Here is a 70863-nt window from a genome sequence, read left to right on the forward strand (position 1 = left end):
AAATCTGAGTTTAGAGATTTTCTTGCTAGTGTAACTGTAGGGGAATCTAGAGACATAACACAAGCTACCATAGGGAGCATTCATTTTCCTGCTATACATTATTTTGCTCTCTTCATAGGTAGGTGCATAAATGGTATGGATGAAGCATGTCACATGTGTGTCCCTGACCTCAGTGTTCTCAGGAGTGCTTTATTAGGAGATAAACATTATAATTTGGGAGCCATTGTTGCACGTAGGTTGCATAATAATAGATTTAATGGAGATTTCTTTGCTGGAATTTATGCAACCCGTTTAGCTAATTTTCTTGATATACCTATTCGTGATCATGATATGGAATTGCCTCCTTCTTATCTAGATTTTAATGCCATGGTTCACCATCGGTTTGTTGAGAGGAATGAACCGCCTCTCCAGTACCGACTAATCTTTGATAGGCGTCACGCCGTCAATATTGTTCTCCCTGCTCCTACTCCCTTTGATTTTCAGACAAAGGGGAGATATGTCATAACCAGGGAGAAGGCAAATGAGTACGAGAGGAGGACGAGGGCATCTCGCCTCCAAGCTGCAGCCCACGATACAATAGCCGCTGCATCTCAGTACGACCCCAACTACAACTTTGGATATCCGCCAGGCCAGCCGTGGCAGTAGACCAACTTAGGCCAAAATCCTAAGCTTGGGGGAGTATGTATTTCTCACCGACAATACATTCATGTTTACACACTCATTGCTAGATGTCGGTGCTCATACTTTTTCATTGTACTATCCATGCTAGTTTATTTTCCTTTTTATGCTTTCTTCTTGTGTGTTTGAAAAACCTTAAGAAAAACAAGAAAATTAGTTGTAGCTTTTAGCTAGTTTACTTTCCATGCATGTAGTAGTAGAAGTAAAAGAAAACCCAAAAATATTTCCCGTTCTTCTTTTGCTTGTTGGGAGCTTTCCCGTGTAAATAGTTTTATTTCTTTTCTTTTCTTTGGGGGTCGATAGGAGAAGACCATAATGAAAATGTTGAAGTGGCTCTTATATGCTTTATTGTTGATTTAATCGAGAGCCCATATTATTTTGTCTTCTCCTGTGTGTCAGATGCCTGCAGATTCCAGCTTAGTTCAATGCACGTGCACTATTATTATTATTCACATCGTTCGGTCGTGCAAGTGAAAGGCAATTATGACGATACATGATGGACTGATTGAGATGAGAGAAGCTGGTATGAACTCGACCTCTCTTATTTTTGTAAATATGATTAGTTCATCGTTCCTGATTCAGCCTATTATGAATAGACATGTTTGCAATGACAATTAGAGATTATAGTTGCTTATGCCATGCTTAATTAGCTAGGAGTTTATAATGTTTATCTTGCGTGCCAACATGCTATTAAAATGGTTGTGATGTGGTATGATAGGGTGGTATCCTCCTTTGAATGATTCGAGTGACTTGACTTGGCACATGTTCACGCATGTAGTTGAAACAAAATCAACATAGCCTTCATGATATTTATGTTCATGGTGGATTATATCCTACTCATGCTTGCACTCAATGTTTATTAATTTTAATGCATGTTCATGACTGTTGTCGCTCTCTAGTTGGTCGCTTCCCAGTCTTTTGCTAGCCTTCACTTGTACTAAGCGAGAATACTGCTTGTGCATCCAATCCCTTAAACCCCAAAGTTATTCCATATGAGTCCACTATACCTTCCTATATGCGGTATCTACCTGCCGTTCCAAGTAAATTTGTATGTGCCAAACTCTAAACCTTGAAATGAAATTCTGTTTTGTATGCTCGAATAGCTCATGTATCAACTAGGGTTGTTTGTATCTTCCATGCTAGGCGGGTTATGAAGGAAATATGCCCTAGAGGCAATAATAAAGTTATTATTTATTTCCTTATCATGATAAATGTTTATTATTCATGCTAGAATTGTATTAACCGGAAACGTAATACTTGTGTGGATACATAGACAAACAGAGTGTCACTAGTATGCCTCTACTTGACTAGCTCGTTAATCAAAGATGGTTATGTTTCCTAGCCATTGACATGGGTTGTCATTTGATTAACGGGGTCACATCATTAGGAGAATGATGTGATTGACTTGACCCATTCCGTTAGCTTAGCACTCAATCGTTTAGTATGTTGCTATTGCTTTCTTCATGACTTATACATGTTCCTATGACTATGAGATAATGCAACTCCCGTTTACCGGAGGAACACTTTGTGTGCTACCAAACGTCACAACGTAACTGGGTGATTATAAAGGTGCTCTACAGTTGTCTCCAAAGGTACTTGTTGGGTTGGCGTATTTCGAGATTAGGATTTGTCACTCTGATTATCGGAGAGGTATCTGTGGGCCCACTCGGTAATGCACATCACTTAAGCCTTGCAAGCATTGCAACTAATGAGTTAGTTGCGGGATGATGTATTACGGAACGAGTAAAGAGACTTGCCAGTAACGAGATTGAAATAGGTATTGAGATACCAACGATCGAATCTCGGGCAAGTAACATACCGATGACAAAGGGAACAACGTATGTTGTTATGCGGTCTGACCGATAAAGATCTTCGTAGAATATGTGGGAGCCAATATGAGCATCCAGGTTCCGCTATTGGTTATTGACTGGAGACGTGTCTCGGTCATGTCTACATAGTTCTCGAACCCGTAGGGTCCGCACACTTAACGTTTCGACGACAGTTATATTATGAGTTTATATGTTTTGATGTACCGAAGGTTGTTCGGAGTCTCGGATGTGATCACGGACATGATGAAGAGTCTTGAAATGGTCGAGACATGGAGATTGATATATTGGAAGCCTATATTTGGATATCGGAAGTGTTCCGGGTGAAATCGGGATTTTACCGGAGTACCGGAGGGGTTACCAGAACCCCCCGGGGGTTAATGGGCCATAGTGGGCCTTAGTGGAGAAGAGGAGAGGCGGCCAGGGCAGGGCCGCGCGCCCCTCCCCCCTAGTCCAAATAGGACAAGGAGAGGGGGCGGCGCCCCCCTTTCCTTCTCCTCCTCCACCTCTTCCCCCCCCCTTCTCCTATTCCAACAAGCAAGGGAGGGAGTCCTACTCCCGGTGGGAGTAGGACTCCTCCTGGTGCGCCTCCTCCCTGGCCGGCCGCACCTCCCCCCTTGCTCCTTTATATACGGGGGCAGGGGGCACCCTAAAGACAACAATTGATCGTTTGATCTTTTAGCCGTGTGCGGTTCCCCCCTCCACCGTAGTCCACCTCGATAATACTGTAGCGGTGCTTAGGCGAAGCCCTACGTCGGTAGAACATCATCACTGTCACCACGCCGTCGTGCTGACAAAACTCTCCCTCAACACTCGGCTGGATCGAAGTTCGAGGGACGTCATCGGGCTGAACGTGTGCTGAACTCGGAGGTGCCGTGCGTTCGGTACTTGATCGGTCGGATCGTGAAGACGTACGACTACATCAACTGCATTGTGCTAACGCTTCCACTTTCGGTCTACGAGGGTACGTGGACAATACTCTCCCCTCTCGTTGCTATGCATCACCATGATCTTGCGTGTGCATAGGAATTTTTTTGAAATTACTACGTTCCCCAACAGTGGCATCTGAGCCTGGTTTTATGCGTAGATGTCATATGCACGAGTAGAACACAAGTGAGTTGTGGGCGATATAAGTCATACTGCTTACCAGCATGTCATACTTTGGTTCGGCGGTATTGTTGGATGAAGCGGCCTGGACCGACATTACGCGTACGCTTATGCGAGACTGGTTCTACCGACGTGCTTTGCACACAGGTGGCTGGCGGGTGTCAGTTTCTCCAACTTTAGTTGAACCGAGTGTGGCTACGCCCGGTCCTTGCGAAGGTTAAAACAGCACCAACTTGACAAACTATCGTTGTGGTTTTGATGCGTAGGTAAGAACGGTTCTTGCTAAGCCCGTAGCAGCCACGTAAAATTTGCAACAACAAAGTAGAGGACGTCTAACTTGTTTTTGCAGGGCATGTTGTGATGTGATATGGTCAAGACATGATGCTAAATTTTATTGTATGAGATGATCATGTTTTGTAACCGAGTTATCGGCAACTGGCAGGAGCCATATGGTTGTCGCTTTATTGTATGCAATGCAATCGCCCTGTAATGCTTTACTTTATCACTAAGCGGTAGGGATAGTCCTAGAAGCATAAGATTGGCGAGACGACAACGATGCTACGATGAAGATCAAGGTGTCGCGCCGGTGACGATGGTGATCATGACGGTGCTTCGGAGATGGAGATCACAAGCACAAGATGATGATGGCCATATCATATCACTTATATTGATTGCATGTGATGTTTATCTTTTATGCATCTTATCTTGCTTTGATTGACGGTAGCATTATAAGATGATCCCTCACTAAATTATCAAAGTATAAGTGTTCTCCCTAAGTATGCACCGTTGTGAAAGTTCTTCGTGCTGAGACACCACGTGATGATCGGGTGTGATAGGCTCTACGTTCAAATACAACGGGTGCAAAACAGTTGCACACGCGGAATACTCAGGTTAAGCTTGACGAGCCTAGCATATAACAGATATGGCCTCGGAACACGGAGACCGAAAGGTCGAGCGTGAATCATATAGTAGATATGATCAACATAGTGTTGTTCACCGTTGAAACTACTCCATCTCACGTGATGATCGGACATGGTTTAGTTGATATGGATCACGTGGTCACTTAGAGGATTAGAGGGATGTCTATCTAAGTGGGAGTTCTTAAGTAATATGATTAATTGAACTAAAATTTATCATGAACTTAGTACCTGATAGTATCTTGCTTGTCTATGTTGATTGTAGATAGATGGCCCGTGCTGTTGTTCCGTTGAATTTTAATGCGTTCCTTGAGAAAGCAAAGTTGAAAGATGATGGTAGCAATTACACGGACTGGGTCCGTAACTTGAGGATTATCCTCATTGCTGCACAGAAGAATTATGTCCTGGAAGCACCGCTAGGTGTACCACCTGCGCCAGCAACTGCAGACATTGTGAATGTCTGGCAGTCACGTGTTGATGACTACTCGATAGTTCAATGTGCCATGCTTTACGGCTTAGAACCGGGACTTCAACGACATTTTGAACGTCATGGAGCATATGAGATGTTCTAGGAACTGCAGTTAATATTTCAAAAGAATGCCCGGATTGAGAGATATGAAGTCTCCAATAAATTCTACAGCTGCAAGATGGAGGAGAATAGTTCTGTCAGTGAGCATATACTCAAGATGTCTGGGTATTGCAATCACTTGATTCAACTGGGAGTTAATCTTCCGGATGATAGCGTCATTGACAGAATTCTTCAATCACTGCCACCAAGCTACAAGAGCTTCGTGATGAACTATAACATGCAAGGGATGGATAAGACGATTCCCAAGCTCTTCGCAATGCTAAAGGCTGCAAAGGTAGAAATCAAGAAGGAGCATCAAGTGTTGATGGTCAATAAGACCACCAGTTTCAAGAAAAAGGGCAAAGGGAAGAAGAAGGGGAACTTCAAGAAGAACAGCAAGCAAGTTGCTGCTCAAGAGAAGAAACCCATATCTGGACCTAAGCCTGAGACTGATCGAGTGCTTCTACTGCAAGCAGACTGGTCACTGGAAGCGGAACTGCCCCAAGTATTTGGCGGATAAGAAGGATGGCAAGGTGAACAAAGGTATATGTGATATACATGTTATTGATGTGTACCTTACTAGAGCTCGCAGTAGCACCTGGGTATTTGATACTGGTTCTGTTGCTAATATTTGCAACTCGAAACAGGGACTACGGATTAAGCGAACACTGGCCAAGGACGAGGTGACGATGCGCATGGGAAATGGTTCCAAAGTCGATGTGATCGTCGTCGGCACGCTACCTCTACATCTACCTTCGGGATTAGTATTAGACCTAAATAATTGTTATTTGGTGCCAGCGTTGAGCATGAACATTATATCTGGATCTTGTTTCATGCGAGACGGTTATTCATTTAAATCAGAGAATAATGGTTGTTCTATTTATATGAGTAATATCTTTTATGGTCATGCACCCTTGAAGAGTAGTCTATTTTTGATGAATCTCGATAGTAGTGATACACATATTCATAATGTTGAAACCAAAAGATGCAGAGTTGATAATGATAGTGCAACTTATTTGTGGCACTGCCGTTTGGGTCATATAGGTGTAAAGCGCATGAAGAAACTCCATACTGATGGACTTTTGGAATCACTTGATTATGAATCACTTGGTACTTGCGAACCATGCCTCATGAGAAAGATGACTAAAATGTCGTTCTCCGGTACTATGGAGAGAGCAACAGATTTTTTGGAAATCATACATACAAATGTATGTGGTCCGATGAATATTGAGGCTCGTGGCGGATATCATTATTTTCTCACCTTCATAGATGATTTGAGCAGATATGGGTATATCTACTTAATGAAACATAAGTCTGAAACATTTGAAAAGTTCAAAGAATTTTAGAGTGAAGTTGAAAATCATCGTAACAAGAAAATAAAGTTTCTACGATCTGATCGTGGAGGAGAATATTTGAGTTATGAGTTTGGTCTTCATTTGAAACAATGTGGAATAGTTTCGCAACTCACGCCACCCGGAACACCACAGCGTAATGGTGTGTCCGAACATCGTAATCGTACTCTACTAGATATGGTGCGATCTATGATGTCTCTTACTGATTTACCGCTATCGTTTTGCGGTTATGCTTTAGAGACGGCCGCATTCACGTTAAATAGGGCACCATCAAAATCCGTTGAGACGACGCCTTATGAACTGTGGTTTGGCAAGAAACCAAAGTTGTCGTTTCTTAAAGTTTGGGGCTGCGATGCTTATGTGAAAAAGCTTCAACCTGATAAGCTCGAACCCAAATCGGAGAAATGTGTCTTCATAGGATACCCAAAGGAGACTGTTGGGTACACCTTCTATCACAGATCCGAAGGCAAGACTTTTGTTGCTAAATTCGGAATCTTTCTGGAGAAGGAGTTTCTCTCGAAAGAAGTGAGTGGGAGGAAAGTAGAACTTGATGAGGTAACTGTACCTGCTCCCTTATTGGAAAATAGTTCATCGCAGAAACTGGTTTCTGCGACACCTACACCAATTAGTGAGGAAGTTAATGATGATGATCATGAAACTTCAGATCAAGTTATTACTGAACTTCGTAGGTCAACCAGAGTAAGAGCCGCACCAGAGTGGTACGGTAATCCTGTTCTGGAAGTTATGTTACTAGACCATGACGAACCTATGAACTATGAAGAAGCGATGGTGAGCCCAGATTCCACGAAATGGCTTGAGGCCATGAAATTTGAGATGGGATCCATGTATGAGAACAAAGTGTGGACTTTGGTTGACTTGCCCGATGATCGGCAAGCAATTGAGAATAAATGGATCTTCAAGAAGAAGACTGACGCTGACGGTAATGTTACTGTCTATAAACCTCGACTTGTTGCAAAAGGTTTTCGACAAGTTCAAGGGATTGACTACGATGAGACCTTCTCACCCTAGCGATGCTTAAGTCTGTCCGAATCATGTTAGCAATTGCCGCATTTTATGATTATGAAATTTGGCAAATGGATGTCAAAACAGCATTCCTGAATGGATTTCTGGAAGAAGAGTTGTATATGATGCAACCGGAAGGTTTTGTCGATCCAAAGGGAGCTAACAAAGTGTGCAAGCTCCAGCGATCCATTTATGGACTGGTGCAAGCCTCTCGGAGTTGGAATAAACGCTTTGATAGTGTGATCAAAGCATTTGGTTTTGTACAGACTTTTGGAGAAGCCTGTATTTACAAGAAAGTGAGTGGGAGCTCTGTAGCATTTCTAATATTATATGTGGATGACATATTGCTGATTAGAAATGATATAGAATTTCTGAATAGCATAAAGGGATACTTGAATAAGAGTTTTTCAATGAAAGACCTCGGTGAAGCTGTGTATATATTGGGCATCAAGATCTATAGAGATAGATCAAGACGCTTAATTGGACTTTCACAAAGCACATACCTTGACAAAGTTTTGAAGAAGTTCAAAATGGATCAAGCAAAGAAAGGGTTCTTGCCTGTGTTACAAGGTGTGGAGTTGAGTAAGACTCAATGCCCGACCACTACAGAAGATAGAGAGAAAAGGAAAGATGTTCCCTATGCTTCAGCCATAGGCTCTATCATGTATGCAATGCTGTGTACTAGACCTGATGTGTGCCTTGCTATAAGTCTAGCAGGGAGGTACCAAAGTAATCCAAGAGTGGATCACTGGACAGCGATCAAGAACATCCTGAAATACCTGAAAAGGACTAAGGATATGTTTCTTGTTTATGGAGGTGACAAAGAGCTCATCGTAAATGGTTACGTTGATGCAAGCTTTGACACTGATCCGGACGATTCTAAATCGCAAACCGGATACGTGTTTACATTGAACGGTGGAGCTGTCAGTTGGTGCAGTTCTAAACAAAGCGTCGTGACGGGATCTACGTGTGAAGCGGAATACATAGCTGCTTCGGAAGCAGCAAATGAAGGAGTCTGGATGAAGGAGTTCATATCCGACCTAGGTGTCATACCTAGTGCATCGGGTCCAATGAAAATCTTTTGTGACAATACTGGTGCAATTGCCTTGGCGAAGGAATCCAGATTTCACAAGAGAACCAAGCACACCAAGAGACGCTTCAATTCCATCCGGGATTTAGTCCAGGTGGGAGACATAGAAATTTGCAAGATACATACGGATCTGAATGTTGCCGACCCGTTGACTAAGCCTCTTCCACGAGCAAAACATGATCAGCACCAAGGCTCCATGGGTGTTAGAATCATTACTGTGTAATCTAGATTATTGACTCTAGTGCAAGTGGGAGACTGAAGGAAATATGCCCTAGAGGCAACAATAAATTTATTATTTATTTCCTTATATCATGATAAATGTTTATTATTCATGCTAGAATTGTATTAACCGGAAACGTAATACTTGTGTGAATACATAGACAAACAGAGTGTCACTAGTATGCCTCTACTTGACTAGCTCATTAATCAAAGATGGTTATGTTTCCTAGCCATTGACATGGGTTGTCATTTGATTAACGGGGTCACATCATTAGGAGAATGATGTGATTGACTTGACCCATTCCGTTAGCTTAGCACTCGATCGTTTAGTATGTTGCTATTGCTTTCTTCATGACTTATACATGTTCCTATGACTATGAGATTATGCAACTCCCGTTTACCGGAGGAACACTTTGTGTGCTACCAAACGTCACAACGTAACTGGGTGATTATAAAGGTGCTCTACAAGTGTCTCCAAAGGTACTTGTTGGGTTGGCGTATTTCGAGATTAGGATTTGTCACTCCGATTGTCGGAGAGGTATCTCTGGGCCCACTCGGTAATGCACATCACTTAAGCCTTGCAAGCATTGCAACTAATGAGTTAGTTGCGGGATGATGTATTACGGAACGAGTAAAGAGACTTGCCGGTAACGAGATTGAACTAGGTATTGAGATACCGACGATCGAATCTCGGGCAAGTAACATACCGATGACAAAGGGAACAATGTATGCTGTTATGCGGTCTGACCGATAAAGATCTTCGTAGAATATGTGGGAGCCAATATGAGCATCCAGGTTCCGCTATTGGTTATTGACCGGAGACGTGTCTCGATCATGTCTACATAGTTCTCGAACCCGTAGGGTCCGCACGCTTAACGTTTCGATGACAGTTATATTATGAGTTTATATGTTTTGATGTACCGAAGGTTGTTCGGAGTCCCGGATGTGATCACAGACATGACGAGGAGTCTCAAAATGGTCGAGACAGGAAGATTGATATATTGGAAGCCTATATTTGGATATCGGAAGTGTTCCGGGTGAAATCGGGATTTTACCGGAGTACCGGAGGGGTTACCGGAACCCCCGGGGTTAATGGGCCATAGTGGGCCTTAGTGGAGAAGAGGAGAGGGGGGCGGCGCCCCCCCTTTCCTTCTCCTCCTCCACCTCTTTCCCCCCCTTCTCCTATTCCAACAAGGAAGGGAGGGAGTCCTACTCCCGGTGGGAGTAGGACTCCTCCTGGCGCGCCTCCTCCCTGGCCGGCCGCACCTCCCCCCTTGCTCCTTTATATACGGGGGCAGGGGGCACCCCAAAGACAACAATTGATCGTTTGATCTTTTAGCCGTGTGCGGTGCCCCCCTCCACCATAGTCCACCTCGATAATACTGTAGCGGTGCTTAGGCGAAGCCCTGCGTCGGTAGAACATCATCATTGTCACCACGCCGTCGTGCTGACAAAACTCTCCCTCAACACTCAGCTGGATCGGAGTTCGAGGGACGTCATCGGGCTGAACGTGTGCTGAACTCGGAGGTGCCGTGCGTTCGGTACTTGATCGGTCGGATCATGAAGACGTACGACTACATCAACCGCGTTGTGCTAACGCTTCCGCTTTTGGTCTACGAGGGTACGTGGACAACACTCTCCCCTCTCGTTGCTATGCATCACCATGATCTTGCGTGTGCGTAGGAAATTTTTTGAAATTACTACGTTCCCCAACAGGTTATTCTCAAGAGGAGTGGACTCCGCTCCTCACTCACGAGAAAATGGCTGGTCATCGGGATGCCCAGTCCCATGCTTTATGCAAACCAAATCAAAATAATTGCAAACAAAACTCCCCTAGGACTCTTGTTAGTTGGAGGCACTCGTTGTTTCGAGAAAGCCATGGATTGATGCTTGTTGGTGGAGGGGGAGTATAAACTTTACCATTCTGTTTGGGAACCGCCTATAATGTGTGTAGCATGGAAGATATCGCCATCTCTCGGTTGTTATGTTGACAATGAAAGTATGCCGCTCAAAATATTATTTATCTCTGCTTTAAAATCGAGCTCTGGCACCTCTACAAATCCCTGCTTCCTTCTACGAAGGGCCTATCTATTTACTTTTATGTTGAGTCATCACCGTCTTATTAAAAAGCACCAGCTGGAGAGCACCGCTGTCATTTGCATCCATTACTATTAGTTTATATTGGGTATGACTATGACTGGATCTCTTTTACCATGAATTACAATGTTTAGTCGGTCCTTGATCTTTAAAGGTGCTCTGCATTTATGTTTTGCGGTCTCAGAAAGGGCTAGCGAGATACCATCTTGTTATATCATATCATGATTGTTTTGAGAAAGTGTTGTCATCCGAGATTTATTATTATTGCTCGCTAGTTGATTATGCCATTGACATGAGTAAACATGAGACCTAAATGTTATTGTGAATATGGTTAGTTCATAATCTTTGCTGAAAACTTGAATGTTGGCTTTACATATTTACAACAACAAGAGCAAACAGAGTTTGTAAAAGTTTTTCTTTATCACTTTCAGTTTATCAACTGAATTGCTTGAGGACAAGCAAAGGTTTAAGCTTGGGGGAGTTGATACGTCTCCGTCGTATCTACTTTTCCAAACACTTTTGCCCTTGTTTTGGACTCTAACTTGCATGATTTGAATGGAACTAACCCGGACTGGCGTTGTTTTCAGCAGAATTGCCATGGTGTTTTCTTTGTGCAGAAACAAAAGTTCTCGGAATGACCTGAAACTTCACGGAGATTATTTTTGGAAATAATAAAAAATATTGGCAAAAGAATCAAGGCCAGGGGGCCCACACCCTGTCCACGAGGGTGGGAGGCGCGCTGCCCCCCCCTAGGGCCCGCCCCTGCCTCGTGGGCCCCCTGGAGCTCCACCGACCTCAACTCCAACTCTATATGTTCGTGTTCGGGGAGAAAAAACCAGAGAGAAGGATCCATCGCGTTTTACGATACGGAGCCGCCGCCAAGCCCTAAACTCTCTCGGGAGGGCTGATCTGGAGTCCGTTCGGGGCTCCGGAGAGGGGAATCCATCGCCATCGTCATCATCAACCATCCTCCATCACCAATTTCATGATGCTCACCGCCATGCGTGAGTAATTCCATTGTAGGCTTGCTGGACGGTGATGGGTTGGATGAGATTTATCATGTAATCGAGTTAGTTTTGTTAGGGTTTGATCCCTCGTATCCACTATGTTCTGAGATTGATGTTGCTATGAATTTGCTATGCTTAATGCTTGTCACTAGGGCCCGAGTGCCATGATTTCAGATCTCAACCTATTATGTTTTCATGAATATATATGAGTTCTTTATCCTATCTTGCAAGTCTATAGTCACCTACTATGTGTTATGATCCGGCAACCCCGAAGTGACAATAATCGGGACCACTCCCGGTGATGACCGTAGTTTGAGGAGTTCATGTATTCACTATGTGTTAATGCTTTGGTCTGGTACTCTATTAAAAGGAGGCCTTAATATCCCTTGGTTTTCGTTAGGACCCCGCTGCCACGGGAGGGTAGGACAAAAGATGTCATGCAAGTTCTTTTCCATAAGCACGTATGACTATATTCGGAATACATGCCTACATTATATTGATGAATTGGAGCTAGTTCTGTGTCACCCTATGTTATGACTATTACATGATGAACCGCATCCGGCATAATTCTCCATCACTGATCCAATGCCTACGAGCTTTTCACATATTGTTCTTCGCTTATTTACTTTTTTGTTGCTACTGTTACAATCACTACAAAACCCAAAAATATTACTTTTGCTACCGTTACCGTTACTTCCATGCTACTTTGCTACTAAATACTTTGCTGCAGATACTAAGTTATCCAGGTGTGGTTGAATTGACAACTCAGCTGCTAATACTTGAGAATATTCTTTGGCTCCCCTTGTGTCGAATCAATAAATTTGGGTTGAATACTCTACCCTCGAAAACTGTTGCGATCCCCTATACTTGTGGGTTATCAAGCCTCCACTGTCCCAGCACGCGCATATCAGGCGGCGCCAGGTAGTTGGCCTCGTGGAGGAGGTAGGCCTCCCTCTTGTCCAGGTCGCGGCGGCCGAAGCCGTTGGCCGCCGCTTCATCGCCGGGGAGTCGCTCCCACATCGGCGGTTGTAGACGCTGTAGACGGGGAGAGGAAAGAGAGAGAGAGAGAGAGAGAGAGAGAGAGAGAAAGAGAGAGAGAGACGAGATGGGGCGTCGGTGGCGAGAGAGGGACTGCGGGTGAAGGAGAGTGCGTCCACCGGCGAGGAAGGGGGCGGTAGACGTGTGTACGCATGGCGGGAGGGGATGGGCGCGCCGCCGCGCGATCACTGCGTCGCCCATGAGGAATCAATGAAGGCTGACCGGCGGCAGCCTTGGCATTGATTCCCCGTAGAAAAATGAGGCAATGAGGAAGACGAGACGCGGCTGGTCGCTGATTCAGTGGGTCCACCGGGCTTTCGCGCCAAAAACGTTTTCCCCGGCACCCCCGGGCGACCCCCAGCGCACCGGGTTTGGCCTGGGTCCGCCGGCGTCAATTTCGTACCTAAGAGCATCTCCAGCCGCGCCCCCAAGGGCCTTTTTTCGGCGCCCGCACCCAAAAACCGGCCCAGTCATGCCCTAGGAGCCCATTTTTCGTCGGTTTGGCCCGAAACTGGCGCCGGCGGACGCAGGCCGAACCCGGCGCGCTGGGGGCGCCCGGGGGCGCCTGGGCAATTGGTATTGGCGCGAACGAATGGCGGGCCCGTCGAGTCAGCGACCCACGCCTCGTCGTCCTCACAACGCCTCGTTTCTCACGGAGAATCAATGCCAAGGTTGCCGCCGGTCAGCCTTCCATTGATTCCTCACGGGCGGCGTGGTGCGGGGACGCGCCCCCCTCCCGCCACGCGTACACACGACGCAGCCCCCCAGCCGCTATATAAGCAGCACCTCCCTAGCCAGAGACGCACCACCCGCCCGCAGCCCCCCTCTCTCCCCGTGCACAGCCGCCGCCGACGTTCTCTTTCCGCCGCTGCAGATGATGGGCGAGAGGTTCAACGGCGACGGGGCGGTGGCCAATGGCTTCGTCCGCCGCTCGCTGCACGAGTGGGAGGTCCACCTCCTACATGAAGCGAACATCCTGGCGCCTCCCGACATGCGCGTGCCGGGGCGGTGGAGGCTCAGCACCGGGGGCGTCCCCGTGCCCTCGCTGCCCCCCCCCCCCCCCGACTACTTCAACGCCGAGGTCGAGAATGCGCGGGCGTCGCTGACGGAGGAGCAGCGGGCCCGCCCGGAGTACGCCGCCGGCAACCACCAGGCGTGGGCGGCCTACTTCGAGCGCCGACAGGCGGAGCGGCTGGCCTCTACCAACAACGCATTGGTGGAACAGCGACGGCCGCCGCCTGTGGTGGGGCGCCCCCGGCCGCACGCTCCATGCCGTCCTCGAGCACCTCGAGGGCGGCAACGAGCTTCCGTACACGTACCCTGCCGTCCCGGCCCCCTGCCGGAGCGGCGGACAATGGATGCCGATGAGGACCGTCTCCTCTTCCCCCTCCTCCCACTCCTCCGGCTCGCCGGCGCTGTACAGCGTCAAGGCCGAGCCCGTGGAGACGTCGCTCGGCCGGCGCACCCGCAGCGCCGGTATCGTCATCAACGAGGGCGGGCGCGCCTCCTCCTCGGCTCCTCCCCGCCTCGTCAAGCCAAAGAGGGAGTCGGGGCTCGCGGGCGTCAAGATGGAGCCAGGGCTCGCCGCCGTCAAGACGGAGGCGGGGTTCAACGACGCTGCGGCCATGAAGTGGGCACAGGAGGACTGGGCGCGGCTGGAGCTGGAGCGCCAGCGCCGCGCCCTAGAGGAGATCGCCGCTCGGCGCCGTGGCCGCGACGATGGAGGCGCCGTCTTCTCTACGACAGCGACGACGACGCGCCGCCACCGGTCCGCCGGGGTGACTCCGGGCAGGGGTCCAGCAGGGACGGCTGCGTGAAGGAGGAGAAGGACGATGGCGACTTCGCCCAGTTCAGCGAGGTCTTCCTATAGTCGCGGCCTTTGTTTTTTAAGTGAATTTTAAGTTTGCTATGAACAACTGTTTAAGTCACCGAAATTTATGCCCATTTGCCGGATTTATTTTCAAAAAAGAAATTAAAAACGCCTTCTGGGGGCGACCCTGGGGCCGGCGGCTGGGAACCCGATCGGCCCCAAGCCGATCTTAGCGCCGGGTCGCCTCCTGGAGGCGATTTTTCGAGCCTCCTGGGGCCAACGGCTGGAGATGCTCTAACCGGCGAAAATTTGGCTTCCGGAGACATAACTGGGCCTTTTTTTAACGCCTGCGATAAAAATGGTCTTGGGAACCTGTTGGGGGAGCGAGTGTAGATGCTCTTATACGTAAGCACAAGGTGATCTAGCCATCTAGGTGAGGCGTACTGCAATGCAAATCAAGTGACACATGGGTCGGGTCCCACGTGAAAGCCACCGTACTGCATGACTACAGAGGACCCCGATCCGGATACTTATATGTCAAACACTGCAATCTGAGACTTTTCTGAATAATGCACCGCACGCCCCTTTCTAAGAAAAGGAGTGAGCGAGCAGGCGTACTAGATAAATGCCAGCCCCAGCGGCCAGCCGACTGGCGTGAGCAAGCTGAGCACTACTAGTACATCTCCCACAGCCACACTCCTCAATCATTCCGAGAGCTCTCCTGGCGCTCGCCGTCTCCGTCTTCTTCTCCACCATGGCCTCCTTCGCCGCGCTTCCTCTGGCCGCTCTCCTGGTGCTGGCCGTCTCGTGGGCATGGGAGCACCTCGTGTGGAGGCCCTACGCCATAGCCAAGAGGCACAGGGCGCAAGGGATTCATGGCCCCCCTTACAGGTTCCTCAAGGGCTCAAACGAGGAGGTGAGGCGGATGAAGGCGGAGACGGCCGACGTGGTGCTCGACGTTCGCGACCACAACTACCTCCCCAGGGTCGCGCCGCACTTCCTCAAGTGGAGGGCACAGTATGGTACGAGATTCTTCTCTCTTTTTTCGAATATGGTACGTGATTTTGCTCAACGCTCCTCTCTGTGCTGTTTTGGTCAATTTGTTACTATATAATATGCTATATATGGTCACCCAAGGGCAAGGCGACATAGATTTTAGTGACCTGTAAGCTAACTGTTGATCCTGTGCAGTTATGATCTACTGTATTCTAGTAGTAGCAACGTGGATATTATGTGGAGTACTATAGTTGATGATACGGATGATAATATGCATACTTGCACATGTGTACACAGGAGAGCCATTTCTGTTCTGGTTTGGCGCGAATCCCCGGATCTGCGTCTTCGACTACGAGATGGTTCGGCAGATCCTTTCAAGCAAATCCGGACACTTTCCGAAGAACGACGCGCACCCGAACGTGTTGGAATTGCTCGGCAAGGGACTGGTATTGGTGAACGGTGTGGATTGGGTGCGCCATCGCAGGGTCATCGACCCTGCTTTCGCAATGGATAAGATGAAGGTAATTGATATTATGCCTTAATCTCCACATAAAAAATGTACGTAGTCCGCAGCAAGCAAGCGTGATGCAAGCTGAATTCTAGTATGAATATCTGTCCACCTTGTACTAGTGTCAAGTAGGAAGAACACACTAGACATAGACATAGGAATGATCGTACACAGAGTGTCAAACCAGTGACCTTTCCAAAAAGGAATCAAATCCAGTGAATAAAAATACAAAATGGGCATGGTTTAATTTTCTATGCAATTACTACTCATATTGCTTTTCACCTTCAATGTTAGGCGATGACGAAAACAATGGTGTCTTGCGCCCAATGCACGTTCGGTGTGTTCGAAGAGCAGGCAGCCAAGAACACAAATGGAGAAATCCTAGTGGAATTCGACAAAGCAGTCCAAGGGTTGACAGCAGATATCATATCCCACACAGCCTTTGGAAGTAGCTACAAATTAGGAATGGAAGCCTTCCATGCCCAGAAAGAGCTCCAGGCAATCGCCATATCCAGTTTACTTAATGTGCAGATACCAGGATTCAGGTAACACCACCCCACATATATATATATATATATATATATATATATGCTTTCATTTGAATGAGAAGCTCATTCCCATATTTGACTCGCTTAATTAAGCGTAACTGCATATGTTCTTTTGAGACCAGCTACCTGCCCACAAGAAGGAATAGGCTCAAGTGGATGCTTGAAAAGAAGCTTAGAAGCACGCTCATGTGTATCATAAACTCGCGGCTAGCGTCGCGAGGGAGCGGATACGGAAATGATCTACTCGGTTTGATGCTTGAGGCCTGCACCACAACAGAGCAAGGGGGCAAGCAAGAGCAGCTAAGCTTGAGCATGGATGAGATCCTACACGAGTGCAAAACGTTCTTCTTCGCGGGTTACGAAACGACGTCGATTCTGCTCACCTGGACAGTGTTCTTGCTCAGTGTGTACCCGGAGTGGCAGGAGAGGCTACGGGAGGAGGTCCTGAGGGAAGTTGGAACGGGTAACCCCAGCGGCGACAACCTCGGCAAACTGAAAGAGGCAAGATCAAAAAACCAACCCTTATCTTGATTTAATGATCACGTCTTGAGAAATTGCTTTGTGCATTAAAATATATATACAGTAGGATCATTCGACGCTCATGCATGCAATGAAATTTCAAGATATGTACAGCTAACTAGAACATGACATGTGTTGCAGATGACGATGGTCCTCCATGAAGCCCTGAGGCTCTACGGCCCTGCTCTTTTCATGCAGAGGAAGACCATAACTGACATGGTGGTCGGAGCCATAACAATCCCCAAGGACCATGCAGTTGTCATAGGCGCCCCATTCATGCACCGGGACAAGAAGGTCTGGGGTGAGGACGCGGATCAGTTCAACCCGACGAGATTCGCGAACGGGGTCGCGAGGGCGGCCAAGGTTCCACACGCCCTGCTGGCGTTCTCGATCGGGCCGAGGGCGTGCATCGGCCAGAACTTTGCGATGCTCGAAGCCAAGTCGGTAATGGCCACGGTTCTGCAGAAGTTCTCCTTCACTCTCTCCCCGACCTACGTCCACGCGCCTGCGGATTTCCTCACTCTGCAGCCTAAGTTTGGCCTCCCCGTCGTTATGAAGCTGCTGGATGTATGAAACGGAACCGGTTGGTTCTGAATGTTGCAGTACAGAACTTCTGAATTTTCTGCCTGAGCTGGCTGTGGTGCATATACTGCACGCAGTGTAAATATTCTTTTCCAAATTAAGGTTGGAAAAGTAGTACGTACAATTACATACAGGAAAATATATTGCATGTGGCCTGACCACCCGTCTGTCTGCATGGATAGTCTAATTTTCGCTAATATATAGTCCTGCCTTGCCTTTCTCTCTAAGCTGAATCTCCTCAGACGCCTCTTGCACCACTTGCACTGTTGTGGATGGTTTTTTGCCAAAGACTCTTGAATTCCCTCCCAGCCATAGCTTTCTCATAGCTGCTGCAAAACCTGCTCTGGAACTTGAAGATGGACGTCTGGAGAAGGAAGTTGAGGCAGAACCTGACAGTCAGGAGTTAAAACTTTTCGCAGTAGAGAAACATGAAAAACAGGGTGCAGAACTTGAAAGCCAATTTATGGTTGGCCCATTCATAAGCCATTTTCCCCACGCGAGCCAAGATTCCAAAAGGGTCGTAGAACTTGAAAGCCAATTTATGGTTGGCCCTAGGTGCAACAGAAGACTGCAGGTACGGCTGAAGTTTGAGAAACACCTGGTCCCCAACAGCAAAAGCACGTTCAGTGCGATGTTTATCTGCTTAAGCTTTCATGCGTTGTTGAGCACGCAGCAGATGCTGCCTAACAGACTCCAACACCATCTGACAGTTGTCGAGCCACGGTTGCAAATCTTCATGGCGAGTAGCGCCATCAGGTGATTGACACGTTCTGTCTCGCCATCAGACTGCGGATGGCGAGCTGAACTCCTACGAAGCAAAGTGCCAGTTTTTTGGAACAATTCCTTCCAAAAACCACTAGTAAAAATGTGATCCCGATCAGACACAATAGAGAGTGGCATACAATGGAGCTTATAAACAGAATCCAAGAAAGCCTCTGCCACCTTTTTGAGCCGTGAAAGGGTGATGTAAGGGAACAAAATGGTCGTATTGGGACAATTTGTCGATGACCAGAAACAAACAGTTATACCTGCCAGATGTGGGCAACCCTTTTACAAAATCTATCGTGACCATTTCCCAAGGAGTTTTAGTTATTGCTAACGGCTGCAACAAGCCGGGGTAAGGAATCCTCTCTAGTTTGGCCTGTTGGCAGACAAGACAGTGTGTTGCACAAACTGTTAGATAAAACCTTTCATGCCAGCCCAACGAAAGAGCTGATAAACACGGCGATAGGTGACAGGGAAATCAGAGTGCCTTCCCAAGGGGCTGTCATAGAAGGCACTGACTATTTTCTTGTGCAAAGCTGGATCAGCTCCAATCCAGATGCAACTGTCAACTCGGAGTAAACCAACTTTGAGAGAAAATTTAGCGTCAGCCTGAGGAGTAGTGGCGAGTCGTTGCAACAATTCAGAAGCAAAGGAATCATTGTATAGCTGGCCACAATATCATCGAGCCACACCGGTTGGGTAGAAGAAATAGCATGCAGCTCAGGTAATGTTTCACTCACTGAATGAGGCATGCGCGACAAAGCCTTGGCACCTCGATTCTCGGATCCTTTCTTATAGCTGATGGTATATTGTAAACCCAAAAGCTTGATTAAAGCCTTCTGCTGCCAACTAATGTGCAAACACTGATTAGTCAAACTAGCCAAACTGTGCTGAATGATGAAGTCTGATAACTGAAGATATTGACGCCAATGCTCCACTACCAGCAAGATTGCCAAGTACTCCTTTTCATAAACAGATAGTGTTTGATTTCTTGGACCTAAAGCTTAACTCACATATGCCAAAGCGTGACCTCCTTGCATCAGAACATCACCAATGCCCACATCACAAGCGTCGGTCTCCACTATGAATTTCTTAGAGACGTATGCATCGTCCAGATGCAGAGGCCGGGGGGTCGTCCTCCTTTTCTAAATAAATAAAAAATGAATTTCTTAGAGAAATCAGGAAGAGCCAAACCAGGGGATGTAACCATGGCGTGTTTGAGAGCAACAAAAGCTTGTTTTCCCACTTCTGTCCAATGAAACAGCACGCCCTTTTTAAGAAGGTTTGTAATAGGCCTACAAATGATCCCGTAATGTTGGATGAACTTTCTATATAGCTAGCTAGGCCCAAAAACCTTCTCACTTCCTTAGCGGAAACAAGAACTAGCCACTGTTGAATAGTGAAAATCTTGGATGGGTCTGTTGCCACACCTTGACCACTGATAATATGCCCCAAATAGCCCACTTTAGTTTGAACAAAGGCACACTTGGACAGTTTGACTTGCCACTGATGTGTTAACAGAAGTTGAAAAGTTGAGCAAGATGTTGCAGATGGAGCTCATAAGTAGGAATATAGATCAATATATCATCAAAGAAAACAATAGCACATTGTCTGAGGACTAGGGACAACATGTCATTCGTAGCACTTTGAGAAGTCCCTGGAGCACCAAACAAGCCAAAAGACATGACCAAAAATTCAAAATGACAGGTGTGAGTTTGGAAAGTTGTTTTGTATTCTTCTCCAGGTGCCAACCTGATATGGTGATAACCAGCTCGTAAATTCAGTTTGGAAAACTAGAAGGATCCAGCTAATTCATCAAGTAGCTCATCAATAACTGCAAAAGTAAATTTGCACTTGGCGGTAATTGCATTCAGGTGTCTATAATCAATCAATAACAGGTCTCCAGGTTTTATCCTTTTTCTGAACTAAAATCATAGAAGAAGAGAATGGACTATTACTGTGTCTAATCACTCCATTGTGAAGAAGTTCCTGAACTTGTCTTTCCAGTTCATCCTAAAGTGCAGAGGCAATTCTATAAGGCCTGAGAGAAACAGGAGTAGCACCAGGAATAAGTGGGATAGTGTGGTCGTACTTCCTTCTATTTTGGGACTAACCTTAAAATGCATGATGGCATAATTTTCTTTTTGTATGGTTATGATTTCAGGAACCTTCTAGAATCCAAGAATTGCGTGAAAAATCAAGATATCATATGATGACAAAGGCATGTAGAAGGGGGGTTGTGGGCAACGCAGGGGGCTCATGCCCCCCCCCCCCCCCCCCACACACACACACACACATGCGCGCACGTGTGCGTGCATCTAGGGCCTGATGTGCTCTAAGGGATTCAACAAAGAGAAAATGGGGTTTGTGATGTGTGACCTACAAACAAGTTGACTAACCTGATGTTCCTCGTCACAAGCACAAAAGTGTCAAATGAAGTAGCATGTGTTGTGGACAAGAGGACGATTGTATGGTTGAACCCATGCGAAGGAGTAAAGGCAGGGTTGTTTTGGAGATCATTCGTCTTTGTGAAGCATTGAAGAATGATTGTGTTTAGTCAGTACCTTGAACCATTGGCCCTGATCATGGATCAGCTGACCAGAAAATTAAACTTGGCTGAAGGCAAGGCGATTGTGCTGATGAATGGAAATGTGCGTGTTAAACAGCGAAACAACTAGTAGCCTTGATGGAAGCCATCAACGACATGAACATCGACGCCAAGGTGATGCTTGCATCAACCAAGGCATGTTGTGAAGGCATAACACTTGTTGGTCACTGCGCGGCACTCGGCGAGCAATCTTCAAATTATTCAAAAACACTCTGTTGGTGCATCGCGAGTAGTTCTCATTGTCTTATGGAATTCTTTTGTTGGAAGGCACCGATTGGCCGAGCATGTAGAAGCATGTACCCATCCAGTGGGGGGCCATGGCCCCCACAAATAAATTGCAAAATGTTACCCCCCTCCGTTCCTAAATATTTGTTTTAGAGATTTCAAATGGACTACTACATACGGATGTATATAAACATATTTTAGAGTGTAGATTCACTCATTTTGCTCCGTATATAGTCACTTGTTGAAATCTCTAGAAAGACAAATATTTAGGAACGGAGGAAGTATTTACTAGTGCATGCATATGCATATATCCATTATATTAATTTTGGTGCAACCTAAATACTCCAAAACTTCAACCCTTCATAATGTTGCCTTCACATAGGTCGAAATCTTGGTCTGCCAATGCAGTTAGGAGAGGTGATTTTTTTTAAGCATGAAAACATATAACAATATTGTACTTCCTCTGATCCAAAATAAGTGTCGTTGTTTTGATCAGATGGAGTATAATATCAAGAACTTGCTACATTCCTAAATTTCATATTGTAAAATAAATAAATTATCAGATAGGTAATTTTGGACTCTCCTCCTTTTGGTTACCATAGATCATGTTCTCTTTTGCCACTGCATATTCAAAATAGACTAATACATGTTCACAAACATGAAAACATTTACCCTAGTTTTGATATATATACCACTAAAAATATGTTATGTTTCATCCTAAATCTATTCCTCTTTTGGATGAAGAGGGGGGAGGGGGCAGGGGAGGGGCTGGTCTAAAGATACAAAGGGGTTTCATCAAATGTGGAGCAAAATTATGGTCTTTCCCAAAATTGTCATGGCTGGTCTTTTATTGGAGTGGGATTTGCTAGTACCAATCTATTTCTCATGGTTTGGTTATAATTTATCGTCATAAATTTACAAAATCGTGATTTATATCTGGCAAACTAACCAAAAGTGCAGCGCCTGCCCTCATGCTTCTCAAAAAAACACTAGATCCTTTGGGGATTCTAAAGTGTCAAGGGCTTAAGGCTGTGCAATCCTCTAAGTCACTGAAATGATTAAGCAACCGTACAGCGCTAGGCACGAGAGCTTCTTATTGCTTGGTGATAAGATTAGTTTCAAGTACGAGCTGAGATATGGAAAAACAGAAGTAAACAAGAACATCTGGATCATCCGATCACGGTTATCAAAGACTGATTTTACTCCACATGATAGATGTTTCGCCATTACAAACCGCTCAGCAGTTCAACTATTTAAAGGTAGCAGACATTCAAGACCAGGGCATCACTCAAAAACAAAACCAGTAGCATTTCTGTAAGAGGGGTAACTAAATGGGACGACATAATGTTTTCCAGATCGACCAATCCCAGTACCAAGAATCCAGCAGGTGGGCGAACAAAGATTCTAGATCTTGTTGAAGGCAACGATGTCACACGACTGGACATATTCGTTGATGGGCGCCTCACAAAGCACTTCCTCAATAAGAGTGTCGACGGACACAAGGTCATCGATGATCGTCAGCATGATCTGGAGCTTCTTGATGCCATAACCCACGGGCATAAGCTTAGCTGCGAGAGTGAAAGCACCGTGTTAACTTTGTCAAACTCTTGCATCAGTGAGCTATGATACAGATATACACTATGAAAAGAAATGAGTTCCTTACATGCACCCCAGGTGAGACCCTCCATTTGAACACTGCGGACAGCCTCCTCCAACTTCTTCATGTCAGTCTCATCGTCCCATGGCTTGATGTCCATGAGGACGGAGGATTTGCCACCTAAATAAAGCTTGGTGTTAGCACAAACTGGACAATGACAATATAAGCCAGACTACATGAATGCTGCAGGATAGTAAGTCAGCAGACAATTTAAGCACACAACACTAGTAGAGCTTACTTTCTTTCTTCTTTGCAGGCTTGGCAGCCTCACGCTCAGCTGCAGCTTTCTTGTCCTCCTCGGTCTCATCGCCAAACAGATCCATGTCATCATCGTCATCTTCATCCTGCAAGAAGGTCAAACGCATAATGCAGAGCAATAATTATATTCGAATTCAAATGAGGCCTATGAAGATTGACATAAATGTAACTGAGATAGTACTTCAGCAAACATTCATTAATGTGAAGCATTCAGAGCTTGGCATACACACAGTTATAATTACTAAAAGAACGATTATCATTCCCTCAAAACTACAATTTGGAGTTCTAGCACATGCTGCAGTCACTATAGAACTTATTAACGTAACAATAAAGCCTTCAAAGGGCAAATAAAAGCAACGGCTCAATTGCTCAAACTCTCAAAGTAGTAATTGACACAACAAACATGGACAAGCAGGAGCAAACCTTGGAAGCGGCAGGAGCAGCTGCAGCAGGAGCCGATGATACACTCACCCCAGAGGACTGGCCAGGGAACCTGCATAGTCAGCAAAGGCATTAAGAAACCATGCATATAATTACACCATTCGATAGGCCAGATTAATCTGCCATGCTAAGTGACAGCGTACTAAGATAGAACAGCACACACTACACTTCGTACCTTGAAGCAACAGCCGCGGCGACGGTGTCGTACCAGCGGGCAGCGTTCGGGAACTCGGCGCTGGGCTTCACGGGCACCGCCGCGAACACCTTGACGTCGTCCTTGGTGATCCCATCGCTGCAGAAGCATCACAAACGCTACTAATAAGCAAACACAGACCACATCCAGCCAGATAAATGACCAGATTTGCAAAATTCGAAACTAAGGAGAAGAGATCTCATGTTGTAGGCAACCAAATATCGCAGAGCAGATCAGTTCAAACCTAGCTAATCCAACTGCAGACCACTACGAACTGGCAGATCTGATCGAGGACAGCGAGTGAGTAGGGTAGGCGACTGTGCTCACCCGGAGATGTAGGTCTTGCCGGCGAGGTGCGCCTCGAGGGCCTTGAGCCCGTCGGCGGTGTGGAGGTCGGAGAACGTGACGGCCATCGGATCCGGCGAGCTCGGGGGCTTGTCGAATTCGCTGGGCGGCGGCGGCGGCGGCGGCGCAGGAGGCTAAAGTCCCAAAACCCTAGAGACCGAGAGGGGAATGCGGGGTAGGCAGGGCCGCCTATTTATATCTGGCGGCCGCGCCGGTGGGTCCCACGTCGCGCGCGCCCGTGCGATCTGGCATCTACGGTGGGGATATTCCCTGGGAAAGCTACACGGGCATCCTGGCCGCTCGATCGGATCTCCCGCCGTTGGACGGTTCAGATTCGATCGTGCCACTGGATAGAGCCCTCTGCTCCTTGCTCAGCTCCCTCGTCGCCTTCTCCGGCGAGCTCCCTCCCCCATGGTGTCGCTCGCCGCCCCGGCCTTCCACTCGCTGGCCTCGCAAGTCTCCAGGGCCTGCACCACGAGGGCGTCTTCGAAATGCGAGAGCGCGCCCGGCCGCCGTGGAGCGAAGGCGCGGCCTCGGGCGGCGGGGACTGCGCAGGCGGCGGCGGTGGAGGCGGAGGAGACGCCGAGGTTCAGGTGGGATGAGCTCGGGTCCGACCTGTCCGAGCCCCAGGAGCAGGCGATGCGCGGCCTGTCCCCGAAGCTGCCCAACCGATGCAGGGCGCTGATGCCGCGCGTCCTGTCGCTGTCCCCCGGCGATGAGAATCTCGGCGTGGTCCTTGCGTTCTGGGTGAAGGCCATGAAGCCCAAGAGGGCGGATTGGCTGCTGGTCCTCAAGGAGCTCAAGGCTATGGAGAGCCCGCTTCTCGCTGAGGTCAGTGGGCATTATTTTTCCCCCAAATCTCGTTGATGAATCTTTTTTGGAGCAAATGGAAATTACATGGTGCGTTTGCTGGATTGTGGTTAGGGGTGGTTGCTGAAGTACTAGAATCACCTAGGGAGTGATCATTTTTCATGATTATGAAGCAATTGAATTAGCTACGTACTTGAGAACCTGAAATGTCCTCTGCTTGTTGCTGCACTAGGTTGAAATCGTTGTTATTTTTCGGCACCACCATTGCCTGAGTGAGATTTTATTTGCTTGGAGAATGAGCATGCTCTTAGTTTACTCGCATCTTCTTTAGGGAATTTTGAGTTTAGAATTTTATGAACTTCTGATCTGAGCTCCTTACTGAACATTGAATTAGAAATGGCTGAACTTCTGAATTGCATCAATGGTGACTGTTCGCATTAATTTTATCGGCAATGTGACCTTACGAATGGACTGTGTGTTGGCTAGGTACTAGAATATGCACTGCTGGAGGATTCTTTCGAAGCGAATGTGCGCGACTACACCAAGTTGATGCAAATCTACGGCAAGCAAAATCTGTTGCGGGAAGCCGAGGAAGCATTCCAGGCCATGAAAGCCAGAGGCCTCCCATGTGATCAGGTCATGCTGACTGCACTGGTGGACATGTACAGCAAGGCCGGGGATCTCACCCGCGCAAAGGAAACATTCGAAGAGATCGTGTTGCTGGGCCTACCGCTCGATAAGCGCGCGTACGGTTCGATGATCATGGCCTACATCAGAGCAGACATGCTAGACCAAGCAGAAGATCTGATCAAACAGACGGAGGATCAGCAGGTCTTCGCAGGAAAAGAGGTCTACAAGGCTCTGCTTAGAGCATACTCGTACAAAGGCGATTCAGAGGGGGCGCAAAGGGTTTTCGATGCGGTGCAGTTCGCGGGGACGGTGCCAGACACAAAGCTGTGCGCGCTCCTGGTGAATGCCTACTGCCTCTCCAATAGGATCGACGAGGCCGTCTGTGTGACCCGAAACATGAGGAGTGCGGGACTGGAACCGTGCGACAAGTGTGTCGCCTTGATACTCAGCGCGTACGAGAAGGCCAATAGGCTGGAAGGAGCACTGGAGTTTCTGGCGGAGCTCGAAGAGAACGGCATCGTGATCGGCCAAGAGCCGTCGCAGCTGCTCGCGGCATGGTTCGGGAGGCTCGGGGTGGTTCATGAAGTGGAGCAGGTCCTGGAGGAAGTGAGTAAGAGTAGCAAGAGCAAGCAGAGTGTTTCAGTCCTGAAGGAAGGGACGAAGAGTAGGAAGAGCAAAGACGGTGTCAAGAAGGAATGGAGAAAAGGCAGAACGAGCAAACACAGCATTTCAGTACACCAGCAACCCAGCATTTCAGTCCAGATGAAAGGGGCAACCAACAGGAAGAGCAGAATCACTCAGTCCATTACCTCTGCAACTGAAGTGATTTTGTAACTCCAGTGCCATTCGCATTCATATTATGACAATATGTTTTCAGAAATCACATGCACAATCATGAGGAACCCCTAACCACAAGAGGCAGGATGCCAGGATCTATGTGAGTAAGTGTATGTAGCTGAAGCTCTAGTGCAGAAGAGAAATAAGATTCCACAAAACCAGGCAACGGTAATGTCAACTTAACATTAATACATCTTGTTCAAAAAATGAAAAGCAGACTCGAGTGCAACCGGGCTACTCACTAGCTGAACAGGCTCCTCAATTCATGCTCTTCTAGATTATAGACCTCAAAATGTATCCAAGTGCAGATAGAAATAACTTAGAAATATGATTTGACAAAACCAGGCAATAAAAGATCCTGAAGAACGCACATCCAATCAAAACATCTCAAGTGCTAATCAAGAAATGCAAGACCAAACTACTGTGGTGCAACAGGACTACTTACTATATGACGAAGCATGAATCGCAAAACATGCTCTAAACGGCAATAGTTGAACAGCCTCCTCAATCCATGCTCTTCCACATTATAGACCTCAAAAATGTGATCAGCACCACCATAGGATGAAAGATTCAATAGTCGAGACCTGATTAGATCCATGGTTGTACATAAATTGTACACTAGTAGATGTTTAATTTCATTAAGCAGAACAAAGAGGTTCTAGTCTAATCATCGCTCATCGGCCTCGGTTTTGGACTTCTTTTTTATCTTCTTCCCTTCTGTGGCTGTCTTAGGCTCAACATACTCTGCAGCATCACGGTTCTTCTTTTTCTTTTTCTTGTTGTCTCATCTTGTTCGCCATCGCCATTGAGCTGCCATCTCTTCATCCTGGGGCTCCTCTAGGTTGTGCTTCTTTTTCTTCCCCACCCCCCCCCCCCCCCCCCCCGCCCCCTCTTTTTTGGCATCACACAATTTTCTACCCCTCCTTTTGCTATCCTAATGTAAAAAAAATGATCACCATTTGTACTGTGAAACTGCTATGCACACGATACATGGGTCTATTCTTCGTTACTGAATTCTTCTTCACAATTGCTACTGCTACCGTTTTGCCTTGCTATCAATTATCTCTATCACTTGGGTTTAATATTGTGACTAGCAAGACAAGGGCTTGACAACCCTCTCGCTGCGGGGACAAGCATGTTTTGTGTGCCGGTGCCGCTCGCTTTGTTTGTTAGGTGACTCCTACTAGATTGACAACCTTGGTTCCTTAACTGAAGGAAATACTTGTTGTTGGGCTACTTCACCTTTACACTTGGGGGAATCCCAACCACTACTACAGGAAAAGTAATAACCCAATAAGATCTATATAGCTGAGTTTTTTCGCAAAAAGAAAAAGTATATGGTACTAATAATACATAGATAAAAACTCATGTCCTCGTCATTCTCGACCCATGAAGCCTATACGGGTGTTTGATTGGCCTTTTACTTGGATTTTTCACTGTGGCTTATAAGCCAAAAAAGCACCTCAAATATGTGTTTTTGGTACAAGAACGCCCTCTATATAGATTCGGAAGGATGGCATTCACTTTGCTAAAAAAAACAATGTGACTCACCCAGCTTGAAATTGTCGCGTGCTTGCATCTAGCAGTCGACCAATGTATGTATATTGCATATGACCATATTTAGTTTGTATTCTAATATATATTTCACTTTTGTGTATCAAAGATAAACAGTAATGATTTCTAACTATGCTTTGCAAATGTCAATCAACATAGAAAGACACAACATAATGCACGGGGCTGTGGCAACGGACGGATGAGTAAATTAATATATTTCATTATCATAACACTCAAAATACAAGCATATATTATCACTATATTCAAGATAATTTTAACTTAGAAAATTGCAGTGATGTGTCTAGCTATGTTGTTTTCGATTTTATGGTCTCATGGAACAGTAAAAAGAATTGGTTTGTCCGGTTTGCAAAGTCGGTATTCTCCTTTTATGCATCCTTTTAGATCTTTCATATGAAATATTCGTGCTAACTACATTTATTGTTTGTGCAGTATTGTCATTATTTGAGGAAGAAGTTTTTATAACTTATTTGCTAACTCACCCTAAAAAAGACTTATTTGCTAACTCCCATCTAAATAAGAATTAGTTATGTCTCATCTAACATCCCTGTCATCCGATCAGAGCAGGCTCTCACGTGTCGTGGGCGTGTTCCGTGTGTTTTCCGGTTTAACTGCTCGGGCCATTCTTTTCCTTGTTAGGCTATAGGTTATGTTTGTGTGGACAGCAGTTACGTTTGTATTGTTGTTGGGCTGCACTTCTTAATTCTCTTTTTTTCATTTCAACCGAAAGTTGAGTAATTAGGAACAGACGAGGGGTTGTGAAAATAGAAGCTACCATACGTGTGTCCCATGTCTTGCCGTATGTTCGGTGTCCACTTGTCGGCCCGTTCACCTCATCTTTTGTTGAGCCGTTTCGTGGCATGATCTCAAGGGTCACATTTCTTTTTGGCATGCTTTGTATAAGTTGAAGATACGTCGCTGCCTCCTCGGTTCCATTTGTCACCTTCTCTCTCCTATTCCCTTTTGTCTTGGAGTAGAGCCGACACGAGCACGATGGAGGGAGTTGAGTGGAGGTTTGATCTTGGTCCTCATGGTGAATAAGATGGCGATCAATGATGATGTGTGGAATCCTCAGATCCATGTTTGTTCCTTCCTCCCTATTTTTCATCTAGGGATTTTTGTGATTTTTTTATGATTTTCATCCAATGACTTTTTGTTCTAGTTGTAACTTCTCCTCTGACATGACATGTAACTGGGTCATCTTTTGTGTCCCATTTGCAAGGCCACCCCTTAATACACAACTGAGTTTGGTCCATTTTTTCCTAGTTGCAAGTGCATTCTCTCGACATGCAACCGGGGGTCCAAGCCTTTTTGTCCTAGTTGCAGTTCCACCCCCCGACATACAACTACGGGCCTGCATTTTTGTTATCCTGCTTGCAAGTCCATCCTTGACACACAACCATCTTTTGGGGGGCATTTTTTGTCCCAGTTACAACTCCACCCTCAACATGCACCGGGTCCGCTTTTTTCCTAATTGCAAGTCCACCCTCTATATGCAAATGGGTGTCGACCCAATTTTTATTCCGCTCAGTTGCAAGTCCATCCATGGCTCGCAACAGTGCCCGAAGTTTGTTTTGTCCCAGTTGTGAGTCGACCATCAACTCGCAAGTGGTCTCGATATGGGCCCAGCCATTATTATTGCCTCGGTTGCAAGTCCACTCTCGACTCGCTACCGAGTCTGACCCTTTTTACCTGCCTCGGTTGTAAGTCCACCCTTGACTCGCAAATGGCCCTGGAATTGTTTCGTCCCAGTTGCAAATTCATCATCGGCTCGCAACTAGGCTCTATTCCCCCGACCCTTTCTCCCTTAGTTGTAAGTCTACCCTACTCGCAACTGAGCCCGACCCTTTTTCCGTCTCAGTTGTAAGTCCACCATCGACTCGCAACTAGGCTCCAAGGTTTTTTCCCAGATGCAAGTCCAGCGTCGACTCGTAACTGGGCTCCAACTAGGCCGGTCATTTTTTTTGTTAGTTGCAAAGTCACCCTCAACTTGCAACTGGGCCCAACCCTTTTATTCTGTCTTTGTTCCGAGTGCACCCTTGACTCACAACTGGGCCTTTTATTTCATCTCAGTTGCAAGTCCACCCTCGACTTGCAATTAGGCCTAAAGTTTTTTTTGTCTAAGTTGTGAGTCAATCATTGACTCGCAGATTCTCTCGATCTAGGCCCAATCCTTTTTTCTACCTTAGTTGCAAGTCCACCCTCAGCTCGCAACTAGCCCTGAAGTTTTTTTGACTCAGCGGCAAATCCATAATCGACTTGCAACTCAGCTCGATCTGGGCCCAACCTTTTTTTTTGCCTTAGTTGTAAGTCTACCCTCGAATCGCAACCGAGCCCGGCCCCTTTTTCTGCCTTAGTTGCAAATCCACCCTTGACTCACAACTAGATCCAAACTTTTTTTGTCCCAGTTGCAAGTCCATTGTCGACTCGTAGCTGGGACCACCTTTTTTTGACTTAGTTGCAAAGTCACCCTTAACTTGCAACTAGGTCCAACCTTTTTTCCCTCAGTTGCAAGCTCACACTCGACTTGCAACTGGGTCCAAGATTTTTTCCTGCCCATTCAAACTGAAATGCCTATCTTTCTACTTGATCAAATAACTTGCTAGTTGTTTTTTCTTCCTTTTCAATTCTAAACGTAATTATACATATTTATGTTTTTTGGTTCTCTCCCAGAAAAAACAAAACATTTTCCTTTTTTCCTTTTTGTGTGGGCTGTTATTTTTTTCCTTCTCTTTTTTCCTTTTTGCTGTTTTTTCTTTTCCTCGTTATCATTTTGAATATTTATGAACATTTTGAACTCAATTTTTTGTCACTGTAAGTTGCATGTCCATCACCAAACACGCGAATGCAAGTATCACCCACGCCTCACAACTGCATGTTTTCAACGCGGGCGTAACTTGGGAGGCGAGAGTGGGTAGTTGCATGTCTCCTACTAGACATGCAACTGCAAGCGCTACCTCTGACATGCAACTAGGTCTGATCCATTTTTCTTCTCGGTTGCAAGTCCATCCTCGACACGCAACTAAGGGAGGGGGAGGAGGGCTACCCATTTTTTGTCCGAGTTGCAAGTCCACCCCAAGATGCAACTGGGTTCGCCTCTTTTGTTCTCCTAGTTGCGAGTCCATCCTTCATACGCAACTTGGGATGACCTATTATTTGTCCCAGTTACAAGTTTATCCTCAACATGCAACTTGGGCTCGACCCCTTTTGTCCCCGATGCAAGTTCAACCTGACATGCAACTGGACCTTGACCTACTTTTTGTCCCAGGTTCAAGTCCATCGTCGACATGCAACTGAGGCCCTGGTCCCTTTTGTCTCAGTTGCAAGTTCAGACCCGACATGCAACTGGGCAAGACACATTTTTTGTCCCAGTTGTGAGTCTACTCTCAACATGCAAATGGGTCTACCTCCTTTTTTGTCCTGGTTGCAAGTCCACCCCCGATACACAATTGTTTTGTCCCTAGTTGTAAGTCCATCCTCGACACGCAACTGGGGCGAGGTGGGTCGACCCATTTTTCATTGCAACTGGGTCGTCTTTTTTGTTGTCCTAGTTGTGAATCCATCATTTCATATGTAACTCACTTTTTGTCCCAACTGCAAGTCCATCCTTACATGCAACCCGGGGGAGGGGGGCTCCTTTTGTCTCAATTGTAAGTACACATCCGACATGCAACTGTGCCTTCCTTTTTTTGTCCCTTTTCAACTAGATTGTTCGAAACGACTTCTGGCATCATCGGAGGGATCGGAACCACATTCATAGGCCGACAATTTTTCTGGGGCCACTCGCATGTCCATAATTTAAAAACAGTCATGATTTTTTTGTTTTATTTTTAAAAAATCATGAACCTTTTCTTAAAATTGTGAACTTTTTAAAACCGCGACTTTCTTCATATTTGTGATTTAAAAATTCATGATTATTTCAAATTCACAAATATTTTTAAGTTCATGCACATTTTTTTATTTCACAAACATTTTTTACATACGCGAACATTTTCTAAATTCATTAGCATTTTTAATACTCACAAACATATTAACATGGTTGTTTGTGTATGCACTAATGCACACACGGAGATAGGCCGACTAGGCTGAACGAGGATTTGCTCCTCTGATCAGGGCGCAACCCGCAGAGTGCAAACAACACATCAAACACAAGTGACAAGCGGCAAAGAAAAGGCTTGCAGGGTAAAAAAGACAACGTCAAAACAACCACAGCAACAACACACAAGTGAAAAGCAGAATTGAGGAAGCACCAGACTACAATCTAATATGTCACTCAGATGTGGCATAACAATGTCTCATCTAGACTTAAACGAACCCATTTTATAATACTTCCTCAAGTATCGTGTGAATGAAGCTAAAGACATCCTTCCTAAAATTAGTTGGACTTCCATTATTACCCGATTGTGCCCGTGCTGTCTTTCTATACATGTGAAATTTAACACGCATTGTTTATATACAACTCCAGCAAAATATTTCAAAATCCCGTGCGTGGCATTCTACTAGTAGCATGTAGGACTACAGTTCGACGATGGCCAATCGGGTGCACAACGTCGAGTGCATAGCAGGCTTATCAAGATGCATAGCGTCATCATCAGCCTTGGAATTAGACTCCTTTTTCCAACCATTCTCCTTCTCCTTATCTGCAAAAGAATTGTTCAGGGCAACGTGTAAATTTACACATGTACAGAAAGACTTGTAAGTTAAGTGATTGAGAAACCGATGTATAAAGAGAAGTGCCCTTACCCTCCTCTGAGACTCTGTTCGTCATACCCTCAATTGCAGGGTTCATTACATCAAGGTTCTTGCGTGATGCAACATCCTTTTCACAAAAGTCTAATCTCTCCTCGACTTGTTCCCGCATCTTCTCACCGAAAATGGAGCTACTCATATCTGAAATTCATAACCCAGTGAGGAAAACAAACAGAAAGGGCAGTCAGGATGTTTAACCTTTGCAAACAAAGTCCTTCAACTAACCTGAATAACAGTCAATGCGTGAAGCCATTGAGCATTTACTTGCTAGGTATCTAGCCATTCTTCCCTTGTTCTTCGTCGATGCACGGCCAATGAAAGATGAGTGGAATATGTGGCCATACTTCGGTGTGTTTCCACCTGTTTTGAGAGCTCTGCAGTAAAATTAGGAAATCAATCACAACATTTCAGAAGGATAGAGGACAAAGTCTGAATACTTGACAAAACAGTTAGTGTTTGAGTATAAGGACAATTACAAATAAGAGAGCACGGCTTGAAAAAATAGGAAGTGGGAATATACATAAGCAGACCATTCGGTCACAATTACCTTCTCAGCGCCTTCTCAGCACCTAGTATCTGAAGAGTGGAGGAAGGTAATTTTGCAAGATTCGAAAGACTGCCAGCATTAGAGATTAACTGAGCTCCAACCCTTACACCAATCAATGACGTCAGATTTGGTGCAATATCATTCATCTTTGTCACCAGATACTCATAGATATTTTTACGGTACTCAGATAGATTCATGACCCTTTGAGCAAACTGTTGGACATTGATCAAATCAACTGGTGAAAGGTCCTGGCCTGAAAATAAAAAGAAGATTACATAAACTAAGCAACCGTGGAAACTACTGAGAAGCATACCAATTGTGAACATTGTTGTTACCCGTAGATGCCTTTGCTGCTTCAACAATTTCTTTTGCCTTGTCCTCATCTCCAATCAGATCTGCTAAAGCTGGAATGTCTTTCTCTGACAAATCAGATTTGTTTGCTACAAATTTGGCAAGCTTAGCATAAAGGTAGTTGTCATTCACGATTTTGACCAGCTCAGGAAAATGCCATCCATACCACTCCCTGCATCATGGTTAAGCAACAATTTAATACAACCATGCAACTAACACAACAACAGCGACAAATGTTCAAAATTAGTTACAGTGTCAATAAGTCTAAAAAGAAAAAAGATGTCATTACACCCACCTAAAGCCTTTAGTGTTCCCCGCAAAGAAAAGAAAGCATACATGGTGTAGGATAACTGTTAGTTAAAATTGACTTTCATTACCATAGGATATATTGTACTCCCTCCGTTCCTAAATATAAGTCTTTGTAGACATTCCACTATGGACTACATACGGAACAAAATGAGTGAATCTCCATTCTAAAATGCATCTATATACATCCGTATATGATCCATAGTGAAATCTCTACAAAGACTTATATTTAGGAACGGAGGGAGTAAGAGCTTATGTCACTGTCAGCCTGACAGTGACCTGACTGGACATGCAACTAACATAAAGTATTTGAGATCACGTGAATTGAGGAAATTTATCAAGACTTCGACACAATATGCAACTGAATGCACATAGTATAACTAGAGACTTGGGCTTAGGGTTTCTAATTATACTACCTCTTTTCCTGTTTATTAAGCCCACGCGTACCCCTAGATCGACAATTTGACCAACAAAATACTAGTTATATATTATAAAATTATACCATTAGAAACTTCCAAGTGTTGTATTTCTAATGATATAACTTTTGTGATATATAATTCATATTGCATTGGTAAAATTGACAACCTAGAAGCACACACAGGACCTATAAACGGGAAAGGAGTAGTAGCATATAGACCATATGATTGATGCCACTGATGTATAAAAAATCTGGTCATACAGATGAAATTAATCAAATTTCAGCTTTTTTTAAACTCATGTTAATAAAAAAAGGGTGGCACAACCAATATACTGACAGCTAAACTGGAAACATAATGAACAAATGTCGACTCTATCAGGACTTCTATGTCGCCATCAGCTTATCTATTTTGAGATAATCCAAGTCTCATCCCAACAGCCAAAACAAAGAACCAGATAGTTAAATTAAGCAAATTAAGAATAAGATGAGGGACCAACCTCACTCTCATGGTAAAGAAATTGACACCCTTATCAAGTGTATCCAACAGAAGGATAGTTTGAGTCACCATGTTATCCGCACTTGCCCTGCTATAGTTCTCCAGGTCATATGGCTGCAATGAAAAACCAACGGAACAGAGTTTACAAACAAGAACCAGAAAACACTATTATTAGCCTACAGATGGAATAAAACCCTTGAAGAACGATTAACATGTCAGCAACCAATTTGTAAACTTCCAGGCAATTCACTGTATGATCTATGTAAACTTAACAACTAGTGAAAGTGATGTGTCAACCATAAAAAGGTAGTAATTGTCCAACTCTCTGCACCCACTTCATGCAAAATCATAGTTCAATACCACCAGACCAGAGCATTAAAAAAATCCACTGCTGTAGAATCCTCTAAAATCAAATACACCAGCCACAACCCACAACTCAGACCACACTGTGTTTTGTCCTGCTGCACCTTACAGCTTTACAAGGCATCTTCTACGGTTCAATCTTGTATGGACAATGTAAAACATCGAAACTAGACGCAAATGCAAAATCCATTACCTTGAGAGTTGGTCAAACAACTGACCGAAGTGCAGCCGCACCGCACCAAGCAGTTCCTGGATATAGTCGTCCGACTGGCAAGGGATTCCGGTGGCCTCGGTGATGCGGGACCCGACCTTGGGCTGGGCGACGCCAACGGTGAACTTGCCCTTCTTCCACTCCTTGACCTTGGGCAGGTTGAGCACCAGGAAGTTTACCAACTCGTCGGTCGTGATCCCTGAGCCACCAAAAGAGCACCCACACGCAATTCGCTCGTCACGGGAGCCATAATTAAAGCAGGGAGGCTTGACACGAGGATTCCACCGGGGGAGGACACGATACCTTCGGAGACGGCGTTGCACTGGTTGGTGGCGTCGACGGCGGAGAGGAAGGGGGTGAACCTGGCGAGCTTGACGGCCTTGCTGAACCGCTTGAGGTCCAGCAGGGTGGGGCGGACGGCGTCCACGGTCTGCCCGATCTTGCGGATGCCGGAGGCGTGGAAGAGCGCGTACCCCGACGCGGACTCGAAGAGCAGGTAGAGCGCCATCTCGCCCGCGCGCTTCGCCGGCGACGACGGCCGAGGGGTTTGGGAGGCGGGGGCGGGGAAGAGGCTAGGGTTTAGGCGGAGGGATGTGGGCTTAAGCTTCGCCGGGGCCTTACTTTTTTTTTTCTCGAGTTGGATGCCGGGGCATTACTTAAACTACCACTTTTCGTGCTAGGGTTTCAAAAAACCACCACTTTTTTGTTTGTGACTGATACCTATCACTTTTTTCGTCGGCTGTCTCAAAAAACCCAAATCACCCGTTGCTAGCGTTTTAAACCGTTTTCTGACGGTCCGGGCCCGCCTGTCAGGCCACGTCAGCGCCGCGCGTGACGGCGAGGCCGTTAACGGCCGTTATTCGGACCGAGCCGGTGCGGTCGGACCGCACCCGCTCGCTCGCTCATTAAGTCGTCTCCCTCCCTCTCACTCTGCTCCCCGGCCCGCACTCATCTATCTCTCGCTCTCACTCTCCTCTCCTCTCTGCTCTTGGACGCCGGCGGCGACTTGCGCTGTGGAAGCTCCACCGCAGCCATGCCTTCCTAGAATGACGGGGATACGAGCTCAGAGGATGAGTGCGACATCACAAGCATGGACATGGCTCTTTGGGTAAGTTTTTCGATCTGCTGAGCTAGTGTTAGGGTTCATCTAGGAGCTAGATTAGGTTAGTGTTCAACTTGGTGAGCTAGGGTAAGCTTTGGTTACTGTTATTTAGTAGGCAGGGTTATGGTTGCTGTTTGAGCTATGTTTATGTATGCTTGAAAACTAGGGTTAGAATCCTTGCTGGATTTGGGAATTAATTTGTGATCTATGTCTGGTTCTGTGAGCTAAGGTGATTTTGTTGTTGTGTTCATGCAGGAGACCCCTGACACCACCGTGGAGCCTCTTTTCTGTGGCCAGCTGGAGCTTTCTGAACCCACCTGCATGATGCACCACATGAGGCCAATTAAGTGTGTGGCATTTGAAGGAACCTTAACTGAAAGGCGTTTCTATGGTTGTCCAGTGCCGCAGGTATAGTACCTTAATTGAAATCATTTTCTTCTGAACCCAGACATGTATTTACAAGGATGCCAAGTTGCTTTTCTGAACCCACACAATATTATGTTGACAAGTTGCTCTTCTGAACCTGCATTGTATTATTTAGGATGAACTGCAATATGCCTTGTATTAAGGTATTGAGGGATATGGTTACTATCAAAAATGCTTATGTATAGGAAGCATATATTTGTGAATGTACTTGTACAAGCAGGTTGGGTTCCAGTTATAGTTTGAGTTATATTAAACAACATATTCAGTTTACTTAAGCCTCACCTTCAGTTTCTTAGTCTGATATGATTTGTTGTTATGAAATTGAGTGCACTTAGTGATGTATATTTCAATTTCCAAATGCAGAGTGAAGGTGTTAACTGTGGTGTTACTGAGTGGGTTGACAAGCCCTGGCATCCAATTCTTCAGAATTGCTTGTCCAGGCTGTGGGACATGTACCATGAACAGAATTGTGGCAGGGTAGTTGATAAGCAGAAGTATGAGAAGCATTTGGCCAAGCTTAAGACTGAAAATGACAGGTTGTGCATTGAGTACACAAAGCTTGTCCAAGATGTATCCAAGATGTTTGATTGGCAGGATTGTAGGGTAGACCACATGGATTACCAGAAGGCAGTTGAGGAGGAAGAATTTGAGAAGAAGAAGAAAGAGGTAGAAGAGAGTGTTGGAGGTTCAGATGGAGAAGCTCAAACTTGCCAAGGAACAAAGGTGCATTTTACGGAGTCAAGCTGACATTATCAAGAATACCAGGAAGGCAAAAAAGGAGGTCGAACAGGAGAGAGATTTGCTTAAGATAGAGAAGGCCAAGCTTGAGCATGTGGTGAATGAGCTGCTGAAGGATGGGCATGCAAGCAAGGAGAAACTTGAGAAAATCAAGGCCATCCTTGATTCATGAAGTGTGTTCTGGAGATGGTGAAGTACATCCAAGACCTTTATAAGTATGTGGCCTAACAATCTGATGTGAAGATATGGGGTGTACATTTTGGGGAATGTGAAGCTAATCTAGTCTATGCCTATGCCAATGTTAAGAACTGTAGTTTATGCTGCTAGAACCTTTAATGCTAAGTTATGAACTAAGTTGTAATGAATGTTCTCCTGTATTTGAACCTCTTATGCTATGTTATGGAGTCAGTGATAAGCACTGTTGGACTATGCTATGTGTTTTTTTATGTTTAAAAGGTAGTTATGTTTATTAGTGTTTTGTACCTGGGCTTTGTGGCCCAGTTATATTTACAAACCTAGGCCTACTCCACCCACCCTCCACTGCTCATAAATAGCCTACTCCACCCACCCTCCTCCCTCCAGAACACAGCCGCCACACCCCACCTCTTGAAACCCTGGATGGATCCAAAGCTTGGGGAGGTGACAGATGAGGAAGAGGAGGCAGTGCATGCAGTGGATGTGAGGAGGCAAAGGGCTCGCCCGGCGGTGCCCATGCCATCAGCTTGGGAGCTAGATTGGGAGCTGGAGTTCAAGAGGAGGCTCGCAGAGAAGATCTTGGAGAAGTGCAACTCAGATGAGTTCACAGTTCTTGTCCCTGGCGGCAGGCGCAAGAGCTCAGGGAGGATCATCGGGTGGGCTAGGGCACAGGCAGTAATCGCTCCTCACCCTTCTACCAGAGCAAAGTGGCGCCGTTTCTTCGATCGTTACGATTGCGAGTTGTTAGTAGTTATTTTTATTATGAATAAGAGTATGAGCTATGTATCCCTTCCACTTTCTGTACAACTCTTTGTATGAAAGAATGTTTGCATGGTGGAATCTATGAATGTTTGATTATTTGAAAGAATGTTTGATTCTTTGAAAGAATGTTTCTATCAATCCGTGCATCAGTTGCAAAGCTCATAAGTTTCAAGAAGTGCAACCCAGAAGTCACAAACACTCAGGTTTCATAATGCAAACACTCGGGTTTCATAATGCAAACACTCAGGTTTCATAATGCAAGCAAATACATAGGTTTCAGGAACCAAATACTCAGGTTTCAGGAACCAAATACTCAGGTTTCAGGAAGCAAATACATAGGTTTTAGGAAGCAAACACTCAAGTTTTAGCTAACAAATACATAGGTTTCAGCAAGCAAACACTTAGGTTTCAACACTCATACAGTGCAAACAAGACAATTTTCCAGCACTCAATAGTTACCACTAGCAGTGAAATATGCCTTCCACTTTCCAGTTGGCTTCCTAACCCTCTTGGACCCAATCTCCATCTCAGAGTGAGCAGCTTGCCTTGGAGCATTGAAACCTGTGTACCCCCCTCCTCTGCTGGCTGTTGATGCTCTGGTGTTCTTTGCTGGAGAGGCAATGGATGACCTTGTGTTCTTGGCTGGTGAAGATGTGCTAGGAGCCCTTGTCTTCTTGGTTGCTTTGGTCTTCTTGGCAGGTGCTGATGTGGCAGGTGCTGGAGTAGCAGAAGCAGCTGCCTTGTTCCTCTTTGCTGGTCCTGGAGTAGCTGTGGCTGTTGCAGGCCTCTTCCTAGCTATGGCTGGTGCTGATGGTGCTGATGGTGGTGGTGGTGCAACCACACCTGTAGTAGCCATGGTAGATGAAGAGTAGTCTGACCTATTCTCCTGCACATTTAACAAAGCAAATTAGAATTAAACCACCTAGCCTATGAAACAGAAATTTCTTTATCAATAAGCATACCTGGTGATTATTCTTTCTCATTTGCAGTTTGGATTTCAGTGGAACACCACATGTGGTATATCTGTGACCTTGCTTATTGCAATTGCTACAAGTCACTGTCCCAATTTTTTATGTATCCTTCTTGGCAGGCACCTCAAAATGTCCTTTCCTCCTAGCTGTCTGCTTTTTACCCTTCTTTTCTTTGAATACTGGAGGAGATATGTCATCCCCCATGGTGTGTGGCCAACAATCAGGGCCTGGAACAGGGTATATAATATGCTTGTAGGTTTCACAGTAGAGGGGCTTCTTGAAGAACTCATGGACAAAATCTTCAGGGTGTAGCTTCACCTTCTGCATTGCTGCTATAGCATGACTACATGGAACAGCTGTCATATCCCACCTCCTGCAGTCACAAGTGTAGTTGTTTAGGTTTACACAGTAGGTCTTTTCTGAACTACTTGTAACTTGCCAAATGCCTGGTCCAGCCATATATGCATCACAATATTTTGCCCACTTCTTGGCCTCCTCCAATATCTCAGAGTAAGTGGGTGTGATATCCCACCTACATGCCTCTGTCTTCTCCCTAATCTTCTGAAACTTGATCATGAGTTTTGTCCTCATTCCTTCAAGCATTGTCCTTATGGGCTTGTTCCTAACATCCAGAATCATCCTATTGAAAACTTCACTAAGATTGTTTACAACAAGGTCTGTCTTGCATATAGTATCCATTCTATGCCTGTCCCAAGTATGGACTGGTATGTTGGACAACCACTTCCATGCCTCCTCACTCTCTTTCTTCAATGCTTCCATGCCCAGATCATGCCCATGCTTAGTGAAAGAATATGCAGCCTGGTCTAGATGTTTTTTCAATTCATCCCCTCTAAACCCAGCTGATTGAAAGTTGGCATTTATGTGTCTTAAACAAAATCTTTGAGGGGAATCAGGAAATACATCCTCTATTGCATTGAGCAGACCCTGTTCATTGATTTTGTATTAATAACTAGTGAAGTAGAGAAAGCATTACATAGTGCAAGGAAAAGCAATTAAATCATGAAGAGTAGTTGTACCTTTTGCCTGTTTGACATAATTGTGTAGGGCCCAAACTTGTTGCCACTACCAATTATTGTCCTTAACTGTGTAAGAAACCAAGTCCAACTATCTGTCTCCTCCTTGTCAACAACACCAAATGCAATAGGGAAGATGTTGTTGTTGCCATCCCTCCCTGTTGCTGCCAGGATTTGCTGCCCAGTGCTTAGTTTGATGAAGCATCCATCAAGACCTGCATTTTAAGCCATTAGTGCTTAGTAAACATGTAATGCAATCCCTATTTAAGCACTATACAGACTAGATTTACCTATGAAAGGCCTGCAACCATTTAGGAACCCCTCCTTACAAGCAAACAGACAGTAAAACATGTAATGAAACCATGGGGTAGGTGCTGGGTGGAGTTCAAATTCCTTTGTTGTCACAACACACCTACTACCAGGGTTTGTGTCCAAAACACACTGCAGATAGTCTCTTAACCTGTAGTATTGTGTCTTGTGATCCCCTTGCACAACATCAACTGCTTTCCTCCTTGCCCTGTAGGCCAAACTTTTTGGAACATGTACTCCAAATTTCTTTTTTGTATAACTCAGTATAGTCTCAACACCTGCACCAGGATTGGATCTTACAGTATCCTCAACAGCCTTTGCAACCCACTTCATGGTAACCTTTGTGTTCTCTCCACTTGCTCCACAGGTGTGATCAAGATTCATCTTCTTGATGCTAAAGGTTGACTCATGGGTAATCTTAGAAGCAGTAATATAAAACTCACAACCATGCTTTCTATCTGAGCACCAGGCTATGATCCTACTTGGATCATTCCTATGGTACTCAAAGTTCCTAAGTGTCCTAACATGGTAGTTTCTCAATGCTTCTCTGAACTCTACCACATTCAGAAAGCACAAAATGAATCCTAAACTGTTCATGTGCATCAGGCCTAGAGGAATCATACCATATTCTTGTTGGAAATATGCCCTAGAGGCAATAATAAAATGGTTATTATTGTATTTCCTTGTTCATAATAATTGTCTATTGTTCATGCTATAATTGTATTAACTGGAAACCGTAATACATGTGTGAATACATAGACCACAACATGTCCCTAGTAAGCCTCTAGTTGACTAGCTCGTTGATCAATAGATGGTTATGGTTTCCTGACCATGGACATTGGATGTCATTGATAACGGGATCACATCATTAGGAGAATGATGTGATGGACAAGACCCGATCTTAAGCATAGCACAAGATCGTGTAGTTCGTTTGCTAAGAGCTTTTCTAATGTCGAGTATCGTTTCCTTAGACCATGAGATTGTGCAACTCCCGGATACCGTAGGAATGCTTTGGGTGTACCAAACGTCACAACGTAACTGGGTGGCTATAAAGGTGCATTACAGGTATCTCCGAAAGTGTCTGTTGGGTTGGCACGAATCGAGACTGGGATTTGTCACTCCGTATGACGGAGAGGTATCTCTGGGCCCACTCGGTAATGCATCATCATAATGAGCTCAATGTGACTAAGTAGTTAGTCACGGGATCATGCATTACGGTACGAGTAAAGTGACTTGCCGGTAACAAGATTGAACAAGGTATTGGGATACCGACGATCGAATCTCGGGCAAGTAACGTACCGATTGACAAAGGGAATTGAATACGGGATTGATTGAATCCTCGACATCGTGGTTCATCCGATGAGATCATCGTGGAACATGTGGGAGCCAACATGGGTATCCAGATCCCTCTGTTGGTTATTGACCGGAGAGTCGCCTCGGTCATGTCTGCATGTCTCCCAAACCCGTAGGGTCTACACACTTAAGGTTCGGTGACGCTAGAGTTGTAGAGATATTAGTATGCGGTTAACCGAAAGTTGTTCGGAGTCCCAGATGAGATCCCGTACGTCACGAGGAGTTCCGGAATGGTTCGGAGGTAAAGATTTATATATGGGAAGTCCTATTTTGGCCACCGGAAAATGTTCGGGATTTTTCGGTATTGTACCGGGAAGGTTCTAGAAGGTTCTGAAGTGGGGCCCACCTGTATGGGGGGACCCACATGAACGTGGGTAGTGGGGGAAAGGCCCCACACCCCTGGTCAAGGCGCACCAAGATCCCACCTTAGAAGGAATAAGATCATATCCCGAAGGGATAAGATCAAGATCCCTAAAAAAGGGGATAACAATCGGTGGGGAAGGGAAATGATGGGATTTCTTTCCCCCACATTTGCCAACGCCCCAATGGACTTGGAGGGAAAGAAACCAGCCCCCTCCACCCCTATATATAGTGGGGAGGCGCATGGGAGCAGCACCCCAAGCCCTGGCGCCTCCCTCCCTCCCGTGACACCTCTTCCTCCCCGCTTGCGCTTGGCGAAGCCCTGCCGGGATCCCTCTACTTCCACCACCACGCCGTCGTGCTGCTGGATCTCCATCAACTTCTCTCCCCCCTTGCTGGATCAAGAAGGAGGAGACGTCCCCGCTCCGTACGTGTGTTGAACGCGGAGGTGCCGTCCGTTCGGCGCTAGGATCATCGGTGATTTGGATCACGACGAGTACGACTCCATCAACCCCGTTCTCTTGAACGCTTCCGCGCGCGATCTACAAGGGTATGTAGAAGCACTCCCCTCTCTCTCGTTGCTAGATGACTCCATAGATTGATCTTGGTGACACGCAGGAAAATTTTGAATTTCTGCTACGTTCCCCAACAGTGGCATCATGAGCCAGGTTTATGCGTAGATTCTATGCACGAGTAGAACACAAAGTAGTTGTGGGCGACGATTTGTTCAATTTGCTTACCATTACTAGTCTTATCTTGATTCGGCGGCATTGTGGGATGAAGCGGCCCGGACCGACCTTACACGTACTCTTACGTGAGACAGGTTCCACCGACTGACATGCACTTGATGCATAAGGTGGCTAGCGGGTGTCTGTCTCTCCCACTTTAGTCGGATCGGATTCGATGAAAAGGGTCCTTATGAAGGGTAAATAGCAATTGGCATATCACCGTTGTGGCTTTTGCGTAGGTAAGAAACGTTCTTGCTAGAAACCCATAGCAGCCACGTAAAACATGCAACAACAATTAGAGGACGTCTAACTTGTTTTTGCAGGGTATGCTATGTGATGTGATATGGCCAAAAGGATGTGATGAATGATATATGTGATGTATGAGATTGATCATGTTCTTGTAATAGGAATCACGACTTGCATGTCGATGAGTATGACAACCGGCAGGAGCCATAGGAGTTGTCTTAATTTATTGTATGACCTGCGTGTCAATGAAAAACGCCATGTGATTACTTTACTTTATTGCTAACCGTTAGCCATAGTAGTAGAAGTAATAGTTGGCGAGACAACTTCATGAAGACACGATGATGGAGATCATGGTGTCATGCCGGTGACGAAGGTGATCATGCCGCGCCTCGAAGATGGAGATCAAAAGGCGCAAGATGATATTGGCCATATCATGTCACTTTATGATTTGCATGTGATGTTTGTCATGTTTACATCTTATTTGCTTAGAACAACGGTAGCATAAATAAGATGATCCCTCACTAAAATTTCAAGAGATGTGTTCCCCCTAACTGTGCACCGTTGCGAAGGTTCGTTGTTTCGAAGCACCACGTGATGATCGGGTGTGATAGATTCTAACGTTCGCATACAACGGGTGTTGACGAGCCTAGCATGTACAGACATGGCCTCGGAACACAAGCAAAACACTTAGGTTGACTTGACGAGCCTAGCATGTACAGACATGGCCTCGGAACACAAGAGACCGAAAGGTCGAACATGAGTCGTATAGTAGATACGATCAACATGGAGATGTTCACCGATGATGACTAGTCCGTCTCACGTGATGATCGGACACGGCCTAGTCGATTCGGATCATGTGTCACTTAGATGACTAGAGGGATGTCTATCTAAGTGGGAGTTCATTAAATAATCAGATGAACTTAATTATCATGAACATAGTCAAAAGGTCTTTGCAAATAATGTCGTAGCTTACACTTTAGTTCTACTAAGATATGTTCCTAGAGAAAATTTAGTTGAAAGTTGATAGTAGCAATTATGCGGACTGGGTCCGTAAACGGAGGATTGTCCTCATTGCTGCACACAAGGCTTATGTCCTTAATGCACCGCTCGGTGTGCTGAACCTCGAGCGTCGTCTGTAGATGTTACGAAACATCTGACATACACGTTTTGATGACTACGTGATAGTTCAGTGTGTGATGCTAACGGTTTAAAATTGTGGCACCAAAGACGGTTTTGAAACGTCGCAGAACATATGAGATGTTCCAAAGACTGAAATTGGGATTTCAGACTAATGCCCACGTCAAGAGGTATGAGACCTCTGACAAGTTTCTTAAGCCTGCAAACTAAGGGAGAAAAGCTCAATCGTTGAGCATGTGCTCAGATTGTCTGAGTACTACAATCACTTGAATCGAGTGGGAGTTAATCTTCCAGATGAGATAGTGATGGTTCTCCATAGTCACTGCCACCAAGCTATTAGAGCTTCATGATGAACTATAACATATCAAGGATAGACATGATGATCCTTGAGCAACTCGCGATGTTTGACACCGCGAAAGTAGAAATCAAGAAGGAGCATCAATTGTTGATGGTTAGTAAAACCACTAGTTTCTAGAAGGGCAACGGGAAGACAGGATACTTCATGAAACGGCAAATCAGTTGCTGCTCTAGTGAAGAAACCCAAGGTTGAACCCAAACCCGAGACTAAGTGCTTCTGAAATGAGGGGAACGGTCACTGAAGCAGAACTACCCTAGATACTTCGTAGATGAGAAGGCTGGCAAGGTCGACAGAAGTATATTGGATATACATTATATTAATGTGTACTTTACTAGTACTCCTAGTAGCACCAGGGTATTAGATACGGGTTCGGTTGCTAAGTGTTAGTAACTCGAAATAAAAGCTGCGGAATAAACGGAGACTAGCTAAAGGTGAGATGACAATATGTGTTGGAAGTGTTTCCAAGGTTGATGTGATCAAGCATCGCATGCTCCCTCTACCATCGAGATTGGGGTTAAACCTGAATAATAATTATTTGGTGTTTGCGTTGAGCATAGACATGATTGGATTATGTTTATCGCAATACGGTTATTCATTAAAGGAGAATAATGGTTACTCTGTCTATTTGAATAATACCTTCAATGGTCTTGCACCTAAAATGAATGGTTTATTGAATCTCGATCGTAGTGATACACATGTTCATGCCAAAAGATATAAGATAGTAATGATAGTACCACATACTTGTGGCACTGCTATTTGAGTCATATTGGGATAAAACGCATGAAGAAGCTCCATGTTGATGGATCTTTGGACTCACTCGTTTTTGAAAAGATTGAGACATGCGAACCATGTCTATTGGTATATATGCATGAAGAAACTCCATACAGATGGATCATTTGGACTCACTTGATTTTGAATCACTTGAGACATGCAAATCATACCACATGGGCAAGATGACTGAAAGGCCTCGTTTTCAGTAAGATGGAACAAGAAAGCAACTTGTTGGAAGTAATACATTTTGATGTGTGCAGTCCAATGAGTGCTGAGGCATGCAGTGGATATCGTTATGTTCTTACTTCACAGATGATTTGGGTAGATGCTGAGTGTATTTACTTGATGAAACACAAGTCTGAATTATTGAAAGGTTCAAGTAATTTCAGAGTGAAGTTGAAGATCGTCGTGACAAGAGGATAAAATGTCTGTGATATGATCATAGAGATGAATATCTGAGTTACGAGTTTGGCACACAATTAAGAAATTGTGGAAATTGTTTCACGACTAATACCGCCTGGAACACCATAGTATGATGGTGTGTCCGAACATCATAACTGCACCCTATTGGATATGGTGCATACCATGATGTCTCTTATCGAATTACCCTATCGTTTATGGGTTAGGCATTAGAGACAACCGCATTCACTTTAAGTAGGGCACCACGCAATTCCGTTGAGACGACACCATATGAACTATGGTTTAGAGAAACCTAAGCTGTCGTTTCTTAAAAGTTTGGGGCTGCGACGCTTAAGTGAAAAAGTTTCAGGCTGATAAGCTCGAACCCAAAGCGGATAAATGCATCTTCATAGAATACCCAAAACAGTTGGGTATACCTCCTATTTCAGATCTGGAAGCAAAAGTGATTGTTTCTAGAAACGGGTCCTTTCTCAAGGAAAAGTTTCTCTCAAAAGAATTGAGTGGGAGGATGGTGGAGACTTGATGAGGTCATTGAACCGTCACTTCAACTAATGTGTAGCAGGGCACAGGAAGTTGTTCCTGTGGCACCTACACCAATTGAAGTGGAAGCTTATGATAGTGATCATGAAACTTAAGATGAAGTCACTGCCAAACCTCATAGGACGACAAGGATGCGTACTACTTCAGAGTGGTACGTAATCCTGTCTTGGAAGTCATGTTGTTGGACAACGATGAACCTATGAGCTGTGGAGAAGCGATGGTGGGCCCGGATTCCGATGAATGGCTCGAGGCCATAAAATCCGAGAGAGGATCCATGTATGAAACAAAGTGTAGACTTTGAAGAACTACTTGATGGTCGTAAGGCTGTTGGGTGCAGATGGATTTTAAAAGGAAGACGGACAATGATGGTAAATGTCACCATTAAGAAAGCTCGACTTGTCGTTAAGATGTTTTCCGACAAGTTCAAGGAGTTGACTACGACGAGGCTTTCTCACTCGTAGCGATGCTAAGAGTCTGTTGGAATTATATTAGCAGTTACTGCATTATTTATGAAATCTTGCAGATAGGATGTCAAAACATTGTTTCCTCGACGATTTTCTTGAGGAAAGGTTGTATGTGATACAACCAGAAGGTTTTGTTAATCCTGAAACATGCTAACAAGTATGCAAAGCTCCAGCAATCCTTCTAAGGACTGGAGTAAGCATCTCGGATTTGGAATGTACGCTTTGATGAGATGATCAAAGATTTTGGGTTTATACAAAGTTTAGGAGAAACTTGTATTTCCAAAGAAGTGAGTGGGAGCACTATAGAATTTTTGATGAGTATATGTTGTTAACATATTGTTGATCAGAAATGATGTAGAATTTTTGGAAAGCATACAGGGTTATTTGAAAAGTGTTTTCGATGGAAAACCTGGATTAAGCTACTTGAACATTGAGCGTCAAGATCTATAAGGATAGATCAAAAACGCTTAATAGTACTTTCAAATGAATACATACCGTGACAAGATTTTGAAGGAGTTCAAAATAGATCAGCAAAGAAGGAGTTCTTGGCTGTGTTACAAGGTGTGAGTATTGAGTAAGACTCAAGACCTGACCACGGCAGAAGAGAGAGCAAGGACGAAGGTCGTCCCCTATGCTTTAGACGTAGGCTCTACAGTATGCTATGCAGTGTACCGCACCTGAAGTGTACCTTGCCATGAGTCAGTCAAGGGGTACAAGAGTGATCCAGGAATGGATCACATGACAGCGGTCGAACTTATCCTTAGTATCTAGTGGACTAAGGAATTTTCTCGATTACGGAGGTGGTAAAAGAGTTCGTCGTAAGGGGTTACGTCGATGCAAACTTTGACACTAATCCGGATGACTCTGAGTAGTAAACCGGATTCGTATAGTAGAGTAGTTATTTGGAATAGTTCCAAGTGGCGCGTGGTAGCTACATCTACAAGATGACATAGAGATTTGTAAAGCACACACGGATCTGAATGTTGCAGACCCGTTGACTAAAACCTCTCTCGTAAGCATAACATGATCAAACCCTAGAACTCATTGAGTGTTAATCACATGGTGATGTGGACTAGATTATTGACTCTAGTAAACTCTTGGGTATTAGTCACATGGCGATGTGAACTTTGAGTGTTAATCACATGGTGATTTGAACTAGATTATTAACTCTAGTGCAAGTGGGAGACTGTTGGAAATATGCCCTAGAGGCAATAATAAAATTATTATTGTATTTCCTTGTTCATAATAATTGTCTATTGTTCATGCTATAATTGTATTAACTGGAAACCGTAATACATGTGTGAATACATAGACCACAACATGTCCCTAGTAAGCCTCTAGTTGACTAGCTCGTTGATCAATAGATGGTTATGGTTTCCTGACCATGGACATTGGATGTCATTGATAACGGGATCACATCATTAGGAGAATGATGTGATGGACAAGACCCGATCTTAAGCATAGCACAAGATCGTGTAGTTCGTTTGCTAAGAGCTTTTCTAATGTCAAGTATCATTTCCTTAGACCATGAGATTGTGCAACTCCCGGATACCGTAGGAATGCTTTGGGTGTACTAAACGTCACAACATAACTGGGTGGCTATAAAGGTGCATTACAGGTATCTCCGAAAGTGTCTATTGGGTTGGCACGAATCGAGACTGGGATTTGTCACTCCGTATGACGGAGAGGTATCTCTGGGCCCACTCGGTAATGCATCATCATAATGAGCTCAATGTGACTAAGTAGTTAGTCACGGGATCATGCATTATGGTACGAGTAAAGTGACTTGCCGGTAACGAGATTGAACAAGGTTTTGGGATACCGACGATCGAATCTCGGGCAAGTAACGTACCGATTGACAAAGGGAATTGAATACAGGATTGATTGAATCCTCGACATCGTGGTTCATCCGATGAGATCATCGTGGAACATGTGGGAGCCAACATGGGTATCTAGATCCCGCTGTTGGTTATTGACCGGAGAGTCGTCTCGATCATGTCTGCATGTCTCCCGAACCCGTAGGGTCTACACACTTAAGGTTCGGTGACGCTAGAGTTGTAGAGATATTAGTATGCGGTTAACCGAAAGTTGTTCGGAGTCTCGGATGAGATCCCGGACATCACGAGGAGTTCCGGAATGGTCCGGAGGTAAAGATTTATATATGGGAAGTCCTATTTTGGCCACCGGAAAATGTTCGGGATTTTTCGGTATTGTACCGGGAAGGTTCTAGAAGGTTCCGAAGTGGGGCCCACCTGCATGGGGGGACCCACATGAACGTGGGTAGTGGGGGAAAGGCCCCACACCCCTGGTCAAGGCGCACCAAGATCCCACCTTAGAAGGAATAAGATCATATCCCGAAGGGATAAGATCAAGATCCCTAAAAAAGGGGATAACAATCGGTGGGGAAGGGAAATGATGGGATTTCTTTCCCCCACCTTTGCAACGCCCCAATGGACTTGGAGGGCAAGAAACCAGCCCCCTCCACCCCTATATATAGTGGGGAGGCGCATGGGAGCAGCACCCCAAGTCCTGGCGCCTCCCTCCCTCCCGTGACACCTCTTCCTCCCCGCTTGCGCTTGGCGAAGCCCTGCCGGGATCCCGCTACTTCCACCACCACGCCGTCGTGCTGCTGGATCTCCATCAACTTCTCCTTCCCCCTTGCTGGATCAAGAAGGAGGAGACGTCCCCGCTCCGTACGTGTGTTGAACGCGGAGGTGCCGTCCGTTCGGCGCTAGGATCATCGGTGATTTGGATCACGACGAGTACGACTCCATCAACCCCGTTCTCTTGAACGCTTCCGCGCGCGATCTACAAGGGTATGTAGATGCACTCCCCTCTCTCTCGTTGCTAGATGACTCCATAGATTGATCTTGGTGATACGTAGAAAATTTTAAATTTCTGCTACGTTCCCCAACAATTCTCTCCTTCTTCTTCTTCAGTTTTCTCTTCCTGGCACAAGGCAACCTAGGTGCATCATCTTCTTCATCAGAAATGCCTTCATCACCTGGAAAGCATAACTCATCAGCTTCTGGCATGAAATCTTCAAACTTTCTGTGATCTGGCTCACTGTGTGATCTGCTTGTTGGGCCTTGTTTCCTCACAGGTATCTTCTGTGCCACAGTTTTCACATGATCTGAAGCTTCTTCTTCTTCATCTTCAGAACCATTTGGCTCCTGCCAAAACTCTGAGGGTTCAGAAGCTGCCCCAAAATAATGCTCAACATCTTCCTCTTCCCTGTAGTGCTGACTTGTTCCTTCACCACCTTCATCTTCTCCCCTAGCCCAAGACTTGTATGAAATTTTCTTCCCTCTGTAATCACCCCTGAAAAACTCAAAATCTGAAGAGGATTTGTCCAACTCATCTTCATCTTGATCTTCTGCTTCAATGCCTTCAATTTCCACTCCCTCTTTTCCCTTGTTGGAATTACAGCTCTGCTGTGTGTTAAAATATGGATCAACAGGCACAAGTGGAGGCTGTGAAGAATTTGAGATAGGGAAAAGGACACCTTCTTGGGAAACACTATAAACAATGGGATCACCAACTTGACTCGTTGGAATCTGCTCTTCAAGCAAGGTGTGGTCCATGTTTGCATCTGCTGGATTTGGGTCACTAGCCTCTCTCACTGTTATGTTCAATATTTTCTTCTCAGCAAACAAATCTAGCATCTCCTCCACCTTCTCATCACTGTCCAAAACCTCAATCCCCTCCAGCCCCTTACCCTCATCCTTAACATATGACAGATAGGCATCCAACCCATAGCCCTCAAGTTCAATAAGTGCTAACAATAACAGGTAATTCATTTCTGATAAGGAAAACTTCCTTTCCATGTTGTCTCTACCCTGAAAATGCAGCCTCAATTCCCATACTTCATCATCCAAACTATGCAAAAAAAGAAACAACACATTCAGATTTCTTCAGACTTTCAAGTTAAAAAGTATGCAACAGTTTCACTTGCACAACATATCATCCAAACCTAAACCCTAATTCATATATTGCTTACAATGTATACATAATAATATACCAAAGAAACTAATTCATTAACAATCTAAGAAACAAATCATAACCCTAGTTCATAAATAAAATAAGAAAAATAATTCAAACAATTCATAACTTACTCCACGCCACCAAGTGAGGAGGCCCACTGGTGCCCGCCTTCTGGATCCGCGTGGATGCATTTGGCCACTGCCCTGGCTGCGCGGAACGCCGGCAACATCTGGACCTCCTGCATCGGTGGCCCAGACGAGCGCTGGGTCAGGAAACTTGCGCTGCCTAGCCACTTGTTGACCTCGGAGTGAGCACCGCCCTCGCCACTGGCTGTCACCCCAGGCTCGCCGTCGTCCTTCTTCTTCGCCGCCGCCATCGTCGGGAGAGACAGAGAGCACGGGGGAAAGGAGGAGCGAGAGAGAGATGCTGCTGACAGAGAGAGAAAGGCAGTGAGCGAGCGGGTGCGGTCCGACCGCACCGGCTCGGTCCGAGTAACGGTCGTTAACGGCCTCGCCGTCACGCACGGCTGACGTGGCCTGACAGGCGGGCCCGGACCGTCAGAAAACGGTTCAAAACGCTAGCAACGGGCGATTTGGGTTTTTTGAGACAGCCGACGAGAAAAGTGGTAGGTATCAGTCACAAACAAAAAAGTGGTGGTTTTTTGGAACCCTAGCACGAAAAGTGGTAGTTTTATGCTATTTACTCCCTTACTTATTATGGTGGGGTTTGCGTTCGCGCTACGCTGGCGAGTCTCGGCCGTTTGATTGGATTTGTGCAGGAGCCCGATTCTCTGAGCGCTCGTGTGCTATCCTGACTGTCATCTCTTGGACGCCACGTTGGGATCGGCACCATCGCAAGTGTGGCGTTCTATTCAGAAGAGACATCTTGCCTTTGGTTTAATCAAATGAATTGGATGGTGAAAGAACCGTCTAAAGTATGAGTTTTTGTATGGCGACTCGCACATACCGCTCTTCCTACAGGTTCAGTTCGCCATGAGAAACGATGCCGGCGACGTCCCCCGAGCCAGAGCTGGAGGCACACAAGAAGGTAAGAATGAACCAAGCTGAAAGCGGCACTGAGTGTTAGAGTTGTGTCGAATATTGTGTATAAGGTAGGTTACAGTTGGATTTGTAGTTGTATTGTGTTTACAGGGTATGGAGTCGTGTCCTAGTAGGGCACTTGTATCCTAGGCCTCTCTTATATAGCGGGGGGAAACATACGATGTAACCTATACTAACATAATAGCACATGAACGCAAAGGGAAGCCGACGCAGTGGCGGAGCCAGGAAAATCATATGAGGGTGCCCGAGTGTTCTAATGTCTTGCTGGGAGGGCCGGCCTATCAAAATACGTCATTTTATACATCAATTAAGCACTACTAAGATGGATATTAGCCTTAAGTCAAGAATGTTAGGGGGGCCAGGGCCCCTGCTGGTCCCCCTGCCTCCGCCACTGAGCCGACGGCATGTGCCGGCGTCCAGGGCGACCGGGTGCAGTATTGTAGCGGTATCATGGGAGGAGCGCCCATAGTCAGGCCCCGGGGATGTAGCCATATCGGTGAACCTCGTTAACAAAACCCGGTGTCATGTCTCGTGTGATTGCTTGGTCCTCGGATGATCATCTAGGTGCCTCGGATTTATTCTAACACCGAGGAAGAACCTTAGAGGTCTGGGTGAAGGTGTGTCGATGCTGGAGAAGAACAAAGTCGACCCTAGACCTAGAAGGACGGGCGAGGAGAAAGTGGACAAACAATTGCGATGGCAGCGGGGCCAGGGCCCTTAGGGTTCCAGGGGGAGGCATGTCGACGTCAGAGGAGAAGAAAGACCCCTAGACTTAGAAGGATGGCCAAGGAGGCAGTGGACCAACAATCGTGATAGCAATAGGGCGGGGCCCTTAGGGTTCTAGAAGGAGGTGTGTCGACGTCGGAGAAGAAGAAAGGCCCTTGGACCTAGAAGGATGGCCGAGGGGGCAGTAGATTGACATCTGCAAGGGCGGCAGAGTCACCCTGGGCAGACGACCGGATGGGTCCTTGCATCATTGTTGACTCATCGAGCAAACCACCGGCGTTGGAGGCGAGTCCAGGACAGGAGTGAACGGTGACCGTTCTTACAATGTTGAGATCATCTCTAACTACTCACAAAAGAACTCATGAGCATTTATTGGGGCTTCCCATTAACACCCTATTTTTGAAAATTAACAACTTTATTAATTGGAAATGACGGTTACATCGTCTATAAAAAAGGTACAATATCGCCCATAGGTTCCTCAACCACTCATTTGTCGCGGAAACTCTCGCTAACCTAGCTTGTTCATGCGCAACCATGTTCGCTTTCCTATTACAGTGTTCACAACTAGTGAGAGGAAATCACAAGCCAAAAGATAATAGTCATCGAAAACTGTCGTCAGCGCTCCGGCAAATTGTCCTCCATTCTTCATTATGTCGATGACTTCCATATTATGAGAGTTTATTACCAGGCGATTGCATCCCACCTTTTATGCCAGAGATAAGCCAAAGCTTATGTTGTGAAAACATCCACACACCAATCAATCTTCCAATTTTCACAGACGATGAAATTTCCTTTATCATCTCTAAAGACAAACTCCCGTTGTGCCCCTGTGTTGGTCATGATCAAAAGATGCATGAACATTCAGCTTAACAAAACCCATAGAAGGTTTATTCCACCCCCCTCCCCTCGTTTACTGGTTGCATTAAAATTATTCGTTATATCCCGGACCCCATGGATGTGTGGTATGCATCTTTGAACTTTCCCTCATGGACCAGCTTACATCTGTCCCACCATAGATACCACGCGGTTATAGCAATCATTTCATGTACATTCTGGAATCCCAAATTAGATAAGTCCTGGTCTGGCATAAGGAGTAAGAATTCAAGTACAGCCTCACCCGCACGATCAATAGCACAATATTTTTTAATCACATCATTCATCCCCAACTTATCCCAAGCATCCTTCGCATTTTGACAAAGAAACAGAACGTGATTTGTATCTTTTGGCCCATTCAAACATGATGGGCAGATTGGCGAAACTTCCATGTGTCTATTTGCAAGCGTAACACGGCACGGGAGAGTTCCATGCAACGTATGCCAAACAAAAATCTTGACCTTTGCTGGACATTAAAGTTTCCAAATCTTACACCAGATAGGGTTAACATTGGTTCTACCCATACCATTTATATATTGTAAGTTTCTCCCATGTTGATGATCCCATTCTGCCAGGTAAGCATACCGAACAATGAACAAACCATTTCTTGTATAGCTCCAAGCAATGAAATCCGACATATTATGCATAGAGAGAGGAATAGATAGAACTCTTTGAGCATCAATTGGCAACAATGTTTGCCTCACCAAATCTTCATCCCAGAAATTCGTCACTGGATCAATAAGATCTGAAACCTTGGACATAAGGTGCCCTCCTCTAGAAGTAATAATTTTCCTATTTGCACAATTTGGGTCCATGCATCTTTCCAAATATCGATATTCCGTCCATTTCAAACTCGCCGGATATAACCATTTTTCAATGAGTTAACTCCAGCCATAATGCTTTCCCATGTAAAAAAAAAGAGAGCCCCCTTTTAAGCTTGCATTCATCAAATCGTCAACAGGAAAATATTTAGCTCTCAAGAGAAAGGCACATAGAGAATCCGGATTATCAAGGAGACACCGCGCTTGTTTAGGATTGAAACAATGAATATCTCGGAATCCCATACCTCCTTAATTTTGTGGAACACACATCTTCCACCAAGCCATCCAATGCATCCTTTTTTGATTGCCCTCGTCTTCACATCAAAATTGCGACATCATGTCAAGGATTCCTTTGCAAAAAAGTTAGGAATTTTGAAGACGGACATGGCATAGGTGGGGATAGATTGTACAATAGATTTAAGCAAAATCTCCTTCCCTCCAACGCATAACAATTTTTCTCTCTAGGAATTGAAAACACTCGCTTTTGTCCATACCCACGTTGGCAGGCAAATTTACGCCTTGCCTTCCACTTTTGTGTTGGGGCTAAAAAAGATGCTAGATTTTTCAATACTCACCATAAGATGGCGGCACAATAGACGTCTAGGACTGATTTCAAAGCCTCATCGGTTTTGTGTCTCCTCTTTGCTGACGATTCTTTGATTTTTATGCCAAGAGCGTAGTCCGCCCCTCCGTTGTTATTGCGGATGGACGCTTTTGCAGATCCCCAATAATCTCAACCCTCCCTGGTTATTGGGGAGCATGTTGAGGGTAGGTCAACTCTCCCACCATATAGGGAAAGATGAGAATTTTTTGAGGAACTCTCAAAATTCAACCACGTGGAACGGTCGTCGAGGACTGTATCTCACATCAGGTAAATTATAACTCTTCCTCTTCTTTTTCTTTCACGTCTATCCTTCCTCTTACTGATACTATGGCCAATAGCATGTATATAAGCAGTGGTTTCAAATTCATTGGTCCCGCTACTAATGTGATCATTGATCATTCAGCTACTGCCAGTGCAGGCAATGCCATACCATTTATAACTAGGAAAGCTTAAGCCATCCCCAATAAACGCCATACTGCAACATCAAATGTAATGCAGATTCGCCGCTTCAGTCCATGCCACGCTACATTACAGACCTCATCAAGGGCTCAAAGAGGCTCAAAGTGTACACACTTAAACAGTCGGTACAAAAATTTCATCCTCAATCGGCTTCAACACTCGCTGCTAGGTACTAAGGTACTAATCTACTACTCGTCATCAGTCTTGGATTTCTTCTTCTTTTTCTTGGATTTCCCCTCGGTGCCAGTCTTAGGATCAACAGACTCGGCGTCGCGGTTCTTCTTTTTCTTCTTCTTAGGGGTCTCGTCATCGCCATTGGCTTGCATCTCCTCATCCTGCGGCTCCTCAAGCTTGTGCTTCTTCTTCTTCTTAGGGGTCTCGTCATCGCCATGGGCAGCATTCTCAACGTCCATCGCGTCACCGTTAGCCTCAGCTTTGGACTTCTTCTTCTTGCTTTTCTTCACAGATGTGTCACCATTCTCTTTGCCTGTGAATGCATTTTTGGATAGACAATTATGTTGGATTGATAAAATAAAGTAAGCAACCGGGAGACTAATGAAAGAACCAATCTATCCTTACCGTCATCATCCTCTGTGTTTGTCAAGCCATCAATAGCAGCTTTCATCACATCAAGGTTCTTGCGGGGTGCAACACCCTTATCGTAGAAATCTAGCCTCTCCTCAACCTGTTCACGCAGCTTCTCACCAAAAATGGAGCTACTCATATCTGGAATTCATAAACCCGTGAGAAAACCAATCAGAAAAGGGGATCAGAATGTGTAACATTAGCAAACAAAGCTCTTCAACTAACCTGAATAGCAGTCAATTCGTGAAGCAATGGAACATTTGTTTGCAAGGTAACGAGCCATCCTTCCCTTATTCTTGGTTGATGCACGACCAATAAAAGATGAGTGGAATATGAGGCCATACTTTGGTGTGTTTCCACGTGTTTTCAGAGCTCTGAGGTACAATTAGGAAATAGGAAATGAATCACAAGGTTTCAGAAGCATAAAGGACTATCTTCGAATACTTGAAGAACAGTAAATAAGGTGCTCGAATACATAAGCAGTCCAAGTATCAAGTACCTAAAGAGTGCCTTTTCAGCACCCAGTATCTGCAGAGTAGAGGCAGGGCATTTTGCAAGATTTGAAAGACTGCCAGCATGAGAGATTAGCCGAGCTCCAACCATTTCACCAATCAATGATGTCAGGTTTGGTGCAATATCATTCATCTTTGTCACCAGATACTCATAGAGATTTTTACGGTACTCAGATAGATTCATGACCCTCTGAGCAAACTGTTGGACATTGATCAAATCAACAGGTGAAAGATCCTGGCCTAAAAATACAAAGGAGATTGAGTAAGCCACAATGTCACCACCCAACTACCGAGAAGCAAAAGTAATTGTGGACATAGTTGTTACCCATAGATGCCTTTGCTGCCTCAACAATTTCTTTTGCCTTGTCTTCATCTCCAATTAGATCCGCTAAAGCTGGAATGTCCTTCTCTGACAAGTCAGATTTGTTTACCACAAACTTGGCAAGCTTAGCATAGAGGTAGTTGTCATTCACAATCTTGACCAGCTCAGGAAAATGCCATCCATACCACTCCCTGCATCATAGATTAACAGCCATTTAATATCTGCACAACTGCCACCATCATCCATGATGGAAGGTAAGTTATATATAGGTGTGTGGAAGGGGAGAGAAGGGCATCTCACATTAGCACATATTTTAGATGACAAGGGAAGTGAATACTACAAATATACATGAACCGAAAGTGTAATGAACAAACATGGATTGAAACACCAATGCCTTGAATATTACAAATACTTATGCTAGATACACATTGAAACGAAATCAAGGTGATTCCAAGTGCTGACACAACATCTAAACTGAAGCATAGAACAAGTTAACTAACAGAAAGGGTGAGGAACCAACCTCACTCTCATAGAGAAGGAATTGACATCCTTATCAAGTGTATCCAACAGAAAGATAGCTTGAATCACCATATTATCCACACGATTCACATTGAACTTCACCTTGGCCCTGCTATAGCTATGTCCCAGACCTAGCTGGGCCTTCTCCAGGTCAGATGGCTGCAACCAAAAAATCAAAGGAATAAATAAATAAATAAACAAACAAGAATGAAATTAACACTGTCGATACATCTATGGTGCACACAAAATAGTTGCAGGCTAATGAACAGCCCTGCTACAACTTTAGTATACCATCAGCTATATACAAATCTGCATAGATGCCATCCGCTCTATACTGACAAGATCAGATTTTTAATTTCCATGATTGTCGTTTAACCAGGACTATTAATTTTACCACTGCTAAGGAAACCTCTGATAAACAACCAGTTTACCGGTGCTAACTGTTAAAACATCCCAGAGCAACAGAGCAAGCAAGATACCATTGACCCTAGTACAGTCTGAACTCCCTATCAAACATACAACAGAAATAGGCGCACTAGTAAATCCATCACCTTGAGTTGCTCAATGAATTGATCAAAATGCAGCCGCACTGCACGAAGCAGTTCCTGGACATAGTCGTTGGACTGGCAAGGGATTCCGGTGGCCTCGGTGATGTGGGACCCGACCTTGGGCTCCATGACGCCGACGGTGAACTTGGCCTTCTTCCCCTCCTTCACCTTGGGCAGGTTGAGCTCCAGGAAGTTCCTAAGCTCGTCAGTCATGATCCCTGAACCAACAAAATCAGCACCCACACACATCATTGGGCCGTCACGGGAGACCAAAAGCAGTGGACTTGACACGAGGGCTCCACCGGGAGAGGCGGCGGGAGGACACGATACCTTCGGAGATGGCGTTGCACTGGTTGAGGGCGTCGACGGCGGAGAGGAAGGGGGTGAACCCGGCGAGCTTGACGGCCTTGCTGAACCGCTTGAGGTCCAGCACGGTGGAGCGGACGGCGTCCACGCTCTGCCCAATCTCGTCGATGCCGTGCGCGTGGAAGAGCGCGTACCCGGAGGCGGACTCGAAGAGCAGGTAGAGCGCCATCTCGCCGCGCGCTTCGCCGGCGGCGGCTGAGGGGTTTGGGGGCGGAGGCGGGGGAGAGGTTAGGGTTTTAGGGAGAGGGGAAGAGGGGAATGCGCTTCGCGGGGGGCTTATTTATGGTGGGTTCTCGTTGATGCCTGGGCCGTTCGATTGGATCGATGGTCCATATCAAAACCATCTTTCTTTAAACTAAACTAATTTCAAAAAGGCGTGAACCACAAACAATGGCGATGATTTGTGCCATGCGTGAAAGATGTGGAAAAAAACTCGTGATTCTATTTTTGCAGGGTTGTGATTATCTCAAAACATAAGGTTTGTGTGCGTTTTGACCTTTTATATTTTCTGGTGTGCATGTCTAAAAAAAAACTCCAATGCGCGTTTTTTACTAGTATGTTTTTACTACATGTCTAAAAGGCCAGTATATTACAAAAAATATTGAAATGTTATAGTAAGATAGACATAATGGAATTATTCCTACATGCCATATTAGTGGTCGAAAAAATAAAACTTGGTTGTGTGTGTAATATGTCTCTTATTTTCAAGCCGGATGGGGTATTCATGGGCCTATTCATTACTCCCTCCGTCTCATAATATTAGTGTCAAAAACGTTTTTATATTTTGAGACAGGGGAGTAATTTTTTGTGAATTTGGAGTCATGTCAGTCGGTGCCAAATAAAGATGGTCACGTGTAAAGAAGTTGTATAGCTTATAATAAAAATAATTACCAAGTGAGCATCAAACATTATATATACATCGTCACTTTACGGGGACTGATAGCCGGCTGCAGACCGCAATCTAATATTGAGGTTTTCGTGATATAGCACTTCCCTAAAATGGGAAAATTAGTCTAAAGTCGATTATTGCTATCTACAGGCATATATGGCATCATGTGGTTGGCTGGTTGGAATTCAAACGGGGAGGGGTGGGTTTTTTTTTTGAACATCAGTACAAACGCAAGCGCTCATACATACGCGCATATACTCACTCCTATGAACGCACACACGCGCATCCTTACGAAGTCACTGTAGGCGCCTCATCGTCGACGGGAACGTCTCCTCCCACTGAAAGCACATCGCCGAAAATCCTGAAATAAATTCAGGAATAATGCGAGCACCTCCCTCTAACCATCCAACCACAGGTTGGTTCGCGGAGGGGGTGAGGGTTGTACCGTAAATCATCGCCCGAAAACACTTGTTCGTGAGTCTAGCAATCTCGGTCTAAAGCAAGAGGTTGTCGTGATGTAGATGCAGATGGTGGTTGCATTCTTCTGCACGCAAGTGATGTTTTTGTTACAATTGTATGAATTTCCTGCTGGCCTTTTATTACTTTTTTAACTATTTAAATGATTTGAAGATGCTCACTAGGCCTACCGTGCGACACTCACCTTATATTATGAAATAATGTCATACACTACTACGACTCAGTTCTTTTGTCCGATTCTTCCATAATCTTGAGAATCGACCCTCCACTCAGTTTCTCCCAGAATCTTGAACCCATATTTTTTTACAAACCTGGATGTTCACATCCTAACTAGTTAGGATACTAGAAAAAATTATGGGTATAAGATTCTATGAGAAGCTGGGTGGAGGGTTGATTCTCAAGATTCTGGAAGAATCGCCCAAAAAAACTGCGCCTACATATCCCAATAGCACTCACCCCTCGTCATTGACCGGCCCTGACCACGCGTCAGTGATGAGCCTTAACATTGAGCAGCCTCCCCGAAGGTGTCGGTTAGCACAATCCGGTCCAAAATTGACCGAGTGTCACGACGATCAAAATGGACTGAAGGTATTCGCTCACAAACAATTGTGTTTGACCCATTTGTATAGTCTGCTTATATCTTACCCTTTTTTCGCCGGTCAGTGTTGTTTCGTATGTGGGTCGTTATAATCCATCGCTCCACTCCCCGTCTACATTCCATACCTTCAATGTCGCCACCGAGTCCCTCTTTCCCTTTGCCTCTCCCTTATTCCTCCTCTACCTTCGGCCGTTGATCCATGGCGGCATGGAGTCCACCTTTTCCTATTTTAGCATTGGCTCATGTTGGATATGATGTGCTAGCGACCTTTCTATCCCAAGGAGTTCATTCTTGGTGATGATCAGATCGTATCTCTACGACAGCCGTTTGGACTCAATAACGATCCTAGATCTTGTATCAGGGCCCCCCTGGATGTTCTAGAGCCTAGTTGTATTTTTACCTTTTTGTGTCTTGTTGTGAGCTTTATACCATCGTTGTTGCAAAATTAATGAAATCGTGGGGTCGTTCAGGATCCTACCATGTTAAAAAAAAAATCAGAGGTCTTTGTGATGCAACTGCTTCAAGAAGAATGGTGAGCTTTTTACAACGGCCCTGGTATTCCCCTTGTCGAGGATATGGGCAATTCGCATATCCAGTGTGTGCAATCCAAGAATCCAAGCATACCTAAAACCCTATTGGTTCTCCAAGTGATATTAGTCTTGCGGTGCCTACGACATTTGGTTCTCTCATGTACCCTAGTCCAGCACCTTAACCAATGAAGTAGCAAATCTGATCATGGCTTCGAGACATGTGCTTTCAGACATTTGAAGGTACTCATTTCACGAATCTGCGGTCGAGTCATAACTCATGAGCAATTATCCTCATAGCAGTCGTGAACTCCTGGTAACCAGATAACCCAATGCAGCCAACGACATCCTTCTTCAGCTTGAAGAAATCATCATAGGCCCTGAAATCTTGGTAGACGCGTTGGAACACATGTCGCTGCATCCGAAATCGATGACGTATATAGGGTTTGAATAGCGCATCGGGGGTAGTAGTCGTCGTACAACATCATATGCCCCTTTGCCTTCCACCGACTCCACACTTGATGTCCCTTTATTATTGAGCCCTTATAGTTGAGAACATGCTCCTCTGCACACTCGGCGTCTTCAAGAATTATCCTCACCATCCTTATCCAACAAAGATGAATCCATAAACACGGCGTAGAAGTACTCCTCATCAGAATCCATCGTGTTTGCTTCAAAGTAAACAACGAGAACATAAAAAAAAGATTGACTGTGGCATTTGTCCATGTCTGGCATGGTGTCCGCCATGGACAACGTCGGCAGGGACAAAGGGTAGCTGGGCGGCGGGCGGATATGGGGTGGAAGGGCGGCGTAGGCAAAGCTTGACGAGCACCTAGGTGGAGTGGCAGAGGTCCAACAAGGTCTGGGAGGTGTCCGGGATGGTACAACGGCGGCGGCAGACTCAGGGAGAATGGATACAAAGCACAAAGAGGATGTCCGGTTGTTGAAAAAAAAGAGGGCTTCGGGTGGGTTTTGTGGCTGGGCCAAGTCCCAAAAGTCCAACATGGTGGATGTCCAAAGTCCTCGAAACCTCCCCTAGTTTGATGCCGGTTCACAGGATTTTCAGACGTCTGAATCCGTTCAAACAGATTTGATGACCGTCGTTTGGATGATCAAAAGGGCGTGGTGCATCCGGTCCGAATATTTGAAGGCGCTTAGAGCATCTCCAGCCGTCGGCCCCCCAGGGGACGCCTAAAATCGCCGCCTGGGGGTGAGCCGGCGCAAAAAATCGCCCTGGGGCGAGTTGGTCCCCAGCCGCCGACCCCAGGGCCGCCCCCCGGCGCGTTAAAAAAATATAGCAAATTTCGGCAAATTTCGGCTAAACACGACTAAATTTCGGCAAACTTGGGCATATATTAGACATGTTCGCGGATTTTCATTACATAGCAAATATATAAACTAATCTAAAAAAGAAACTGGCTGAACGCCGAGTAGTCGCCGTCGTCGCCGCCATCCTCACCGCCGTCGTCATCGTCGGCCTTCTCCTCCTTGACGCGGGCGTCCCTGCTGGACCCCTGCCCGGCCTCGCCATGGCGGACTGGTGGCGGCGGCGACGCGTCGTCGTCGTCGCTGTCGTCGATGACGACGACTACTCCTTCGTCGCGGCCCCGGCGGCGCGGCACACTGGCGCTCCCTCGCCATGTTCAGGGAGTCCTGGCGTGCCCATTCCAGGGCCGTGTCGTCGTCGAGCTCCACGTCGCCATGTTCCGTCTTCACGGCGGGGAGACCCGGCTCTTGTTGGAAATATGCCCTAGAGGCAATAATAAAATGGTTATTATTGTATTTCCTTGTTCATGCTATAATTGTATTAACTGGAAACCATAATACATGTGTGAATACATAGACCACAACATGTCCCTAGTAAGCCTCTAGTTGACTAGCTCGTTGATCAATAGATGGTTATGGTTTCCTGACCATGGACATGGGATGTCATTGATAACGGGATCACATCATTAGGAGAATGATGTGATGGACAAGACCCAATCCTAAGCATAGCACAAGATCGTGTAGTTCGTTTGCTAAGAGCTTTTCTAATGTCAAGTATCGTTTCCTTAGACCATGAGATTGTGCAACTCCCGGATACCGTAGGAATGCTTTGGGTGTACCAAACGTCACAACATAACTGGGTGGCTATAAAGGTACACTACAGGTATCTCCGAAAGTGTCTGTTGGGTTGGTACATATCGAGACTGGGATTTGTCACTCCGTATGACGGAGAGGTATCTCTAGGCCCACTCGGTAATGCATCATCATAATGAGCTCAGTGTGACTAAGTAGTTAGTCACGGGATCATGCATTACGGAACGAGTAAAGTGACTTGCCGGTAACGAGATTGAACGAGGTATTGGGATACCGACGATCGAATCTCGGGCAAGTAACATACCGATTGACAAAGGGAATTGTATACGGGATTGATTGAATCCCCGACATCGTGGTTCATCCGATGAGATCATCGTGAACATGTGGGAGCCAATATGGGTATCCAGATCCCGCTATTGGTTATTGGCCGGAGAGGTGTCTCGGTCATGTCTGCATGGTTCCCGAACCTGTAGGGTCTACACACTTAAGGTTCGGTGACGCTAGAGTTGTTATGGGAAATAGTATGTGGTTACCGAAGGTTGTTCGGAGTCCCGGATGAAATCCCGGACATGACGAGGAGTTCCGGAATGGTCCGGCGGTGAAGATCGATATATTGGACAAAGGGTATTGGAGTCCGGAAGTGTTCCGGGGGTACCAGGCTATGGCCAGCATGACATAAAGAGTTGGCTTACAATCGCCACTTCACACAATACATAATTAAATCATACATCATTCAAGATACACACATAGGTCCGACTACGGAACCAAAAGAAAGAAGACAACCCAACTGCCAGATCCCCGATCGTCCCAACTGGGCACCACTACTGATCAATATGAAAAGAAATAACACAACGAACAAGATCTTCATCGAGCTCCCACTTGAGCTCAGTTGCGTCACCTGCACTGGTCTCATCGGCACCTGCAACTGTTTGGAAGTATCTGTGAGTCACGAGGACGCAGCAATCTCACACCCGCGAGATCAAGACTATTTAAGCTTAAGGGTAGGAAAGGGGTAGTGAGGTGGAGCTGCAGCAAGCACTAGCATATATGGTGGCTAACATACGCAAATAAGAGCGAGAAGAGGAGCAACAGAACGGTCGTGAACTAGCAATGATCCAGAAGTGATCATGAACTCCTACTTACGTCAAACATAACCCAGAAACCGTGTTCACCTCCCGGACTCCGCCGAGAAGAGACCATCACGGCTACACACGCGGTTGATGTATTTTAATTAAGTCAAGTGTCAAGTTCTCTACAACCGGATATTAACAAATTCCCATCTGCCACATAACCGTGGGCACGGCTTTCGAAAGATAATACCCTGCAGGGGTGTCCCAACTTAGCCCATTATAAGCTCTCACGGTCAACGAAGGATATTCCTTCTCCCGGGAAGACCCGATCAGTCTCGGAATCCCGGTTACAAGACATTTCGACAATGGTAAAACAAAACCAGCAAAGCCGCCCGATGTGTCGACAATCCCGATAGGAGTCGCACGTACCTCGTTCTCAGGACACACCGGATGAACACTACGTACAACTAAAACCAGTCCTCAAGTTTCCCCGAGGTGGCGCTGCAAGTGGCTCTAGTTTGGACCAACACTCCGAGGAGCACTGGCCCGGGGGGTAAAATAAGATGACCCTCGGGATGCGCGACTCCCAAGGGAAAAAGGCTAGGTGAGGCAAATGTAAAACCAAGGTTGGGCCTTGCCGGAAGAGTTTTATTCAAAGCGAACTGTCAAGGGGGTCCCATAAATCACCCAACCGCGTTAGGAACGCAAAATCAAGGACATAACACCGGTATGACGGAACTAGGGCGGCAAGAGTGGAACAAAACACCAGGCATAAGGCCGAGCCTTCCACCCTTTACCAAATATATAGATGTATTAATTAAATAAGAGATATTGTGATATCCCAACATAAACATAATCCAACATGGAGCAATCTTCATCTTCACCTGCAACTAGCAACGCTATAAGAGGGGCTGAGCAAAAGCGGTAACATAGCCAAACAACGGTTTGCTAGGAAGGGTGACAAAGGTTAGAGGTTCATGGCAATATGGGAGGCATGAAATAGCAAGTGGTAGGTAGCGCTGCATAGCAAAAGAGCGAACAACTAGCAAGCAAAGATAGAAGTGATTTTGAGGGTATGGTCATCTTGCCTGAAATCCCGCTAGGAAGAAGAACGAGTCCATGAAGAAGACAAACAGACGAAGTCGAACGAATCCTCACAACTCCGGAACAAAACCGAAGCTAACGAGAGAAGCAACCCGGAAACAAACAAACAACATAGTAAACACACAATCATAAACATGGCATGATGCACAAACAAGTATGATGCATGTCCGGTTTAAAGAGGCATGGCATGGCAAAGTGCACAAACGAAACTACAAGTTAAGTGGAGCTCAATATGCAACGAGTTGCATATTGACGAAACACCACATCAATTGTTTAGTTCTCTCCCGTTTATGTACCCAACAATATTAAATGTTGATTAACATGGCAAGAGGTGAAGCATAAATAAACTAACTATCTAGGCAATTTAAATGAAGCCGGAACAAAACAACAATTCCGGAAAAATCCTCAGTCAAAAAGCAATTTAAAGCAAACAACAATTTTAAACATTTAAATGTTGTTATCATGATGCGGATGACAATGCAAGTTTTTAGCAATTTTATGAAAATGTTGACATGAGCATGATATGAAGCATTTATCGCCGTGGTGGAAGAAAAAGGGTGCCACGTCGGTGAAACGGAAATGGTGCCACGGCAACATTCTGATGATCCGATAACTCACGGAGATACCGGTGCAAAAGAAGTGGGCGTGAGCGTGTCAAGCTAGAGATGGTGGGGTGCTCCCGGATTCCGGGTTCCCACGGTACGGCGGCATGGCAAACGAGGAACGTGCAAAGACCTCTCTCGGACATGGTGCACACACGAGCAACTCATACAACACATGCTTTCGTACACGAGCGTCGCCTCGGGGTTATACCTTCGAAGCGTGCGTTTTCGGGGCGGATCGAGTCGGTGCGATGTAGAGGAAGTAGTTGTTTATGGGGTCATCGTGGAAGTAGTGGTTCTCGCGACGGTAGTGGTACACGGTCGTCGTGGAAGTAGTGGTTCTCGTGACGGTAGTGGTACACGGTCGTCGTGGAAGTAGTGGTACACATTGTCTTGTCGAATCCACAACGACGGTAGTGGTTCACTCGACGGTCTTTGGCAATGTTCATCGTACACGGTTCATAGACATTCGTGTCTTCCGTAGAGGTACTGGACGCATCCCGGATGTGTAGTCGTACACGCACGTAGATGAACTTGACGGGTCCCGTGAGTAGTCGTACTCGGTGTCCTCGGGGCATCGGCTGTAGTCGAAGTACTTGGCGTGCATCAACTGTTGACCAACAGTGTACAGGAGGCAGCAAGGCATGGCCGACTTGGTGTGCAACCAAAGATGTACTCCGGGCGTCTGGGTTGACTTGGCCACGACAAAGGCAGCAGGGCCAACGGGGCTGCCAGCTCGTCTTGGAAGGGAGCCCTATCGGACAGAGCAGCTCGCGAGGACATCGGCGGCTCGCGAGGCACCCACAGCAGCAGGACGAGGCATGAAAAACCGACAGCACGGCAACCATGAAGGAGGCGCACGTGGTCGTGGTGGTTCGGGCAGAAGGCCATGGAGGTGAGGCGCGGGGCGTGTGTGTGCGGCGCAGGAGGAGGGCGGAGAGGACGGCTCGGGCAGCGGGGCATTGCGAGGTCGTGGGGGAGGCGAGCGACAGAGCAAGGTGGTGGTGGTGGCAGCAGCAGCGGCTTGTCCTTGCAGAGGAGGTCGACGCAGTCGGTCACCAGGGAGATGAAGGCGAGCTTGATGATGAGGCAGCCATGGTCGCGGGCGCGCGAGGAAGAGAAGAAGGAGGCGAGCGGGAGGGAGCGGCCGATGGCGGCCGGACCAGTAGTCGAGGCGGCGGAGCTCCTGCTCGGCGACAGACGAAGCAGCAAGGAGGAGGAGCTCGGGGACGGCTCGGGCTCTAGGAGCTCGGGTGCGGGACGAGGAAGGGAGACGCCAGGACGACGGACGCGGACGCAGGTGCTCGAGGAGCTCCTCTCCTCGAGCGCTCGGACGACGGGGTCTGGGGGAGGAGGAGGCGCGGGAGCATCGGTTCCCTCCGGGAATGAGGCGGGGCGAGCTGGGCGGCCTGGACTCGCCGGCCGGAGTGGCGACGGGGCATGGCTTCGGGCGCCGTAGGAGGCAAGGCGTGGGCGAGAGAGGGATGGCGGCGCGCGTGGGAAAGGGGAGGAGGAGGAGATGGATCGGGGTGAGGCTAGGGTTACTGGGAGGAAGGATGGGCCTTAGAGGCCGGCCCAGTAGAGAGGGAAGTGGCCAGAGGCCTGGCGGCTGGGCTCTCTCTTCTCTCTCTCTCTTTTTCTTTAACAGAAAAGAATTAGAGAGAAGAAAAGAAAGAGAGGGTTAGGGAAAAAAGTTGGACATGGGGATTATTTTCCCGGACTCACAAAAAATGCGCTTGATCCAGGAAAAATAGAAGTGGCCTGATTGGACGATATAAATTCAAATGCATTTGAATTAATTCAAATGATTTGAATAGGAAGTGAGGGTTGGGAAGGTCCAAAAATGTTCGGATTTTTGGTGGAGCTCCGGAATAAGATGAAAAATATAATGCGAGGTTGGAGACCAAGAATTAAGATAACAAAGGCATTGGGATATTTGCAAGTGTGTTATGGTGAACTCCAACTAATGGAATATTTTAATATAGTTCCCTAATAATATTGGGAGGATATATGTTATAAAGAGAAATCACCATGTGCATTTCCCTCGATTTAAATGGATCGAAGATCCATGCAATTTACTTAGTTGAGTTTTTTTAAAATTAATGACATGATGGCATGATGACATGATGCAATGAAAAATAAAAGAGCAAGCACAAAAGAAACACACGGCGATCACAAAAATAAGGAAGTCTTCTGAAGCGTCGGTCTCGAGGCGTTACAACACTCCACCACTACAAGAGGATCTCGTCCCGAGATCTAGGATGGCACCGGAGATAAACGGAAGGGGAAGAGAAGAGGTAAAACTAATTGCTTCTTTGACAAATGAGTGAAACCAAAGAACCTTGAGAGGTCGCAAAGCTTGAGGAAATGACACAACGGAGATGAACAAAATTTAAAACACTCCGTTCAGCAAGAGGAACAAGGAACATTGCAAGAACCTTTGTAGGTTGAAGAATATGAAACAAGAGCTTAACGGATCAAAAGGAATATGAAAACACACCGGTAGAAAAGAGAAACAAGGAACACCATGTGAACCTTGAGGTTAATTGACACGATAGATATTTAAACCACTCCGGTTAAAACAAGATAGGGAAGGAATAAGAATGATATAATTTGGGCAGCACTCCGACTGTAAATGGAAGGAATTGAACATGATCTTGACAAGATGAGAGGATACTCGATGAATTTAACAACACACTGCCTCCGGAACTGATGAAAGAATGGCACAAGGGGTAAGAAAGATTTCAGACCGCACTCCGGTTGAGGAAGGAGACAAAACTTGATAAGATGAGAGAACTCGAATGAAAACACGACACTCCGGCTAAACGGATAAGAAAGGAAAAATTACATGATCTTGACAAAACAAGATGATTGGTCGAAGAGAGCAACATCACAAAGCCTCCGGAAACAATGCATGATAGTTAGATAGTTGAGTGAATAGAACGAAGAATGAAACCAACATCTCCTACCATAAATGAATTTTAAAGAGCATCCTTACGAAGTAGGATTGAACAGAGTTGTTGGAAAACCAACAACGAAAAGAATAAGCCTGTAGTGGGCTTATGGAAACATCTCAACATTAAGTGGTGACAAACGTCCACTAAAGGAAGCCATTGGTTTGAGTGAGAGCACCAAGGCGATGAAAAACTTCTTTCACCAAGAGGATAGGAGAAAACTTGGATCATTTATAAGCACCATAATAACAACATTCCTTAGGGAAGGCTTTAGGTGAATTATAACCCAATATAACTCCAACAAAAGATTGATTGGTTGAAAAGATCTCTTGAACGAAGATAAAATGATGGATTTAAATATGTCACTCTTGAAACTTTGTGAATCATGAAACCTGAAGGAAAATTATCGAGAATAGAAAACACCACCTCAAAAGATAAGGTAGGAAGAATTGCACTACGGAATGCAAGATGAAGAATGCTTGAACTCCTCAAAACAAAACATGTGTTGAACACCATGTTTATTTTTAGAGTATAGCTTGGCGGATCATAACTTCGAGAGAAATCTTGAAGAACAATTGAAGAATGAAAGGAATCCTTGACGAACCACCATGTAGAGCCTCCATGAAGAACTCCGTTAATAAAGGAATGATCAAACGAAAGGGAAAGTTGAAAAGAACTCCGGGAGAAACCTTGCAATGATTAGATGAAGCTTTGAAATGATATAATTGAAATAACTTGGAGCTCCAGAAAGAAAATATGAACAACTTGGAACCGAGAATTTGATATCATGAACGAACTCCGGAAGAAGGAATTAATCACTTGGATGAAACAAGAATAAGAATTACATTACGCGTATCCTTCACCAATTTAGATTGATGACAAGCAACGGATCTTGCATACTACTTATTCTTGTAGAAAGGATTAAGATAGATATTGCGCAAACTAGTGAAGGTCTTCATCGAAACACCGGTAGGATTGAAACAACGAATAAATTGATATGATAACGAGGGAAGAGAAATCTTGAACGAACCACCGCGAGAATTGAAAATGAAAGTAGCAAAGGCACAATTCAACGGAAAGAATTAGAAAAAGAATGAAGATACTTGACAGAATTTAGATACACGAGAACGAAGAGATCATGAACTGATTAGAGGATATTTGAGTGATGCACCGGTATGATTTGGAGAACGAGAGCTGAAAGCTTGAATGAATAATTCTGAGATGATGGGCTCCGAAGAATCAAACTGAAAAGACTTGTGAAATGCTCCGGGTGGGTGAAAATAATTCTCACAATCGAAAACAATTATGAGAGGATGGCATAAGCTAGAACTATGAATCTTCAAGAGAACGGACCAAGATTTAGGAGAAATTCTTCTTCGGTCTTCAAATGTTGAGAATGATGATGCGAAACACCACCAAGAATTATTGAGGCACTCCAGAATGAAAAATTAGAAAGGTTGAACCCACGATGAAAAGAATTTGAAAGCGATCTTGGAGAAGAAATATGACTGATGATAACTCATTCTTACGTCAAACTTTGAAATGAATTTGAGAATAACTCCAGAAAAATTAGAAGAGTCAGGTAAGATCCTGGGAAAATAA

General features: G+C 45.5%; 5 protein-coding genes across 5 annotated transcripts; 2 read left to right on the forward strand and 3 right to left on the reverse strand.

Moving 5' to 3' along the window:
- The first annotated feature begins 15364 nt into the window (after positions 1-15364).
- Positions 15365-18060, forward strand: LOC109743157 (cytochrome P450 709B2). Its single transcript, XM_020302233.4, has 5 exons — positions 15365-15754; positions 16026-16249; positions 16531-16781; positions 16907-17285; positions 17445-18060. The coding sequence occupies exons 1-5, from the start codon at positions 15487-15489 to the stop codon at positions 17874-17876; spliced, it is 1554 nt and encodes a 517-aa protein (XP_020157822.1). The 5' UTR covers positions 15365-15486; the 3' UTR covers positions 17877-18060.
- Positions 18061-22666: 4606 nt separating this feature from the next.
- Positions 22667-24543, reverse strand: LOC109743156 (elongation factor 1-beta). Its single transcript, XM_020302232.4, has 6 exons — positions 24360-24543; positions 24015-24131; positions 23822-23891; positions 23379-23484; positions 23147-23260; positions 22667-23051 (listed from the first exon to the last, which is right to left on the reverse strand). The coding sequence occupies exons 1-6, from the start codon at positions 24443-24445 to the stop codon at positions 22888-22890; spliced, it is 657 nt and encodes a 218-aa protein (XP_020157821.1). The 5' UTR covers positions 24446-24543; the 3' UTR covers positions 22667-22887.
- Positions 24544-24718: 175 nt separating this feature from the next.
- On the forward strand, positions 24719-26820 carry LOC109743158 (uncharacterized). Its single transcript, XM_020302234.4, is given in 3 exon segments — positions 24719-25208; positions 25674-26608; positions 26610-26820. Coding segments are annotated over 3 exon segments (1389 nt in total). The 5' UTR covers positions 24719-24788; the 3' UTR covers positions 26644-26820.
- Positions 26821-32257: 5437 nt separating this feature from the next.
- LOC109743150 (uncharacterized) lies at positions 32258-36237 on the reverse strand. The gene is made up of 8 exons (XM_020302227.4): positions 35971-36237; positions 35659-35866; positions 35095-35214; positions 33858-34045; positions 33523-33775; positions 33201-33349; positions 32970-33116; positions 32258-32866 (listed from the first exon to the last, which is right to left on the reverse strand). The coding sequence occupies exons 1-8, from the start codon at positions 36173-36175 to the stop codon at positions 32742-32744; spliced, it is 1395 nt and encodes a 464-aa protein (XP_020157816.1). The 5' UTR covers positions 36176-36237; the 3' UTR covers positions 32258-32741.
- A 19889-nt stretch (positions 36238-56126) lies between these two features.
- Positions 56127-59228, reverse strand: LOC109743155 (nucleolar protein 56). Its single transcript, XM_020302231.3, has 8 exons — positions 58926-59228; positions 58599-58813; positions 58049-58206; positions 57532-57719; positions 57194-57446; positions 56920-57068; positions 56689-56835; positions 56127-56596 (listed from the first exon to the last, which is right to left on the reverse strand). Exons 1-8 carry the CDS (start codon positions 59128-59130, stop codon positions 56298-56300), a joined length of 1614 nt encoding a protein of 537 aa, XP_020157820.1. The 5' UTR covers positions 59131-59228; the 3' UTR covers positions 56127-56297.
- Positions 59229-70863: the final 11635 nt, after the last annotated feature.

The sequence above is a fragment of the Aegilops tauschii genome, chromosome 2, assembly GCF_002575655.3.
Source record: "Aegilops tauschii subsp. strangulata cultivar AL8/78 chromosome 2, Aet v6.0, whole genome shotgun sequence".
Taxonomy (NCBI): domain Eukaryota; kingdom Viridiplantae; phylum Streptophyta; class Magnoliopsida; order Poales; family Poaceae; genus Aegilops; species Aegilops tauschii.

What these genes read in the sequence shown, in the direction of transcription:
- LOC109743157 (XM_020302233.4), top strand. Translation starts at nt 15,487, where the DNA reads ATGGCCTCCTTCGCCGCGCTTCCTCTGGCCGCTCTCCTGGTGCTGGCC. An exon ending in CAAGTGGAGGGCACAGTATG is followed by an intron (nt 15,755 to 16,025) that starts GTACGAGATTCT and finishes ATGTGTACACAG; the next exon opens with GAGAGCCATTTCTGTTCTGG. An exon ending in GTGCAGATACCAGGATTCAG is followed by an intron (nt 16,782 to 16,906) that starts GTAACACCACCC and finishes TTTTGAGACCAG; the next exon opens with CTACCTGCCCACAAGAAGGA.
- LOC109743156 (XM_020302232.4), bottom strand. Translation starts at nt 24,445, where the DNA reads ATGGCCGTCACGTTCTCCGACCTCCACACCGCCGACGGGCTCAAGGCC. An exon ending in GCCTGCAAAGAAGAAAGAAA is followed by an intron (nt 23,261 to 23,378) that starts GTAAGCTCTACT and finishes AGCTTTATTTAG; the next exon opens with GTGGCAAATCCTCCGTCCTC. An exon ending in GGGTCTCACCTGGGGTGCAT is followed by an intron (nt 23,052 to 23,146) that starts GTAAGGAACTCA and finishes TCACTCTCGCAG; the next exon opens with CTAAGCTTATGCCCGTGGGT.
- LOC109743150 (XM_020302227.4), bottom strand. Translation starts at nt 36,175, where the DNA reads ATGGCGCTCTACCTGCTCTTCGAGTCCGCGTCGGGGTACGCGCTCTTC. An exon ending in TTCGGTCAGTTGTTTGACCA is followed by an intron (nt 35,215 to 35,658) that starts ACTCTCAAGGTA and finishes CGTTGGTTTTTC; the next exon opens with ATTGCAGCCATATGACCTGG. An exon ending in GCTGAGAAGGCGCTGAGAAG is followed by an intron (nt 33,350 to 33,522) that starts GTAATTGTGACC and finishes ATTTTACTGCAG; the next exon opens with AGCTCTCAAAACAGGTGGAA.
- LOC109743155 (XM_020302231.3), bottom strand. Translation starts at nt 59,130, where the DNA reads ATGGCGCTCTACCTGCTCTTCGAGTCCGCCTCCGGGTACGCGCTCTTC. An exon ending in GGCAGCAAAGGCATCTATGG is followed by an intron (nt 57,447 to 57,531) that starts GTAACAACTATG and finishes TTGTATTTTTAG; the next exon opens with GCCAGGATCTTTCACCTGTT. An exon ending in AAACACAGAGGATGATGACG is followed by an intron (nt 56,597 to 56,688) that starts GTAAGGATAGAT and finishes ATGCATTCACAG; the next exon opens with GCAAAGAGAATGGTGACACA.